Source organism: Spinacia oleracea, chromosome 3, assembly GCF_020520425.1.
Source record: "Spinacia oleracea cultivar Varoflay chromosome 3, BTI_SOV_V1, whole genome shotgun sequence".
Classification (NCBI taxonomy): Eukaryota; Viridiplantae; Streptophyta; class Magnoliopsida; order Caryophyllales; family Amaranthaceae; genus Spinacia; species Spinacia oleracea.
Window position 1 is genome coordinate 20,233,782 of NC_079489.1, and position 72,089 is coordinate 20,305,870.

The window sequence follows — 72,089 nt, forward strand, 5'->3', positions numbered from 1 at the left end:
GTTATGATACATATGACATTACATAGATCATGCGGAAACAACCATTAACCCAGGACAACATATTATTTACACATAATCATATAGCATAATTTAGATGCATACTCTTTGTTGCGTGCCCTCCCTAGCTGCGCCCGAACCGAACAAGAACAAGTCTTTTAGGACTCCAAGTGTCGTCCCTCCGTAGATAGTCCACAGCACGTCCGGATCCGCCTTAAGATTGACCAACTAGAATCGCCCTTAAGGTACTAGAAAATTCGGCAATTTTATGAGCAAGATGTGTTTTAATTTTCTCTCAAAAACTCACTTTTGAATACTTTTAAACTTGTATATAAATTATGACCCCTAGGCCTTTATTTATAGAGTTATGGAAAAGGAATCGTAATCCTAGTAGGATGCGAATTAATTGGAATTAGAATCCTACATGAATTCTATTTAATTAATTTATCCAATTAGGAATAGACATTTAATCATACACTGACTCTTGCAGATTCAGGAATCACGCATGAGCACAAACTCACACACACACGGCAGCCACAAGGACTGCCCATGCGTGCGAGCTGCAGCCCACGCAGCAAGGCCCACGCATCCGTGGCCTTGGCGCGCGCTGGGCTTGTGACGTGCGTGCTTGCTGGGCGACGGCCTGGCTTCGTGCTGGGCCTTCGTCCGGCAGGCCTCGTCCGATGCTAATTCGTACGATACGCTTCCGATTAAATTTCCATTTCCGGAATCTATTTCCGATACGAACAATATTTAATATTTCCGATTCCGGAATTAATTTCCGTTTCGAACAAATATTTAATATTTCCGTTTCCGGAATTATTTTCCGATTCCGGCAATATTTCCGATTCTGACAATATTTCCGTTTCCGGCAATATTTCCGATTCTGGTAATATTTCCATTTCCAATAATATTTTCCGATACGTACCATGTTTCCGTTTCCGGCAACATCTACGACTTGGATAATATTCATATTTCCGATACGATCCATATTTCCGTTTCCGGCAACATCTACGACTTGGATAATATTCATATTTCCGATACGATCCATATTTCCGTTTCCGGCAATATCATCGTTTCCGGAGTATTCATTTCTTGCCTGTGACGATCTTAGCTCCCACTGAAACCAAGATCCGTCGGTTCCGAATATTCATAGATGGAGTATTTAATGCCATTAAATACTTGATCCGTTTACGTACTATTTGTGTGACCCTACGGGTTCAGTCAAGAGTAAGCTGTGGATTAATATCATTAATTCCACTTGAACTGAAGCGGCCTCTAGCTAGGCATTCAGCTCACTTGATCTCACTGAATTATTAACTTGTTAATTAATACTGAACCGCATTTATTAGACTTAACATAGAATGCATACTTGGACCAAGGGCATTATTTCCTTCAAGGAGATCATCCATGGTAGTTTTAGTGAGTCATATGCACTCCTACCTAGGTATGCAGAGATGATCAAGGAGACTAACCCTGGGAGTTATGCACTGGTCACATGGCATAGTGTTTCTGGGGATGTACAACCAAGGTTCAAGGCCTGTTTTTTCTCATTTGCTGCACAGTTCAGGGGATTTCTGAAGGGGTGTAGGCCTATTATTGGAATTGATGGCTCTCACCTAAGTGGGTATTTGAAGGGGATTCTTCTGGCTGCTTTGGGGATTGATGGAAACAATGAGATTTTCCTGCTAGCTTATGGAGTGGTGGACACTGAAAGTCAAGAGAGCTGGAACTACTTCATGAGGAACCTAAGGGCAGTGTTTCAGCAAGAAGGATGCAACAGGGATGACTGGACCTTCATCAGTGACAGAATGAGGGTAAGTTATTTCACCAAATACCCTCTTGCATATTTAATTTTCACCAAATACCCTCATAACATATATTAATTTCACCAAATACCCTCATAACATAAATTAATTTCACCATATACCCCTAAACTTAGCATGTTATTTTCATCAAATATCCTTTTACTTCACTGACTTTGTTGTTTCATTCACTGATTAGGGGGTGGATTTAGCTGTGCATGAGAACTTCCCAAGGGCCACTAGAAGGTGTTGTAGTCAACATCTATACATGAATTGCAAAAATGGTGGTTGGAGTGGAGAACTTTTCCACAAGTTATTTTGGATAGCTGCAAATGCCTTCAACCCCTATGTTTTCAACAAGGCAATAGAGAAGATCAATGACTTTGATCCAAATGCAACAAAGTACTTGGATACATGTGCTGAGCAGTGGTCCAAACATCAGTTTGACCCCAGAAGTTTGTTGTGATCATAACACAACTAACTTTGTGGAATCATTCAATGCTCCGACCAAGCCATACAGAGATTTACCAGTTTTGACCATGTTTGAAGGTAATGCCTATGTTTCTATTCTACTTTCCTTATTCTGTGTTATTATTACATGTTCTCTGCATCTTATGTTTTCCTGTTTGATTTACAGCAATAAGACAATGGCCATGCAGAGAATTGGGGTCAGATTTGACAAAGCTGCCAACATGGAACCTCACCAATTAACTGAGTATGCCAGACAGGAACTTGAGCTCAGGGGTGCAGAGTCCAGGTTTTGCTACTTTACTGCTTGTGGAGGTGGGGAGTATGAGGTGAGGGATGAAAATGTGCACTTCCCAGTTAGGATTGACACTAGAAAATGTGGATGTGGGGTGTGGCAGGTCTCTGGAATCCCTTGCAAACATGGTTTGAGGGTGATTTACAACCAGAGACTTGGCCCTGAAGATTTTGTGTCTGGCTATTTCAAGGGTGCTGCCTATAAGCAGACATATGCAGAGCATATGCACCCAATGCCTGACCCCAGTCAATGGCCAGAGTACTCCCTTCCCACCATTAATCCCCCTGGGATCAAGAGGAGTGCTGGAAGACCTCCTAAACAGAGAAAGAGGAATGCCATGGAAGCTAAGAAGAGGAAGAGGCATAGCTCAGTCAAGTGTGGAAAGTGCAAGGAAATGGGCCACAATGCAAGGACTTGTAAGAATGGTGCTGGCAGTTCCAAGGCTCCACCAAAGCAGAGAGCTCCTACAAAGAAGAGGAAGGCATCATCTGATGGTGCAAGTACATCCAAGGCACCACCCAAGGGGAAAAGGTCAAAGCAAGCATGAGGCAGTGTGAATTTTGGGGGGTAGAATGACTTTTTGATTTGGATTAACATAGAAATCAACAACACATGTAAATGGTGCACATATTTTTTGTAAAGTAAGCTAAAACAGGAATGCTTCCCAAATGTGGGTTTTTTGTGCATATGTAATTATGCAAAAACAAGTAGTTGCTCTTAGATTGTTTCACTTCATTATTACAAAAAGTAAGATTACAAACATCAATATTCCCATTTGAATTACAACATTCACTACTTTCTGTTGTTGTTTAAGCTTCTTCTTCATTTGCTTCAATTCTTCTTGCATCTTACTTTTTTCCCGATTTTCAACACTTTCTCCTTCATCAATGTTTCCCCTGTTTTCTTGCTCAACTATTCCCTTACACCATCTAAGATTGTTGCATGGATCGCACTTGTAGTATAGCCTTTGTGGGTTGAGTGACGTATCGGAGCTCCGGATTGCGAATTTCCTCCCACAATAACAAAATTGGTTAGGAACTCTAATATATGTGGACTCATTGTGTGTGGGTGAAGATTTTGATTGAAAACTCATGACTAAAATGAGATGAAACTACAACAAACACTCAGACCAGGCTTATTTATAACAAAACAACAAGCAACGACTACTTTTCAAACCCCAAAACTAGCCGTTGGACTTTAAATAGCTATTTTTCAGTCTTGGGTATTTGGTGAATTAAGTTTTATTTTAGGGGTATTTGGTGAATTAAATTAAAATATAGGGGCATTTGGTGAATTATAAAGTAGGCTAACGGAGGACTAACAACGCGTCAGTAGTAAGGGTAGTTTGGGTATTTTAGTGAGAGTGAGGGGCATTTGGTGAATTTATGAAAGTCGAGGGGTATTTGGTGAATTTCGTGAAAATTCAGGTGTATTTCATGTAAAATCCGTAAAAAAAATAGAGGAATCTCAATGCACATTAGTTAGTCATTAAAGTGCGTGTAAAATACCAAACGTAAAGAACAAAAAGAGACGGAGAGATTACATAAATATGCATTATTATTTTTAATTATCTAGCTCACAAGCTTTTGTGCCGAATATCATTGAATTTGAATGAGTTTGATTCGTTTAGTTATCGAATCATAAACCATGCATTTAAGCTCAAACTTGGATTATTTATAAACGAAAGCTCAATCCGATCTTTTATCAAACCGATTATGAACGGTTCAGGAAGTGTTTGGGTGTAAAAACAAGAGTGTGCAGTAAAAATAAAAACAAAAAAGAAGCGGGAGGAGAATCAAAAAAGAAAAAAGAAAAAAGAAAAAAGAAAAAAAGAAAAGGCATAAAAGGCAAAGGTGGGTAAGTCCAAGTCTAGGGGTGAAGAACCTTAGAAAACATCACCCCTTTTCAGTTTCCGCCATCTCAAAATTTCCAAATTGATCAAAGTATGTGGGGGTGTGTGATTTCAATTTTGTCAGCAACCCCACTTGTTTAGGAAGTTCACTGCATCCAACCTCCTCACCTATTTTACTCTTTCTTATAACCTTTATATTCTTCCTTTTCCTCCATTTTCTCTTCTTCATTTCCTTCTAACTTCTCTTTCTTTTTCTCAATATATATTCACATTATTTTATCAAAGGTTCAAACTTTATCCTTCTTTTCTGTTCTGGGGTCGATTCAGTTGGTTCTTTTCTTCATTTTCTTAGGGTTTTTATTTGATTAAAGTTCCAAATTTTAATCCCTGAAAATTAAGGGTTTCTTGGATTTGGAGAAAGTGTTGAGATACAAACGATGCTAAGTTCTATCTCAGAAATTTCTGTTTCAACTTAATTACAGGTACTTAATTAAACTCATTTCTTCTTCTTTTTAATTTAATTTCTTGGACTCTTAAGAAATATAGAAATTTAAGGAGAAATACATTATTTTACAATGAATTTATCATGAGGGAATCTGGGTTTGGATAATGTTGTTATCTGGGTTAGGATTTTTAGAATTGGGTATTTGATTTTTTACCATTTTTTTAAAAGATTTGGGATTTGATTTACTAACATTGAAATATTTGGTGGGATAACGCTTAATCTTTCTTTAATTAGCAGGGATTTGGACTTGTCTGATTAATTAATTTATATTTAATTAAGACATTCTTAATTTGTATAAACTGCTGGTACTGTAAATGTATGCTTTACTGTTTGTTTTTATGATGTTGGTGATCTTGCCTAACTTTTTAATTTAATTTTTTTTCAAATTGCAGAGGTACATTGCATTATAATCAACATTTGGAGTTGTTGGTTCATTCATTTGATCAGTTCAGAGTACAGAGAATCAACCCACGAGTTATCAGTCGAATCTGATTCACATTGTCGGAATTAATTCGCAAATCAAAAGTTTGGAACTAAATTTGAAGAAGTTGATAATTCCTGGGGTGTTAAAATTTCAATTAAATTAAATGATTAGAGAACTCCGAGAAACAGATTGGAAATTACCAAAGAGTTTATACGCATTGCGAAACCATTGTTCAGAAGCAGTAATGGAAGCTAGAGTTAGAAAAAATGTAACATCTACAAAGAGGGAAACTCAAACAAGTAATGTGTCAATGAGAAACACATATAACACTCCTATGAATGAAGGGATGATGAGGAGGGATAATAATAATAATAATAATAATAATAATAATAATAATAATAATAATAATAATAATAATAATAATAGAGAGTATCATCGTTCGTTTTCTCAAGGGAACGGGAAGAAGGCGTTAAGAGGGAGCTATTACGGGTTAGAATCAATGGTTCTACTGGTGTGCCTTACCGCCTCGTTATTGATTCTTCCGTTGATACTACCACCATTGCCACCACCGCCGTTCTTGCTACTTTTGCTTCCGATTGGCATTCTTGGGCTACTTATGATCTTAGCTTTTATGCCTTCTAATGTTAAAAACTTGACTTATATGTAAATTTACTAGTTTTATTATGTTTAGCTTAATCCCTTTTAATTTAGTAGAGACCTTTGCAAATTCATTTTTCACTTTCAGAATTTGGTGTAAAGATACATGTAACAAGAGTAAGTTTATCGTCGATCTTAAGGCCTTTCTAATTAACCATTTTGTATGGTGAATTACTTTATTATACTTTATCTTTGTTGCATTATGAACATAACTTGATCGTTTTGGTAAAATGTTCGTATTCCGAATTGTCGTAGTTTATTGTTACTCATGCAATTTTTGGACCCCCTAACCCAAAATGGGGCTCCCAGTAGGCATTAGCACGTGCAACATGCCAATACATTTGTTACATGATTGATGATTGATGTGTGTGTCATACACACGTCCGCTTGGGGTGCATTTTAAGTTGTGGTACCGGTTCCATGGACCATGGTTTAAGCGTTACAACTTTAAAATCGAGCCTTTAAGGTTGCATACATACTTGTACTAGGTTAAAATAAAAATACCATCTAACGTACGTGGTTCTCTTACATTAATGTACTTCTTAACATTGCGGAATTTGAGATAGTTTAGGGGTAAATCTCTCAAAGTATATTGGTAAGAGTTTTACCAGGGAATTTTTTTTTTTTTTTTGACAGAAAGTTCATTCAACGAAAAAGCAATTACAACCTAAGAAAGTAAAGCAAACTAAATACAACAAACCACACACTGAACTTATAATACATGCTTTGGATACACAAAATGGGTGAAGGAGACCCGATCACAACTACCCCGAACACCACTGATCCGATACCTGCGAAACCAACGCTGTTAGAACTTACCTGCCCGTCAACCAACTGTAGTTGCCACCATATTTTAGAAACCGGGAGTGAGAGACCGATGCGGTAACCAAACTCGGATGAAAAGGAAAATCCTAGGGAAGAACCCACAATTACTTGCCGAAGGAATACGTTGCAAGCTCAAACCATCATGACCGAACGCCGTGCTGCACAAAGCGAGAACTGACATCTCTCGCCGAAGAGGTCATCCCAAGGCCGACATAGATAACCAACCTCTTGGGATCTTTGACCAAGAGTTACATTTCCTTGTAACTCTACACTGGGCATCCCCTGAAATGGAAAATGCCTCACAACTGAGGAGGAACTTGCTTCCCTCAACTGAAGTCGAGGAGCCTTCTTCAAGATTTGGTTAACAGCAATGGCTAGACTAGCCATCACCAAATACAACAGAAACATAAAAGACAAGGAAGGGAGCTTTTTTTTACTCCCCCACCCAACACCAACTACCACAGCAGCCACAACATCATTCACAAGAGGAAGAACACCCACAACAAAGGCAGCCCAAGAAACTCTAACACTGCCGTGAGGATCCATATCCGAACCCCCCTTATATAATTTCCTAAATCGACAACCCAAGGAGCTACCACCACTAAACTCCGGTAGCTTACACCTATAAAGGCACCAGGGAAATTGATTTCCCAAACTTTTGCATTACTAGATAGATGTAACTCTATGCTATATGGATGTTAGGAATGAAAATCAGAAACATAAGATCCAAGGGATGGTAAGCGGTTAGTGAGCAAGTCCCTACACCTAGCTTCCACCTGTAGTTTTCGGGTTGATTCTCAAAGGGAACGGAAATCACTGAGCATGAACAATGGTGAAGTTGCTCACAAACAAAATAAAATCATCTCTCTTCTATATCATCCTCCACATGACCTTCTACTATCTCGAGTCACTATTATTAGTCACCCTTTATATTTTTCTACAACGATGAACATCCTCACAATTCTCTCTCTCCCGCATTTATCAATTATATAAGCGGAAACGGGAGGAGCTAGGCAGAAAAATCAAGAAAATAGGTGACAAGTGTCAAATTTTCATTTGATGATGGCGCGTGGGCCGAGGCTGTCATTTGACCCATCAGTCACTATAACCTCATGCCATGGGGAATTGGTGATGCTATGAGGCACTATCTATAATGGTGAGCTTACCCACAAAAAAGAAAGAGGGTGTTGTGAGTCACTAGAAACTCATCTCTGCTCATGCTCTAAGCCCATTATGTGCTCTTTAATAAAAATTAAGAATTCGAGTAATACGGTTATATTATCAAATAAGTGGTTCATACAATATACTACATCCGTTTCCCAATGATATTATACTCTCAGTTTTAATACGTTTCATAACGTTCTTTACATAGTATTTTATTCTATTTTGTGACACGAAATTCTACTATTACCTCTTTTACACCACAACATTTACAAATTTTCACTCACTTTCTTTTACTTTATTCATCTTTTTCTTACACTCACCATCTTTTTACATATCTATCTTACTTCATCCATATTTTATTAATTCATTCACTTTTTTACACACTTTCACTATTTTGTCTTAATATATTTGCAAATAGTAGTTATAATGATCATTTTGATACGGAGGTAGTATTTAATAGTGGTGTGAACATATTGTAACTCCCCAATAATCCGATTTATAATTATTTAGAAACATAATACATAGTCATCCGTTTTCTTTCAACGGCAACATTCCGCAACCACCACATTGACATGTATTGTATTAGTGATGCAGATCCAACATGATGCTAATCATATGATGCAAATAATGGAAATTAGCCATAAATAGCAAGTGGAGATTAGAAATAGGTGACAACATGGGTTGGGTTTCGTCTAAAGATGGAAAAGGAACCGACCACGCTTCAAAAAATGTTGTCTTACCATCTTATTCTTATTCTTATAAACGGAATCTAAGCATTACTTGGAATTATAAAACCAAATGCAATCTAATTATCGTCATAAAACAGCCTGTTTGCTTCTAAACATGGAAAAGGAACACATAGTTTTGGGTTACTATTACTTTTAAGATTTAGTCAAAACCTACTGTTTAAGATAATACTCCTTCATGTAAGTTCAATGTTCCTACAATAAAAGTCAATTCATTTTATAAGTAATACGAAGAACGAAGTATTTCATTTTTCGAAAGGTCAAATATACCCTTATCGGTCTATTTATACCAAGTATATTGTTGCATCTTGCATTGCTTTCAAGCGAGTCTCCCTAAGCTATTGTCTCCTTTTGCTTTCATGTGAATGTTCAACATAACCATATTTTATCTATATCAAAATAGTTAAACAATTTTCACTTTTATGGTTGCTGATGTATAACCTTAACCTTTGATATGTACCCGGTAGTAATTCATCCAAAATCAAATATTAATCTAAAATAAAATTTAATTCAACATTAGAGCGTCACGTAGGAAATTTAATGGTTTGGCCAATCAAAAATATGATTTCAAAAAAAAAAAATGAATTTAAAAATTCAAGTGACATGTAGATAAATAATTAGGTGTCACGTAGATATTTTTATTAATTAATTATTAATATTACGCATATACAATTTCATCCAAAATCAAACACTCTACGGAGTAATAATTAAAAAAAATCTAAAATGATCGAAACTTAATCCAAACTCAAAAACTAATCTGATATAAATATATAAAATATAGCAGTTGGTATATATAGGAGTTTTATTTTAAGTTAACAATTAATAAAATTCGTGCATGGTACGGGCTAAAATCTAGTACTCCGTATTTATTAAGTGAATCACAGTCCTATTCTATCATACAGTAAATCACATTTTACATACTCTTTATCCTGAAATACTTGAACCGGTTTGACCTGCACAGAGTTTAATACAAAGTAATTGACTTATTATTTAATTAGATGGTAGTTGATAGTAGGATTTTTTTTAATATAGATAGGAATATGTATCAACTTTTTAAAGGGGGTAAGGGGTAGGGGGGAGAATGGGACCAAAAAATGACATGTGAAGGGGTAGTTGATTTTTTATTAATAAAAAATTACCATTTATAGAAACGATGCAAGTAATTTAGGACGACTTTTATAAAAAAAAAGCGGTGCAAGTATTCCGGGATGGAGGGAGTACATCGTAATAATACATTATATTAAAAGAATCCCATTCACATTTTACTTACTCTGTAATTCTGTGAGTAAGAAAATTGGAAAGATGTGAATGTAACTTTTATGGTAAAATCAAACAGAGGAAGTACTCCGGTATAAGGGTGAGTTTATCCCCATACTCACCTCCAATCTTCATACTCTGCCACATTAGCTTTCCACTAACTTTTTCATTATCTAGACTCACACAAAACTCACCCTGTTTTTACATATTATCCCCAGACTCACCTCAGACTCACCTAACTCTTAAAATAATATTTTATGTATATATCTTTTTTTGGTACATTTTCTAAATAATATTGAAACTATGTTTTCTTATATACAAACAAAGTAATTTATAATTCGAGAAAAAAAATGAAAAATAAAACAGAAAATGTTAATTTCGAAATTGACATATATATATATTTCGTACAAATTAAAAACAATAATACAACATATTTAATTCAAAAGATCTAGAACATAAATTTAAAGGCAAATGAAACAAATGATACATAACCCATCAATAATTTAGTTGGGTGAAATAAGATAAATTAAGTTTGATGATGTGGCATGATTTGATTGGAGAAAGAAAAAAGTGGAGTTTTAAGTGAGTCTTGGATTTTCAAACTCACTTCAAGACTTGGTGTAGTGTTTTACCACATTATCTCAAAATTTAGGCTTGAGACTCCCTTCAAAACCAATGGTAAACTCACCCTAAGTTAAGGCATAGAGCGTAGAGGGTATCCTTAAAAAGCGTGCAGAAAGGAACGGTTGTAAATTTGTAATGGTATAGAGTTGCAGTCTGTAGATAAACAAGAATGGGAGGCAAGTGGCAAGTGGCAAGTGGCAAGTGGCAAGGAGGAGTATGGGAAAATAAAATTGAGTAGTGAGTTAATGATGAAGACGCAAATTAGTTGCAGAAATTTGGCGGAATGTCAAGTGGGTGTGGGTGTGGGTTCGGGTTTGGGTTTATCAAATATCAAATCGAATCTGATCGTAATTTATATCCAATCATGTCTCCGTATCATGTAATATTGCATTGGGAATATTACCATTATGGAAATCTGCATGTTCTTGGCTTACCCAATAATCTTCTTTGATCCATCCGAATCCATTTCTCATTTCTTTATTCTTTTTCAATTTTTGTTAATCGTATCATTCGTATCAGCATCCCTAGTTGTTCCTAAAGATCATACAAATCCCACTTTGATTTTTTTTTTTTTTCATTTTGTGTAATGTTTGACTTTAGGCCTCCATCCACCGCAAACTCAAGTTTAAAATTTTAGATGAGGTCATAGATATATTCACATGTGATTAAATAAGAGGTGATCGTGACTTTTGAGACGAAAGTTTTTAATGTAACATGACATTCTTAAAAATTATGCCCAAATCTTTTGATTCGAGCTAGGTTGCCATATTGGACTATCAGAGTAAGCATTTTAAGCCGGGTCGTCATCTAACTGGATTTTGGATTGTTCAAAATCCAATATTGTGCTAACTAGTGATATAACCTATTTGTGAACAATTAAACATCATCTTTTTTTTTTTTTTCAATTATTATTATTTTAGCTTATTCACACACACATTAAAGAGTTTTAAACTACAACACAAACACTACTATCCATTACATTTTTTACATCAACCAAATTAACATCGCGAGCATTAGTAAATTAAGGTAATTGCTCTTATTGTTTGCCCTTCAAAGTTAGACCTATGTTGTACGTAGGTAGCACCGCTTTGAATCTAACAATGCCAAAACCTTCAATTCACATGCTTCTTGAGCTCATCTACTTAGATGGGCACTAGATTTTCCTCGGTATTCCTTAAGGGGTACTCTTTCTTATCTTAACAAAAAAAAAACATGCTTCTTGATTATCCCATTCCACAAAGGGTAAACCTTGGATGAAAACCAGTAAAATGATCCTCTAATAACCTATGAAATTTGAAAGACAATACAAGGCGCAAAGGAAAGTAACATCACAGGGTAAAGAAATTCAAAATCTCTCTCAGGGAAGAAACACAAACCAGGTATTATGACGTGAACTCCTAAAAATGCGAAAGCAGTCTCAAGTATTTCGTATAATATTTTGAATGCAATGAGAATAAAACTCTTTACAAACCTAAACTAAATATAAAATTAAGTTAGATTTGATTATTAAAAACCCTAGCCGACTCCTCATTTTTTCTCTCTAGGGTTTACAAATCTCAAAAGTTTTTTGAGTTCCCCTATGGTGGGATTAGTTGAGTATTTTTGGTTTAGTATGGTTTTGGTGGAGTATCGTCGTGAATTCGGTTAGTTGATAAAGAATTATACGAGATCGAAACCGTTACCAAATTTTCAAATTGACTTAGATGAATCGGATGGAAATCGTCCTTGCAACTACAACTAATTGTTAGGTCGTCTCTCCGAAAAGGCTGTATATTCCAGCGATATGTGTGAGAGATATCCCACGGTGCAAGATCTTCTCAACCATGGTAGTTTTGATGAAAAAATACCTCTTTTGTAAAATTGGTTATATATTTGTTAATTTCAATTTCTATTTCTATTGAAGATGTCGTATGATATTTATAAATCTGCCCTCCCCCCAACCAAAGTCTTACACTTAATAATGGAAGGCCTATAGAAAATGACCCCCACAAAGCCCATCAAATTAAGTAATTAACCCACTAACAAGGTTATTTTTGTCAACTATATATGATAACAACGTACCAAAACTAAGACATCAAAGGTTGAAGAAGGGAAGACATCTCTTCCTTCCACCTTATTCCTAGAGCCTGAACCCGAAATTCCTTCACATACAAGCTTCAAGAATGGACACACCTATATATATACACACACTGGACATCCAAACAAAAAACACAGTTTCATACACCATGCATTAGGAAACATATGAACCAACCAATACCGAAAGATGGTGGTTTGTAACTTGTGTTGGTGGTGTGGGGTTGGAGAGGGGAAGATTACAAGGGATACATACCTCTCAACTTTGATCTATGCGGCACAATATACAATACAATTATGCGGGACTTGTTAATTTTTTCTCGGTACATACTTTTAAACTATCCGATCATTTCATATAGTTTTTACTAAAAAATATAATGAAAGATACTACTATGTAATACCTAAAGTAGTGCATTGACAATATTGAAAACTATATCAATTGCCTGTTGGTTTAGTGGTGATTGAGGATGAACTTGGTAGGCAGGATCTCGTGTTCGAACCCCCGCAACAACAATTGGGAAGGGATTGGAACCTAACCACTCGGGACTCGCCCCGAATCCGGATTAGCCCTAAGGGTGAACCGGATGGTACACCAAAAAAAAAAAAAACAATAGTGAAAAATATACAACCTTGGTTCCTAATTATTTGTCCCATTATATTTTTCGGGGTCTGACTTTAAAAATTTTGACCATTAATTCTAACTAACCTATAAAAATAATATATTTATGTAAGAGGTTGACCACCTTGCTTCTCTCATCGTACAATCCTCTTCCCGACGAGCATCCCTTCTCCTCGGTTCACAGAGACAAAATGTAGGGCTGGTGCGGATTGGTTCATAAAATGAATAGTTCGCCCATTTTTTAGAAGAAAATAGATTTATGGATGGAATCAAATATGCAGTATTTACAGACAAAAGTATTCAGTTATTGGTGAAAAAGCGAGCCAAAAAGATTGGTTAAATAAATGCACTCTTTATGATTCTTATTATTAGGTCTTTATCTCGGCGAAGGGGGGGGGGGGGGGTGACAGCCAGCTTTGGTATGTTGGGGGATATCATTATTGCCGAACCTAACGTCTTAGTATGGAGACCTACTAAGTGAAAACTTTCAAATTCAGAGAAACCCTGGAATTAATAAAAATGGGCAATCCTGAGCCAACTCCTTTTTTCAACGGTAGCACCATGAATAGCGCATAGCAGAGCGGCGCCCAATACACCAGCAACTCCCATCATATGAAAGAACTACGTCGTATCCCTCCTGAAACATAACCCAGAATCGGATCTTCATTATCTAAACGAACCCAGAACATTTCATTTGGAAGTGATTCGGTAATCAAACCTTCATGAATCCATTTTTGTTCTTTCATTCCAGACAAAACCCCCTTAAAGTATCAACTAATAGAGGAGTGATATTAGACAAGATGTCCTTTCTCTTTTTTTGTTCACAAGTAGGAAATTTTGGATGCGATCCCAGGTAAGATCGGTTCAGGAACGCTGTACCTATGGGATAGGGATAGAGGAAGAGGAAAAACCGAGGATTTTACATAGTACTTTTGATCGAAAAATCAAAATCAATCGGATTTTTTTCGTACCCTTCGCAAAATCTTGTTAGACCCGGTTCAATGTATAATTTTAAAATATTAACTTTTTACAATTTCTGCGAGTATAAAATTGGAGATATATATTTTTATTTTTAAATCGCGTCTTGAAGATCATAAAAATCAAATAAGACAAACATTTAGGGATAAAGTACTTAATTCATCCCCTATGAGTATTTTCATAAGTGGGGTAAAGGAATGGAATGACATGCTGCGATGGTGGGGGAACAAGGAACTAGGAAGTGGTGTGTGTAGGATTGTTGCAAGGAGAGGATAAGAGAGAACACAAAATTTGTATGAAATGGATAGCTAGGAGCCTGGTATTTTAACTCGGTGATTTTGATAATAAGATCATCTCTGGTGCTCAAAAAAGAAAAGAAAAAATGTTGTTAAAGAAGGGCTCTCATTGGACTAAAAACTCTAGACTTTAGAGGATCTTATACTGGTAATCCTTAAGCCAAAATATTTATTACAAGTTTAGGATGTGTTCATTTGATTGATTTTCATCCTAACTTTATGAAATAATTAAAAAATAAGATCAACAAAACATGACGTATATAAAGAAGAAAAATTACGGCGCAAGGAAATCTAAACAATATACAAATTAGCAACGAAAACAACTTGCTCGGATTTTTTTTTTTTTTTTTGTATTAAAATGTTGTCCAATTTTCTACATAAACATTGATTAGTGTATAATGAATACCCTCTCCGTCCCTTAATACTCGCACCGTTTTTACTGAACACGCTTGCGAATGCACAACTTTGACCACCAATATCTTTAACTACATATTATAAAAACTTATAAAACTATTATATTTTGAAAATATATATTAAGATGAATCCAACAATATATTACATATTAACATTTGTATTTATATACTAGAAATGAAATAGGGTCAAAGTAAATTATGTGAATAGTTTAAAAAGTCAAAACAGTACGAGTATTAAGCGACATAGGGAGTATTCATACAACAAACACACGGAGTACCAACTTATCCTCTTCTCCGTATTTTTTATATATTGAATTATTATTTTTTACTAATAATAACTCATTCATACTGATTGAAACTGAGTTTTATAGGTCGAAGCTGATTTCTGCTGATTAAAGCTTCCGTTTACAAAATCCATAGTGTTATTCTTTTATAGGAGGGGTCTAATTTTACAAATTAAACTGATTTTTACTGAATGAAAAAAATTATTACAGAGTTATTAGCACTAAAATTTTTTAAGTAATTTTACTGTTTAAGTAATTCATCGAATATTTTTTAAGTAATTTTACCGTTTAAGTAATTCATCGAATACCATTTTTTGGTAAAAAACAACAGGAACTAATAAGTTGAATTCTTTTTATTAAAGAAAATCTTAATTATTGAATTAGCGTAGTTGAAAAAAACATAGAAAAAACATGAAAAGACCCCATCAGACCATCACCACAACATTCCCACCGGCCCAAAAGAAGAGACAAAACAGGGTCCATTGCACGACATTTATATTCATTAACAAAGTGCAAATTATTTATGAAAAATTATTGCAATTTGCAAGAACAAATAAATCCAGGCAGAATCATGTGCAACAAGAACAATGATAATAATTATGAATAATTGTAGAAAAAGGCGGACTTAAGGAGCTTCATAATAATTAAAAAGCAAGGTGACAATTCCAGGCACCTGACTTTAAAAGCAAGTTGAAATGAGAGAGACAGACAAGTGCAGCATAAGATGGACCCTCATGACCCTCATCCTCTATCCTCATTTAAGCAGAGCAGCTAAATATACATGGACACCACCACCATCACCCTTCACCCATCCTCCATTTTTGCATCTTTCTATCTTACATTGTACAATCTCAGCATATGATATGACATACCACGAAATAACCGCGAACCAGGACAGAGAGGGAGACAGACTTAGAGATGATGTACTCTCTTAAGCTAGCCTCAATACCCTTGCTAACAATGTGATCTTACTTATTATTCCCTATGGTATCAAGTTAAAAAAGAAAAAAAGAAAAAAAAAGGCAACGTCCGCGAACCCGCAGATTTCTGTTGCCGGTTTAAGTTGTTGAATACATGCCGGGCAAAAATGGTCGAAGATGGTGCTCTAAGACGGCCAAAAGCTCTTCACATTGGCTTGCATCTCCAAGAAACCCACCTCCAAGCCTTCTGACGGCTTCTACAAGTTGACCCCTCAGCTTCTGAGACAGCAAACACCCACCTGCCTTTACAGACTCTCTATACAATGGCAAGTAGGCTATCGCTACCCTCAATGGTGGAGGAAGATCTCCAATGCAAAGAGGAGACTCTCCTCGGTTTATAATCCTAACCATGTTAACAAAATGTTGTTGACCTTGTAACAAGCCGTCTGTGAAAGCATCTTCTGACCAATGTTCCCTCAGAAATGTACGAAGGTCGGGAGCAACTGAGTCGTCCTCTGACCGAGCGATGCTATCTGCAACAGCGTACGTTCCAGTTGGGTCCCCTAAAAAGTCTGACCGGAGAAGAAAAGCAACTCCCTCAAGGGACCCACCACTTCGCTCTCCGGCTGCCTTGAGGATTTCTATGCTGAGGGCGGTAAGGACATGTTGCGGTACTTGGGGTAGCAGATAAGCAGCTACCTCAACTTGACTGCTTGAGGTGGCAGCCGTCAGCGCAAGACATAATTCCATGTCTTGGCAACCTCTTCCCACAAACCACTGGACAACTGGCAAGCATCCCCTCTCTGCTGCTCGCATTAGAGGTCCCAGAAACGCCATCGCATTACCTTCTTCTACCAAACATTCCATTGTGTTGATCTTCCCATAGTGAGAAGCAAAACCCAACGCAAGATCAACATCCACATCCAAGCTGTTACGCTGGGCAATCTACAAGGACATAAACCCCAAACAAATATCACCAAAAAGCAATTTTAATAAAAATGGACTAGCAAAAATTCAAGTCTATTTGAATCAATTTCAAGAGTACTTGCATGTTCGTAGCCAATTGACAAATCAGCAGGAAAAGAATAATAAGCAGGGTTCAAGGTTTAACTACTTGTAAGTATAAAACCAAAACATGAGTTATCTCATGCCTGGGAATTGTGAATTTGAAAAGAACGATATTCACTAGATGATGGTCATTTACCGGCAGAAGACACCCACGAGCTCCCTGCAACATGTCATATAAAGTAATTAAACCATCACCCTAGCTATTACCTGATCATTTACGCTTGCAGGTGACAGCTTCATCAGTAATAGACTAACAGTCATCTAAATTAAAGTTTTCTAGCAAAATTAAAGAGCTTATACATAGCCTGAAAATCCTAACAATAAAAAACGGCCATTTATGATATTCTGTGCCAGAAACAATACCAAAATGAAGCAATAAGTTCTACACTGAAGGAGATTTACCACAACAAGCTACATTTCAGTCATAAAAAGGAGTACTAATACAAAAATTATACTTGGCAACGAGATTCGTAGAAACTCCATTGTAGCAGACAATCAGACCAAATTACGTATTCCTGACAAATAACATAACTCCTAAGACATGATTGACATAATATAAAAGAAAAGAAACTTTACACAGCAAAGGAGGGAGGAAGAAGCATCTTCAGAGCAGTTAAAAGAAGGAACAAGACAAAATGGGGAAGTAGATGACAGTCTCACAGATCCAACCCAAGCACACCTATACTCAATCTTGAGGGTGGAAAAAGAAAGCACGTAAAGATAAAACTGTCTTTTCATAAATTAAAACGCACACAAAAAAAAATTGAGTATATTTACTTCCTAAATCAGGCATGAGAACGAACAATTAACCCCATTCTAAGACCTTCCCCGTTCATTCCCTCTCATTCTCATCACTCCTTTCGACATTTAAATATTCCAACAAAAGATTGCTTACACGTGAAAGGTAAAAAAAGTAAAGAGACCAGAAATTGCCTAGAAGCCATTGACACCAAACCCAAACTATCCTCAAATGAGTCAAATCACTGTCCTAGATGACAAAGTCAGTCAGAGGTAGTCCCTCCTAGCCAACAGTTTTGCAATAAGATGTACTCCAATATTTCCTTGCATGACCAGATTTGTCACTCTGCTAGTCTACCACTCTACCCAATACTTTGAATAAATCTCCACTGGTCAAGAGAGAAAGCTTTTGGTAGATTTCATGTGACATTCCCAGAAAAGGAAATATCTTATTAAGGCAACAAATCACCTTTCAATTCGGATCCTGACATAAATATATTCAACCCTTCTCCCCTCGTCCCCGCCGACCCTCACTCCACAAGTTTGTATCCCCCTTCTCCTTCTCCAGAAATATATACACAAAGAGAGATGCCACATCGGACAGCTTTCACTCTTCTAATTTCATCCTGCCAGCCCTCACTTCACGGTTTGTATTCCTCTGCTTTTCCCTAATCAAAATATTTAATATCTGTGATTAAACTCTAAGCAACATGAATCAGGTTTGCCCTACTGCATTGCAGTCCTAGAATCAGTATCAATGAAGCATAACACTTGCACAAACAAATTTTAGTCAGTACATTATTAATATTTTCCTCTGCTCTGCAGATATCAGGAGTCAAGCCACTAACAAGTAATTTTTTCATTCAAGACATTTAGTTAAATACTTCTATTCCAACATCATATGAATCCTAGTACATGGATAAAGGATCCAAATTTATTCATGAATATATTGTCTGAGAATGTTTCTATACCTTTGCAAGTTTACAACCATGACAATGACCAAAACTGTCCCTTTAAGAGCTCTATAATAGTGGACCTATTTAAGTGCAGATGGTTCACATTTTTAGTCGAAAACGCAAATAAAAACAGATAAAGAAAATAAAAGCTCAAGAAGACGTAGTCGAAAACGCAAATTGCAACATTTATATTATGATCTTATGGTCACCAGTTGGGTTGTTAAAATTTTATCCGGATCTTACATTCCTACGATTCTATGATCCGAAAACACGTAACCTATCCAGATGTTAAGAATCCTAATGTTTGTACAATCTCACCTAGATAAAAAAAAAAAAAAAAAAAATACTAATTAGTATGATCTTCATACAGTTCTACAATCTTACGATTCAACAATCTAACCAGCATATAATGATAACTTAAGATGATATTACCAATAACTTCATATACGCATATCTTGAAAGTATTCAATGATTGTTGCTTAAAAAATTACAAAATCCAAAAATTACGAAGTAATATAATTTCATCAGTTACGACTTACGAGTTGGAGTTGCCAACAGCTAAAATCTCATTTTCGACAACCTTCACATAACTTATGAATTACCCCTCGGTGTTATGGCTTGTTACTCCTTGTACACTTATACCTACGTTACTCGGACTCGCGTACTAGTGTCTCACATGGGTACGTGTCCAAGTATCCAACTCGGCTAAAATGTGAAATTTCCCATGATGTTAGACCAAAATGAAGTATCGGAGTGTCCATACCATGCCCGAGTGTCGATGATCTGACACGGGTGCTTGAGGTAAAATGAAGAGTTTGAGTAGCATAGCTTAAAACTACTCAAGTTATGTAAGTAGAACAATGCTTTTGAGTACTTCATGCATGAAATACGCGGTTTTGTATTGCATTGACACATTGTTAATACATTTAAATTCAATTAAATTGGATCGAACATTTAAATTCTATCCTACCCCCTCACCAATCCGAGGTAAGATCGATATCAATCTTGGCAGCCTTTTTGCCAACCAAAGAAATAGAAATTTGGAGTATGAAAATCATTTATAGATCACATAATTATACACATGTTACTCCTTAAGTCTGAAGCTATAATTTATTACTACGTATAACATGTGTATAATTTATCAGCTCAATAAGGCCATAAGGCCCTATTATCAAGAAAGAAATCATGGGCATATTTCTCAAGACAACAAGTTCAATGAGGCCCTGTTCTCTGCACAATTTACCAACCAAACTGAAATACACTGATTACAGCTATTTTTTGCTCATAAAAAAGTTCTTACATCTTAAACCTGATTTTTACTGATTGTCTAGTGTTTTTCCTGCACAAAATAGCTAGTTTTGACTGTCTAAACTTAAATTTACAAATCAGACTGAATTTTGCCAAAACATGGTTTTTGCTCATTTATAGCTTGATTTTTACCACCCAACTTTTACAGAACTAATATTTTCATTTATTCAAATGAGTTTTACAAAATGAAACAAAGCCTATGTTTGGCAGCCATTTAAGACATTCAAATGATAAGGTGCTGAAAAGTCACCTTAAATAATGCTTAGTTTTTAAAAGCGCGCTTTTTTGCGCTTAAAGCCCTGGAAGCTCGGAAGCTCATAGCAGAACGCTTCTGCCAGCCGAAGCCTAGCGACATACAAGAAGCGCGCGCTTCCTAGCGCTTCGGTGCTTCTGCGTGCGTTTCCTGTAGTCTGGGCACATCAGACCCTCCCTTTTTTATAAAAAATAAAGCCACGTAATTCTAATCTTCTTTTTTAAAGTATCACGTGATTTCTTTTTTAAAAAAAAACGAATATTGGGGGGGGGGGGTTCAATAAAACGAATATTTGGGGGGTTTTGAAAACCATAGTGCAATTTTCTCCCGTAGCTGGATTTATCTAGCCTTGTCGGATTTCTCCCATAGGATTCTAAATCTCTCTTTCATCGTTTTGATTTCATTTTTTTTTTCATCTTTTCTTTCCACATTTTCTCCATATTTTCTGGACTTTTGAATTTTATTATTTCTTTCCTGGTGCACTTCGCCTACGAAAAGCGTGCACTTTCGCTTTGCACTTTGCGCTTAAGCTCCAGGACCCTTTTGCGCTTCGATGTGCTTCGCGCTTTTTAAAACTAAGAAATAATTAGAGTTGTTTAGCAAGCACCTTAATTAAAATTGAAAGACCTGAAATGGACTGAGTTAAATTTTAATGTAGTTTGTCTTTAACTTACTTCCTCCGTTTTTTAATACTCACAGCGTTTGAAATTTTTACACTATTCACATATTCTACTTTGACTATTGTTGGTGATTTGTATGTAACATGTAAGATCTTGTTAGATTCGTATCAATGTGTATTTTCAAAATATCAACTTTTTATGATTTTTGCTAAAAGAGAATTAAAGATATTAATGATCAAAGTTTTGCATTAGCATGCGTGAAAGTGACTAACGTTGCGAGTAAAAAAAGAATGGAGGAAGTATTATTTAAAGCAAATATTTACGCAATTTCAGCTCCTTAAATAATTGATTCTACCAAAACACTCATCAATAGGCACCTTATCAGTTTCAGCAACTACCTTTTATGTTTCAGCTAACTTGTCAACTTCAACTCTATTTCAGCCTAGTGTTGTCAAACGGAGCCAAAACGGAGCCAAAATACCGACTATAAGTGACTTTTACTAAATAAAACTGATATTTACGAGTAAAACTGATTTTACGTATTGAAAACTGATTTTTACTGAATAATATATTTTCATAAGGAAGAGAACAAGGTCTAAGTTGACCTATGAGTTGGGCATAGATTTTTTTTCAAGATACAAATTGACAACAGATTAATAGACTTGAATCAGTGTTGAGGCAACAATTAGCTCAGAAATGCAACTATCATTTTGAACGTTGGCTATTGTAGTGGAACATAAAATGCCCTCAAACTAAGAAGGTACAAAAAAATACCAGGATTAAAAATTTGGTTATGGCACTTGTGTCAGATGCAACAAATCTACTAAGAAATTTCTCCAAGGAGGCAAGGAGTACTAGAAAACAAGACAATACTCCCTCGGTTTATATTATTCTACTCCTACTTTTAATCTAATTTTGGCAAACGCTTTTTACCATCGTACCTACCTACGCCATTCCACCCACTCTCTCTAACTTTATCCACCTTACTCTTACACCTACTCACCTATTTACTGAATCTCTTTTACTTTATCCACATTTTTCTTCTTACACTCACTCACCTTTTTCAAATTTCGAGAAACAAGAGTGTAAGGTAAGTGAGTAGAACATAGCGGAACAGAGGGAGCTTTCGATAGAGTATCCTGCACATGTAGTCATGTACGTATTTTCCATACCCTTGTTATAGCTTCACCATTCTTTCCACCTTTAAGATCTCTCACCAAAATAACCTTCCACCAACTTGACTAAATTCCTTGATCCCTTTTATCTTCAACCTCGAGCCTTGCTTCTCCCAAAAAATCAATATCCCTTCTAGCTCGGCATAGTGCCTCTATAGTGACTAACCTTCCACACCTCAAACCAAACCCATTGATCCCATTCATATCATATATGTTAACACGAGCCTTACCCCTCCCTAGTCAATATCCCTTCTAGCTCAGCCTAGAGCCTATAATGACTAACCTCCCGTGCCTCAACCAAACTCCTTACTCTCTGCACTAATCTCCTTCATACCATATCTGTCAACTCGAGCCATACTCCTCAAATGTCATCATCCGTACTAATTCAGCCTAGTACCTGAACCAACTAACCCTCCACAACTCTACCAAACTCCTTGCTCACAGCTCTAATCTTTCTCTTTACCATATTCACCTACTCAAGCCGCTCCTTACAAAAACCATCCCTCCTAAATCAGTCTAGTGCCTACAGCAACTAAAACACTGAAAGACGAACGTGTGTTGAGTGTATTATGGAGAATCAGTTACCACACTCCTGATAATATAGATCAACATCTCTTTATGGCTGTAGCACAAATATAAGAGGCAAGAATCAGGCATGAAAAGGAGGAAGCCTTCTAGAAGCTATTAATTAAAAGAAAGCACATTGATCTTCCCAGAAAACAAAAAAATGTGCAGAAGATACTTAGGTGAACAAGAGGATCTCTTTAGAACTTCAATACTGGCCATTTATGGCTTTGAGCAACCAAAAAATAAATAGCAATATAATTTTCCAAAAAAGAAGAAGCCAAACAACAGCCAAGTACCCCATACAAAGCAAAAATTCTACTTAGTTTCAGTTCTGTGCACAACACATGACAAAAGTCATTCAAATATACTTTCTACTACAAAAGATAAGGTACCTTTTACCAAAAGTAACTATGTGATAGAAATAGGAAATAGAATACAGCAAACGAAAGGCAAAAGGCAATACCTGCAACAAAATGCGCACTAACTCAGTGCTGCCAAAACGCGAGGCTTCCAGAAAACACTGGTTTACATTGTCAGCACCACCCTCAACTAACATACTAAGGAGCCCTTGTATAGCAGTAGCTGATGCTCCACAAGACCATCCAGGATCAAATGAACTACTGAACAGTGTAAGAGGGAAGCAAGCAGCATCAAAGGCCTCAGTAAAGTCTTTTCCGGTGAGGTTGTTTCCAGCAAGATCAAGAAAAATCTTAAAGGCAGACAACTGAAGCTGTATCTCTGAAGCAGAGTCGCGATGCATTTTCTCTTTGTTTTCATGACACCGAGAATGAAAACCAATGCATTTCAAAGCCCATTCAGTAAACTTTTGGACCTTAGCACCAGCCTCTGCCTTCAAAACATCATCACCATTGCATTCCTGGAGACGCTCGTGCAACCTAACCATGGTTTATAGAACACATTTAGGAAATAAGCTAGGTGCATGCTGAGGTGCAGCAATAAGATGCTATGCTAAGGTGGCAAAAGAAAGACCTAATACCAAGCTACAGGCAGGAGAGAGAATCAGCACTTAGTTTACATGATAATATTTCATTTTACAAGACTACGGTTGCAAAGACTTTATCATTTGGGTGAATAGATGTTAACAAGATATGTACCTCGAGAATTAGAAATGATGTGCTACGCCAAAGAAGAAACATGAACAGAGAAAACCAATTTTCACCAACAACAAAAACCTGTAACTCCTTATTGTCTACAACTACAAACAATTTAGAACCGTGAAAATACAAGTACCTTTGTGCCATAACAGTCACTGTATCTGCTAGGTCCATTGTTCTGCTCTGACACGCAGAGACACAAGATGCAAGAAACGAAGTGCGGAGAGCAGCTCTTGTAAAGTCATAGGCTCCATTAGTTATTATCTTCTTCACCAGTCCCGTTATCCCATGTAACTCCTCATGTGTAGTAAGAAACCATATGGAATCCAACGAGATGCAAAGGAAATCATTAAGAGTTAGAGGATCAGCAAACAGTATCAAACTTTCTGCCAAGTCCCAATCATGAGAACTTACAGCACTTTGAAACAGTTTTCCCAACTCAATCCTATCTTGTCTACTAAGTTTCTTCTCATTTCCCACATTTCCTTTCTTCCCCGCCTGAGAACCTGTTGTGACCCCTTTCGATTTCTGCTTCTTAGCACCATAGCAACCAACCTTGGAAATTCCCGCATCCTCCATATACAGAGGCCCTTCTCTCGCGAACACAACATTACTTCCCTCACCTAGCTCGGAAATTTTGCTTTCAATTTCAAACTTGGGACTCTGAGTTCCACTATAATCAATTTCCATCTCAGAAGCCATATGTTCTTCCTCTTTAATATCAACCTTCAATCTCAACCCTTCCATTTCCATGTCGTTTTCCATCTTATACAGGAAAAGCTAACCTTTTTAACCACCCAGAAGACTGATCAACTACAGTCACTTGTTAACAATCAAACAGAAGTACCATATCGAAACTGAATCAAAATACTCAACAATGACAAAGATACCCGGAAAACATATCCCTCAGTCCCAATAATTTGTTGAAGTAATCAAATGTATCCAATTCCCTTTCCCCTTTACTTGAACCAACTGAAATCGAAAAAGAAAGCTCTGAACTACAACAACCTGAAATCGCAATGGAAAAACGAATACTCAGAACTAACACATCCCAATTGAAGATCACTGAGATAAACGTAATCAAATGATAAAGATGCAAATCCTCAAACACCCTTCACTTGAGATAATCAGAAAAACTTGGACAGTAGCAGCAACACACCATAAAAACAATCAAACACCCATCAAACCAATTAAAAATTTGAGCAAACCCAAAATCAAATTACACCAGAGGATCTCAAGTGAACAGTACCATAAGAGCAAAACCCTAGAGCATCATCGCTTCAATTCTCTGGTTCTTCAACAAATTCTCAAAGATCCGGCAGCACCCTAGAACACCAAAACAACAATCTCATCAGAAAAAATCGCAAAAAATATTCAGAAAAATTACTACAAATTTCAATCAAACTCAACAAAAAAAAATCCCATTTGCAAAAACAATCAATCAATTCAAAATGAAATTCGAACAAGGTGATAGATAAAATGCATGAATTTGATTCATATCAAAAAAAATGGGAAATGGGTTTGTTGTTGCAAACCTGAAAATTTGCTTGGCGAAGAAGAGGAGAGAGAGAAAGAGAAAGAGAAAGAGAAAGAGAAAGAGAGGTTGGCTCAGAAAAACCCCCCAGAAAAACAAACCAAAATGGGTAATCTCCCTTTTTATTCTTCCCAAGAAAAAGTAAATAAAAATTGTAAAAAGTGGTTTTTTTGGAATATTATAATTTTAAATAATTTTGCGCCTCTTGTTTGATTATATTTGGGTGGGCATTCTTTAATTATTGATTCCTTGTTTGCATTTGCAGACGAACTGTGAGTGAAGTCACACACTAACATTGTTTATTAATATTATTATAAATTATAAAAGGTCATACTCCGTATAACTACAGGGTGCACGATAAATTTATTTTGTACCAATATAATATTTATCTAACTTTTTGTAACTTTTACTTTTTGTTATTTTTAATTTGTTTTGTTTAATTTTTATATTATACGGAGTATGAAAAAAAGTTGATAGATAAACATCTTAAAGGGTTAAATGATTCATTTTATACGAAATACCATATCAGTGATGTTGAAGAAATAAAATTTATTAATTAGAAACTTTTATTACTAAAAATAGATGAATTTTACATATGTAAAGCTAACTTTTAAGCATTTTGAGTTAACTTTTACTTTGGTGTACAATATTCATTATACACTACTAGCACCTTGTTACTTCGTATATTCAATCATTAAGGGTTTGCTCGGTAGCGCTGTAAAGTTTTCATTTTTTGGTTTTTTGGTTTTAAAAAGTCATATGATATAGATTGAATTATTAACTAAAAACTAGTCATACTTATAGTAATCACTAGTTTAGGGCTCGTGCAACGCACGGCTACTACTAAAACAATTTATTATTTTAATAGTAACTAAAAGACTTGTGATATTAGGAAAACGTGAGAGTAAAAAGGATATATGAAAAAGTATAAATTCAAAGTTGTGTAAAAAAAATATTCAAATGAACTAAATTTCGATATTACTATGCAAAGTTAAAAATTATAGTCATTTATTTGTATGTAGAATGATCTAACAACGCTAACCAAACCCGAATGACTCAAGACTAATTTTCGAAAAGACCCGAGCATAACCGAGTTAGTCAAATACAACATATTTTGAATTGAGTAAAATCTACTACCATGTATTATTATCTTAATTAACATCCTTACATACCAGTTACCATGTATTATATTATTAATAGTAGACTAACATTAGAAGTTCATTCATCAATATTCTTTATATTTCTTACCAGATTAAAAAGTTATAATAATACATAAATAAAATTATATCATAAAGGAAAAAATAATATTGATTTAGCTTTACTCCAATAATATATTATGCAGTACACATCTATGGTAATTAAAATATATTTTTATCTTAGTTTCCTAAAAAAACGTAATGTAATTTATTTATTTTTAAGTAAACAAATAAAAAAAATATTTTGGCGGGAAAAAATCGCATCAGGAAATGACACGTGTCATTCCTGGTATCTCTTTTAGTATATAGTAATAGAAGATGTTGATTTTGAAAACTCGCAACAAAAAACTGAAAGCCACTTTTTGTGATTTTCATATTTTGATTTTTAGTTTGGTAAAAAACACAAACTGGAAACAAAAAATGATAACGAACAGGGCCTTAGCTTTATAAAAGGTTGGTAATAGAGTAGAATAGGTAATTGATGATAAGAACTAAATTGATACGTATATTTCGTACTCCCTCCGTCCCGGAATACTTGACCTGTTTTACTTATCGGGCCGTCCCTTAATACTTGACCTGTTTCTAAAAATGGAAATATTCTAACAATATTATATTATTTCTCACTCCACCCCTATTAACCCACCTACCCCCTACTCCATACAAAAAATAATTAAAAATTCAACCCCTACTCTCCCCCAACCCCACCCCTTCACACATTTCCCACTAACTATATTAAAATAATACCCCACTATCAACTACTACCTATTAAATTAAATAAGTCAATTCAAGTCTCTTAAACTCTGTGCCGGTCAAACCGGGTCGAGTATTCCGGGACGGAGGGAGTATCACTAATGGGGTATCGGTCAAGTGGTAAGACCGTATATGTGTATGATAAGTTACATGTCACATTTTCTCCCTGAGTCCCTTCACTTTGTATTTGCGTTATTCTTATCACAAATTCACATAAAAAAATATACTTTGTGTTCAATGATTATGGGAGTGGTGGATAGCATATTGACCTATACAAAATGCTACTTGTAAAATTTATAAGTGTTTAGTAAGGTATAACCGGTTAGCGTCGTGGTTATAGTGTTTAAAGGTAGAGAAAAATGTTTGATAAAATTATACTCCGTATTAAAGTTTTAAACAATTTTTTTTATTGTATTTTACAATCTCTGCTAACTACGATTACCTTTATCGAAGTCTCATTTCAATTACCTGCTACTTTAACGATTAATGGTTATCGCTAATACTTATGGCTACTCTCTACTCCCTGCTCAACCGCGAAACACCAGGAGAATTAATAAATATTAGCATAATGTTGTCAGAATTAATATATACTTCACTTCGTATTAGCATAATGTTGTGTAATTATTAGATGACGTAGTTTAACTTTGGGGGAAAAGAAATGAATATAAAAAAACAAAAAATGACTCATGAAAATGAGAGTCACCCAAAGGTGAAGCCAAAGGACCTCACCACTTGGAAACTTTAGGTTGAGATACTCTTTCGTGGGCTCCACTTATTTTAAGCATCAAAAGGTCTTGTGCGCACTAGGTGTACAATAAATTTATTGTACACCAAGATAACTTTTACTCAATATTTTGTAACTTTAACCTAGTTTTGATTAACTTTTATATTAGTAATAAAAAAGTTGATAGATAAACATTTTAAAGGGTTAAATGATTAATTTTATACATTATTTGTCATTTTAAAGAAATAAGTTTTACTAAAATCAAAAAATTTATCACTAAAAAATACATAACTTTTACATATATAAGCTTAACTTTTAAGCATTTTGAGTTAACTTTTACTTTGGTGTACAATATTTATTGTACACCCATTGTAAATAAGAATTTGTGTTTAAGCATAATCATCCCATCAATCCCATCCGATTCCCCTCCAATTTAGGTGATTATATTTTATTTATCCAATCAAATCTCGTTACAACGATAATTAATCCATCCGTCTCAAAATTATAGTCCTGTTTTTTATTTCGGGCATCCTAATTACATAAATTATTATTTACAATTGGCGTATAATATTTATTGTACATCGAAGTAAAAGTTAACTCAAAATACTTAAAAAGTTAACTATTTTTTGTGATAACATTTTTCATTTTAATAAAAATTAGTTCTTCAAAATCACTAATAATATATAAAATTAATCATTTAAACTTTTAAAATGTTTATGTATAAACTCTTTTTTTCATAATATAAAAGTTAAGTAAACCGTATTAAAAGTTACAAAAAACTAGGTAAAAGTTACAAAAAAAATTGGTATAGTTATCTCGATGTACAATAAATTTATTGTACACCTTGTGCGTGCAAGACCTTTTGCCCAAATTTATAGTAATGTTTCCTTATTTAGACATTACTATTTCCACTTTTTCATACACTATATTCCACTTTTCCACTTTATCATACACTATATTCCACTTTTTAAATTTTCCCATACACTATATTCTACTTATCCATTTTTTCATACACTTTTACACTTCCATACACTATATTCCACTTTTCTTAAAACGCGTGTTTTTAGTCAAACAAGACTATAATTTTGGAGTGGAGGGATATTTTTTTTTTTTTAATTGGTTGTTCCGTTGTTGTACCCCATTATAAATATGGTAATCAAGGTACATTATGCAAACAATGTCAAAAGAATCACAAGTTTTTAGTGCGCGCGTATTTACAAGTAAAAGTTACCTTTATATATGTAAAGTTATCTACGAAGTATTTTTTAGTGATAAAATCTTTCATTTTAATAAAAATTATTTATTCAAAAAATCACTAATAATGTACAAAATCAATCATTTAACCATATATTTTTTTAATAATATAAAGTTAATCAAACATATTAAAATTTACGTAAACTTAGGCAAAAGTTACAAAAAAGTAGGTAAAAGTTATCTTAGTAAACAATGAATTTACTGTACTCCTTGTGCGTGCAAGACCTTTTACAAAAGAAAACAATGATACCTTGGCCTAATAGTTAACACATAAGACATGTATATAATATGTCATAGGCTTATATCTCCCCTTTTCCGTTTGTTATTTGTATTGCCTTTATAACTTATTCGTACACCCCAAAAAAAACAGAGGTAATACTTGTTGCAGAAAACATAATATTTTGGCACTTACCACCTGTTGTAGGAAATTTTCTATATACAAAGGTTGTACCTTAGGCTCTATTCTATATAACTTATTTTGTCTATACTTATCTTAACTTGACGTTACTTATCTTAAATTATATTATTTAAACTTATTTTGTTTGAATAAACTTATTTGTGTGTGGAAATGTCTGAAAGAACTACTTTATTATTATTATTATTATTATTATTATTATTATTATTATTATTATTATTATTATTATTATTATTATTATTATTTATCCTTCCTTTATTTATCTTATCTTATCTTTGAATTTATCTTAACTTATTTTGTCCGAAATAAGTCAAAATAAGTCGAACACTGCCTACTGATTCCATATTTTGAATACTTCTTCTCATGTTCATAATTCTAGATTTCATGATGATCCTAATAGTGAGCATGTAAACTAAATGAGACCTAGAGATGACAATTATAGGAATGCAGTCAACCAAGGTCCTAGGAATTTTGGCCAAAACTCTTTTTATGACAATTATCGTGGCTTTGATTCCCATAACCAAGGGAATTATAGAAGCCAAGGAAACTATGTTCAACCTCAAGGTTATGGTAACCAAGGCAATTATTGTCACTGATGTGCTTGTAATTTGCACATCTTTAGGAGCTAATTTGGATATCTTTTGTGTACTTATTAGCGTAGTTTAGTTGAATATAGTTGTATTTAAAGCAAATCATATTCCTCTGTCTTTGCTTGTTTTCTATGGAGAGATTTTCTCTCCCTGTTTTCAGGTCAAGTCAAAGCAATGCATTGGAATAAGGAGTCACGCTAATCCAAAAGAGAGAAGAGCCACAACCATGAGTAACAAGCATAGTCCCTGAGGCTTACTTGCTTCCCTCTTATCACCATCTTAAAAGGACTTACATGAATGAGGATCTAGATATAAGGCTCCCACAAGGTCAATTAGATGGGCCAAGGAAATATTATGCAAAGGAGAAACGCCCCGGATAGTTTGAAGTCGTTGCGGAAGAATTCGGGAGAGCACTTACACAAGGGTCAAATTTAACCGTCATAACTCCTGATATACTCAACAGTTTGAGGTGATTTCAGTTGGAGGTGATAGATTATCTCAATATCTTTCCAACGCGTGCTCACACGCCAATTTTTTGACGAGTAGAAATGGAGTTATGACATTTTTAAAGGAAGTAGTACATCTTAGGCCGCTGCACGGACTATGCAGCTTTCCCATGGTCGTGCAGGCAGTAGCTCGTGAAAATTGACAGTTGGGGTGGTGCAACTCTTGCACGACCTGTGCAAGACCTAATGAACCTCTTGCAACATCTGAAGGAAATAATGCCCTTGGTCCAAGTATGCATTTAATGATAAGTCTAATAAACGCGGTTCAGTATTAATTATACAAGTTAATAATTCAGTGAGATCAAGTGAACTGAATGCCTAGCTAGAGGCTGTGAGGGGGTCGAAAAAGCACGAGGCTAATGCGTGACCTTGTCCCTCGTGGGTGTGACGATTCTTTTTATTCAATCAAGTGTAATTGGATTTCCTATGAGTATACACCCAATTGACTAGTAATATAGGAGTCGTCATTCAGTTTTTAACGACAATGAGAAAAACTGACAAAACCCGGTTATCGTGACATAAAGGGAGTGCAATTATGTTTGACCACGACGGCCGTAGGTTCCCTTGTGATCCGTGGTGGTGGGGATCGCTCAACGTACACCCGCAGGGTAGAGATTGAGGGTTCGGGGGACTGTAACTACCGAGAGGAGTACTCGCTCTTCGATAACTCCAGAGGCAAGATATCCTTACTAGCTCAGCATAAATAATTGAAGGGACATGCGTTAACTATTAAACTAATCTAAGTTGATTTTATCAATATGCAACATATAGTACTAGATCGAATGCGATTATCTGATTTAGATTGTTTCAAGGGACCTAGCATGATAATCCAATTTCCCAAAAATATCATATTTATTAAGCGTGATCGAACAATCAGATTTTAGTTAGTTTAACAGTTCATAAAAGGGCGAGGAAAGCAATTAAACCATGGAAAAGGGACACATTACGACGCACCCTTGAGAGGTGCGTCACGGTTCTCAGAAAACTAACCACTTTGACTTTGCTATTTCTCCTTTTTATTTAACGAATCTCAATTATGGGACAGGATACGTTCTGTTCGATTTATGGATCGATTGCGACAGAACGCGTGAACAGTTTCGCAGCGAGAGGCTTAGGCTAAGGGTTGGAGTCAATACTCAGAATATAATTGTGTGTTGTTGTGTGTTGTTTCACGTCGAAACTAGGGGCCTATTTATAGGGAAGAGTTCGTGGAAAGATAGAATTGCAGAGTTCTAATCCACAAAGAATTAGGAAAAGAGACGTACCCAGGTATTTTCAGCGCCCAGGCCTGGGCGCCGAAGATTTCGGCGCCCAGAGCCAGGCGTTGAAAATAGGGTCTGGGCAGTTTTGTTTAGTCAGATTCGGATTCCTAAAATCCGTAGAGTTTGAGATTAATTCGAGTCTTTCAGCGCGTATCAATTTTATGACGGAATGCGTCTGGGCCCGTTACGAACTCTAGGCTCGTTAGGATTTTAATTAATACGTAACTCTTATTTCCGAATCCTATTAGGAATAGGATTCTCGCGGTTTTCTATCTCATTTAGGATTTATGTTGGAATGCAACACCTAATTCTGACAGGTTTCTATCCTTTATGATTTGCCACTTTTAGAAGCTACCTTTTACGGCAATTACTATTTTTAGCAGGTTTCCATAAATAGCAGGTTTCAGGTGAAATGAAATGGGGAATCGAGATTCGTTTATTTTATAGGAGATGCGTTGTCAAGTGGAGTTTTTATGCTTTCATCATCGAACCTTTCCCTTGCTGGAACGGGGACAAAAGTAGGTGTCTACAGTTAGCCCCCACTTTGACTGAGTCTTGGAGTAAGACGATGGTCAAAGTATTAGACGGAGTGCCTCACACAAGCCATGGTGTATGTGACCTGTTTTACGAGGGTCTCACTGAAGGAAATAATGCCCTTGGTCCAAGTATGCATTCTATGTTAAGTCTAATAAATGCGGTTCAGTATTAATTAACAAGTTAATAATTCAGTGAGATCAAGTGAGCTGAATGCCTAGCTAGAGGCCGCTTCAGTTCAAGTGGAATTAATGATATTAATCCACAGCTTACTCTTGACTGAACCCGTAGGGTCACACAAATAGTACGTAAACGGATCAAGTATTTAATAGCATTAAATACTCTATCTATGGATATTCGGAATCGACGGATCTTGGTTTCAGTGGGAGCTGAGATCGTCACAGGCAAGAAATGAATACTCCGGAAACGATGATATTACCGGAAACGGAAATATGGATCGTATCGGAAATATAAATATTATCCAAGTCGTAGATGTTGCCGGAAACGGAAACATGGTACGTATCGGGAAATATTATCGGAAATGGAAATATTACCAGAATCGGAAATATTGCCGGAAACGGAAATATTGTCAGAATCGGAAAATAATTCCGGAAACGGAAATATTAAATATTTGTTCGAAACGGAAATTAATTCCGGAATCGGAAATGTTAAATATTGTTCGTATCGGAAATGAATTCCGGAATCGGAAATTTAATCGGAAGCGTATCGTACGAATAAGCATCGGACGAGGCCTGCCGGACGAGGGCCCAGCACGAAGCCAGGCCATCGCCCAGCAAGCCAAGCGCGCCGCACAAACAGCCACGCCAGGCCCAGCGCAAGGCCAGGCCCAGCAGGCCGTGGCATCGCGCACAGCGCGCGCAGCGCGCGCGGGAGCTGCGTGGGCTTGCAGCTCGCGCAGGCCTCGCTGCGTGGGCTGCTGCTCGTGCGCACGCATGGGCGGCCCATCGTGGCTGCCGTGTGTGCGTGTGTAAGTGTTTGTGTTCGTGCACGTTTCCTAAAACGTGCAGAGTTCGGTTAATGATTAAATTCCTAATTCTATTTGATAAATTAATTAAATTAGAGTTCTTGTAGGATTCTAGGTTTAATTAATTTGTATCTGAATAGGATTCCAATTCCCTTTCCATAACCCTATAAATATGTGGCCTGGGTTCACAATTTATAACGAGTTTCAAGTATTCAAAAGTGAGTTTTTGAGAGAAAAATTCAGCCACACATCTTGCTCAAAAGTGCCGAAAATTCTAGTACCTTAAGGGCGATTCTAGTTGGTCAATCTTAAGGCGGATCCGGACGTGCTGTGGACTATCTACGGAGGGACGACACTTGGAGTCCTAAAGACTTGTTCTTGCTCGGTTCGGGCGCAGCTAGGGAGGGCACGCAACAAAGAGTATGCATCTAAATTATGCTATATGATTATGTGTAAATAATATGTAATCCTGGGTTAATGGTTGTTTCCGCATGATTTATGTAATATCATATGTATCATAACCTAACAGTGGTATCAGAGCCCCTTATTATTTTCATAATCTAAATTGCATAAACATGGTTAAATATTACAAATTTGCAAGAATTAAAAGGGGTGATTAATTTTCGTAATTGTTAATTAATTGCAAATTGCGTTTATTTAATTATACGTACGCAGTGTTTCGGCAGTTTCTTCGTTACTCATCCAAATCGAGTGATTTTTGTGTCAATTCCGCATGTAAAAGGCATTCTAAAATTTTGACAAAAATAATATTTTTCTGCCGAACCCAGAATTCTCAAATTCGAAGCCTAACTATGACTTTTCGAAGGTTTTAGTTTTTCGAATGCAAAATTTCGTAAATTTAAAATGTTAAATTAAATATTTGCGATTCTTGTTGATAAATCTTGAATTTTTGATTGACCTACTGCATATGTTTAACAAGTTTGAATGCCTAGTCTTGTTAATTATGCAATCTAATTTGTAATTATGATTAATTTGTTGAAAATTAGAATAATTTAGAATTAATTTAATTTTCATAATTAATTGTAATTTAATTAGAAACCTATGATTAAAAACCACCATAAAAATTGTAAATTTATGATAAATTTTAAATTTTTATGACCTAGGCTTGAATCCATAACAATCGGAAATCAATTGGATAATAAATTTTCGATTTTTCGCCCTAAAATTATGAAATTAATAATATTTATTAATTTGTCATTAATTTTATAAATTTTAAATTTTTATGCGATTCGTTCATATAACTTGCACGCACAAAGCAATGGACGCTTCGTGTTACCCTTAAGGGGTGTTGTATAGTGCGGGCATGCGAGGACGAGCAAGGGAGCTCGTCGCCCGTGCGGCACGAATGCAATGAGCAAGGGCGTAGTGCACGAGCACAAGGCAGCAGCCCTGCCTTGTGTCGTGGGCCACGAGCAATGGATGAATGGGCATGGGCGAAGGGCGAGCCAAGGCAGTCGCGTGTGGGCAGCAAGCGAGCTGCGCCACAACGCGCACTGCCTCGCGCAAGAGCGCGCAGCCTCGCGCGCAGCGAGCGCAAGCTCGCGTGCCACGAGCGCTGCGCCCAGCGTTGCTCGCGCGCACAGCGAGCGATGTCGCGCGCCCAGCGAGCGATGTCGCGCGCCCAGCGAGCGATGGCTCGCACGCCCAGCGAGCGATGTCGCGCGCCCAGCGAGCGATGGCTCGCGCGCACAGCGAGCGATGTCGCGCGCCCAGCGAGCGATGACTCGCGCGCAGCGAGCGCTGGCGAGCGCACAGCGAGCGATGGCTCGCGTGCGACGAGCGCTGGCGCGCGCGCAGCAAGCACCACAGCGTGCGATGGCTTGCGATGGAGATGCAGCAGCTATGCGACGAGCGCATGGGCTGCGCGCACATGGCCAGGGATGGCTGTGTGCGTGCGGCCCATGGGCGTGCAATGCGTAGGGTGTTTGCGTTACGATTAGATCGTTTTGAATGTTTAATTTGAAAATTTCAGTTCACGTAATTTTAATTAATTTTAAAATTAATAATTTAAATTATTTTCTTGGATTTTAATTTTGAATATTGTAATTATAATAAATGTTATTTATTCTAATTATTTTACTAGAATTAAAATCATGAATTAATTTAAATAAACGACTGAAATTAAATTAAACTTTTTGGATTCAATTATAAATTTATATGAGCTTTAAATTTTAATTAAATTTGTATGTTTCCGGTTAGACTAGAAATACATTTTATGTTTAAAATTAGTAAAGCATATGAATTTATTGGTTTAAGTGGGAGCGCTTTTTAGTCATAAACTCTTGATTAGGTCTACAAATCCTTAAGGTTAAAACAACTTGATTAGAATTAATAAGGACTGAATAATTGGTAGATTATTGGTGCCCTTGATTAATTGCTGCAAATATTTACGTGATGCATAATGTGTTTTACTAACCAGCTATGTGGGCCATTCATGATAATGAATGGGTGAATGGTATATATTGTATATGTACTGTTTTGCAGGTTATGAAGTGACTAGTATGGCCCAAATAGGATAGAAAATATGGTCTGCGTACCATTAATTTGAATGTAATTGGTCTAAAGTACCAAAGTTATTTTTCAATTCAAATATGGTCTGCGTACCATCAAATAGTTGTAATTAGTTATAGCTTATCCTATTTGAAGAAAATGGTGCCTCCCACGGAGATTTTCAAGACGGACTTTGAAGTCAAAGCTTCAAGATGAAGTCGGGCCATACTAGATCACATTTATCTTATGCATGTTTTAAGTTATTTATTGCTTTTAAATATGTCTTAAAATGCATGAGATCAAAAGCTTGATTATGTTGCATGATTAAGGATTTTAGTTCACTTAAAATCTAACCAACATAGTAAGAGCCTTAAGTTCCAAACTTAAAAATTGAGTTAAAAGGTGCCATGCCAAAATATACACTTGCTTGGATATCCTTTACATCAATCTAGTAATAGTTTTCGCTCAGCGAGGTGTTACTTATTGGTCCTAAAGGGGCAAGGTACACAAATAATTGTGAGTACATGTTAGTTTTGGTGAAACTCAATGATATAAGTAAGGAGTCCTTTTATGTCGTGGCAAAATCGATAGGTTTACCTAATAAGTTCTTAGACGTACCTATCAACCAAGATAGTTTCTAGACTATTAGCAAAAGGCTTTTGCTTACCTAAGATGTTCTAGGATTAAGTCGACAAACTGTGCTTAATTCTTCAATGATTTTAGGATCTTGGAATCATTTTATTCACACCTGCCGGAATAATAAAATCGAATAAAATGCTAATAACTTGTTTGAATTGCATGGTTGCTTTAATTTCAAGTTATTATTCATGATAAATGTTTAGACTTTGCATGCTTCAATGTATGTTTTAATTATTGTTTATAATTAAATATCTTGCACTGCAATAAATCCTTTTAGAAAGGTAACAGTAAATTTCCTCGATTGGTAGTGAATCCAAGAACGATTCACGGAAATGAGAGAAAGTGAGCAATTTAAAATGTACGTTTCTTATATCGACTTTTATGGTTGTTTTCGAGTATCAAAGTCGAATGGCAAACCGATTGGTGCTTGTGAATTCAAAATACAATGTGGTTTTGAGATCATAAAGCATTGAGTTTAAACGCTCAGCTTTACCAATGGTTAACAACCTAAAATCCTTTTTCCATTTAATTCTCGAATGAGTCTAGTTCCTAGACATTCGAATAGATCGATGCTTAGAGAACTTTAGAAGCTTCTGGTAAGATCATCTAGTTGAAATAGAATATTCAACATAAATTAAAATGGTAAAGAACCTTGTTGGTGACATTGGACATGTCTAACAAAGTATAAAAGTCAACACTAAAGAATTCAATTCTTAAGACTATAAGAAAGGGTACAAGAAATAGAAAAACGAGGAACAAATGAAAGGAATTTACGATTCCGTTTCTACCTATAAATTTATGTTTAAAGAGAAGTGACCTAGCAATCAAACTTCCTTGGTATCATATACCGCTTGAGGTTCTTACTTCGGTAATAACTCAAATAATGGAAGCTAGGATACACTAATGACCTACAAGTGGGAAATGAAGCATGGCAATGCTACATTAGTTGTAGGGTCATCTAGTTTGTTTTAAGTCCTTTCAAAGGCTGGAACTTAATGGCTATTTTGTTCCATAATCAGCATACCTAAATTTCTGCTTCAAACACAGAAAGACTCACATTCAGAAGAACAAAAACAATGCTTGTTTGTTTGTTTATTTGAATGAAATGGTCAATTACTGGTTGAGTCAATATGCTTGATTAAAACAAACAACTCTTTAAAGAACTTTACTAGGTTCAAATCAAACCCTTGATTTGAGTTCCATTAAATCTTTGGCATTGTTGCTTAGACCATATCAACAAGTTAACATTCATAAGCTCTATTTTGATGGACTTTTGAAAGTTGGTTGATTTCTAGATCAACTTAAGACAAGCTAGTCTTACTTGTTGAAAGTAACAAAGAATATGAACTATTGTTAGAACGCCTAGACGATAGAGTTCAAAGCTAAAGAAAGGTTTTATGACTTTATTATTTCACATGGATTTGAGTGAATATAGGTTTATTTACTCAAATGTGATATAAGTTGAATCTGTTTGGCTAGTTCAAAGATTCAGAAGTATAAAATCCACTCGGCAAGAAATCATAAAGATCTAGGTTAGATCATGTTGATGATTACTTGAGACCAAATATGATCATCAATGATTGTGTGTTGTAATTTCACAATCTAGCTCCATAAGATATGGCATATCTACGTTGGAATGATCGAAGTCAATTAGTACTTGATTCGATCAATGATGAATCATAAAGACTTTTCCTATAATTTCTAAAACAAAATGCTCAACTACCACCAAACTAAACCAAATTCGTCAAAGCTATTGAAAAGTAATTTCAGGATATCTTTTCAATTATATATATATCTAAAGAGTTGCTAAACTCAGTGGGAGCTTAGTGTTTGTTATTCAACAAACTAAGGCCCAAGTCTAGATATATGTTTCATTGTGATTTATTCAAATGAGACACAAGGGTATTGTTTCTACCACGAATTTTTGAGAACATAATGTTTGTTTGCTCGAAATAATGTCCTTTTGGAGATTCGTTTCCAAAATGACAAGTGGGAGAAAATAGACCTCGAAAATCTTCGAGGCGAACAACAAACATAAACGGACATTCCGGAGGCTTTTCGAAGTGCTTCAGAAAATCCGAACTTATTCTGTAAGGACTTTACAAGTGGCTTTAAAGAATAAACATCTCTTAGAAGACTTTACAAGTGCTTCAAGGAGAACAGAATATTCAAAGGACTTTCAAGTGGCTATTGATATTCTATTGTTTGATGTTCTATACCCAAGTAGGCATAGAGTTCAACTCACTGAAACTATGCAATTCTTCTATTAGATAGTGAAGAAACCTACAACTTACAGTCAAACTATTATCATGTAGATTAATGAGTTTGTGACTTGTAAGAAAGCTATGACGAAACCCAGATTCCCTAAAATGGTTAGAGGCCATATATAGACTATATGTTTAATTGGTTAAAGGCCATAAAACATACTCAATGTTTTGATGACAAAAATTGAAATTTTCTTGATTTTTGCAAGTTTGTTTTAAGGATAAAAACCATCAAACATGGAATTGTGTTCACGCACAAAGCTAGATTAGTTGCTAAAAGGTTACAAGCAAATTCATGGCATGGATTGTGTTGAAACCTCATGCATAATCGTAATGCTCAAGTCTATAATTCAAGCAATGATTGCATATCGGTACATATAGCAATTGGATGACAAAACAATTCCTCAATAAAATGTTGGAATAAACTATGTACATGGTATGTCATAGGATTTGTGGATCCAAATAAATGCTTGAAAAAGAAAGCTAGCTTATGAAATCTAAGTACAGATTTAAGCAAGCAATTGGGAATTGGAAATGTATTTTAGTGAAGCTAATAAGTATTTTAGTTTCATAAAACGTACATGATTCTTATAGATATATAAGAAGTTTAGTGGGAGTACTTAAAACTTAATTGGTCCTATGTGTATTACACACATATCTCTCTATTGTGAAATAACATTCAAATGCTAATGACTTAGATTTGAAATAATTCATCAATGATGGACCATGGCGAAACTTAGTACATACTGGGTATTAAGATCTATTTACAAAAATCTTATGATATTGTTTTGGATTAAGTAATGTCATTTACTAAATCAAACACGAAAGTCTCCATTGGAGATATTCGACCCATGTGAATAAATCTAAGTAAAGGATGTTTGAACTATGTATAAGCATTTACTAAGTTAAACATCAAAGAGTCTAAATGAGATTCTTAACCTATATTATATGTCAAAGAATTTAGCTGGATTCAGTATCTGCTGAAATTGAATAAGCTAAAGTTACATGAATAGAATTCAATTGGGAATTATTCTGCAAAAGAATTTATCATGTATGATATAATATGAGGATCGCCAAAAACGTATCGTATGACTTTAGCCATGACGAACATATACCAATCTCTATTGATCTAAGTGAAGATCAACTAGATTGAGATCAAGAATACTTATGGTACTTGAAAAGGTACATAGGAATAGTTCTTGATTCAAGGAAATAAAGATATGCTAAATATTGATGCTACACGCAGAAACACTGGCAAAGGATCAAGCAAGACCCCTTTGGAGTTAACCATTGGCAAGGACGAGCTATAGAGCATCGTGTTTTGAAATGGCAACATGGGTTGGAGACCATGAGTTGTTGCGTGGGAAATTAAAATAATGATTTCTATGTTCTAAGATATAGTTGAGAGTATTCCACATATCTGTGAACTGCTTGGATAAGTAATTCCAAACAAAGCATCACTAGCAACCTATAAAGTTGAAGTAAAAGTAATTATTGCCTAAGAAGCAATAAAACAGGGTTGTTTAAAGTTCTTCACTGAACTTGGGTAGATCACCTATCTGCTGGCTTGATGATTCTTCATTGAAAAATGCGTAGAACCACTCTTGAAGCAAGAAAAACGTCTGCTAACTTGATGGTTCTTCATTGCAAAATGAGTAAAACCACCATCGAAGTAAGAAAGACTAGATCACATAATAAACAAACTCGAAAAGATCTTATCATCATATCTCGAAGAACATTCGATGAAAAGGATATTAAGATTGGCAAAGCATGATAACTAAACCTATGCAACAAGTGAGAAGCAACACTCACATTGTAGCACTGGAAATCAAGCATAGCTTTGAATTCCATGAACTGTTTTAGAAGATGGGTTTGAGGCCCATGCTTGTAAAATATTGGGGTTGAACATTTATCATATATGAAATGTATTTTCATATTCCATTTAATCTTGGTTTAGTATTAAATGATGAGTCCCTTCAAATTTGACGATATATTCAAGATAGACTGTCAGGACCAGTCCTGTGACTAAGAAATGTCTATCAAGTGAACTTGAATGTCAAAGGTTGAAAATGGTCCCTGGTCGGAGTTTTCTATAAAATTGGACGCATAGAAAACGTTAGACGATTAGAATGCAAGATGACTAGTAGTTCTGTTTCTTGAACTATGTGGACATGGCAATGTTATAATCATTTGCATAGATACTTACTTTGGGAAGACTAGTATCGGACAAGACCTATGAAACTTTACTGTAAGAGATGAAAATCTGTCATAAGTAAATTTCATTAAATTATTAGACACTAAATCCTCAATACCTGAGTGATTTGAGATTACTTGTTTGAGAACTGGTTGCTTTGACGTTGACCAACCGTCGCACCGTAAAAGGAGGCTATAAAGGCAACGCTCAGGTAATCACCTATCAAACGAAGTCTAATCTCAAGATCGCAAGATTGGGAATGTCCTCCCATAAATCGGGATGAGATGCTTAAAAGTTGTACAAGGCCACTCGGAGAGCTAGAAACTGTGAAATGCATGGCCGTGCTCGGATGAATCATAGGCTATGATTATCTGTTTATTTGATCAGTTGAACTCTGAAACCGAGAAACACCTCTGGACATAATAAGGATGACAACTCTTACCTTATGTTCAAGAGCAAGCATCGAGCGACAAAGGAATTAGGAAATGCACACTTGTCCCTAAGGACAAGTGGGAGACTGAAGGAAATAATGCCCTTGGTCCAAGTATGCATTCTATGTTAAGTCTAATAAATGCGGTTCAGTATTAATTAACAAGTTAATAATTCAGTGAGATCAAGTGAGCTGAATGCCTAGCTAGAGGCCGCTTCAGTTCAAGTGGAATTAATGATATTAATCCACAGCTTACTCTTGACTGAACCCGTAGGGTCACACAAATAGTACGTAAACGGATCAAGTATTTAATGGCATTAAATAATCTATCTATGGATATTCGGAATCGACGGATCTTGGTTTCAGTGGGAGCTGAGATCGTCACAGGCAAGAAATGAATACTCCGGAAACGATGATATTACCGGAAACGGAAATATGGATCGTATCGGAAATATAAATATTATCCAAGTCGTAGATGTTGCCGGAAACGGAAACATGGTACGTATCGGGAAATATTATCGGAAATGGAAATATTACCAGAATCGGAAATATTGCCGGAAACGGAAATATTGTCAGAATCGGAAATATTACCGGAATCGGAAAATAATTCCGGAAACGGAAATATTAAATATTTGTTCGAAACGGAAATTAATTCCGGAATCGGAAATGTTAAATATTGTTCGTATCGGAAATGAATTCCGGAATCGGAAATTTAATCGGAAGCGTATCGTACGAATAAGCATCGGACGAGGCCTGCCGGACGAGGGCCCAACACGAAGCCAGGCCATCGCCCAGCAAGCCAAGCGCGCCGCACAAACAGCCACGCCAGGCCCAGCGCAAGGCCAGGCCCAGCAGGCCGTGGCATCGCGCACAGCGCGCGCAGCGCGCGCGGGAGCTGCGTGGGCTTGCAGCTTGCGCAGGCCTCGCTGCGTGGGCTGCTGCTCGTGCGCACGCATGGGCGGCCCATCGTGGCTGCCGTGTGTGCGTGTGTAAGTGTTTGTGTTCGTGCACGTTTCCTAAAACGTGCAGAGTTCGGTTAATGATTAAATTCCTAATTCTATTTGATAAATTAATTAAATTAGAGTTCTTGTAGGATTCTAGGTTTAATTAATTTGTATCTGAATAGGATTCCAATTCCCTTTCCATAACCCTATAAATATGTGGCCTGGGTTCACAATTTATAACGAGTTTCAAGTATTCAAAAGTGAGTTTTTGAGAGAAAAATTCAGCCACACATCTTGCTCAAAAGTGCCGAAAATTCTAGTACCTTAAGGGCGATTCTAGTTGGTCAATCTTAAGGCGGATCCGGACGTGCTGTGGACTATCTACGGAGGGACGACACTTGGAGTCCTAAAGACTTGTTCTTGCTCGGTTCGGGCGCAGCTAGGGAGGGCACGCAACAAAGAGTATGCATCTAAATTATGCTATATGATTATGTGTAAATAATATGTAATCCTGGGTTAATGGTTGTTTCCGCATGATTTATGTAATATCATATGTATCATAACCTAACACTCACGAGCCCCCGAGTGATAACATTTGACTTAAGGGTCGTCACTTGAAGTGTCGACATGTCCCTCACGTGTCATTGGGATTTGTCAACTGATAGTATAGAAACTTCCTCACTTTGTCATTGGAAGAATCTAAAGGTGCGTAGAAACTCCCTCACTTTGTCATTGGGAGTAACTACAGATGTTTTCGAAATTAAAGCTGTAAAGTGTAATTGGGCCTGGCCAAGCCCAATCACGAGGTAAAACGTTTTTAAAGGTTCTCATTTTCAGGGCTAGCTAAACGAGAAAACCCCCTTGTTTTTATAGGACGTAAAACGAAGGAAAATCCAGCACATCGTTCTTTTTTGGAAAAACGGAAAACCAATCCTTTAATTTTTGGAAAAAGGGAAAACCAGTCCTTTAATTTTTGGAAAAAGGGAAAACCAATCCTTTAATTTTTGGAAAAAGGGAAAACCAATCCTTTAATTTTTGGAAAAAGGGAAAACCAATCCTTTAATTTTTGGAAAAAGGGAAAACCGAAAAAAGTTATCGCTGCAGCGACTAAGGACCTGCGCGGTTAGTGACGCAGACCCCGCCCGCTGAAGGTGGGCGAGCCTGTCCACTGAGGGTGGACTCCCCGTCCGATAGAAGTGGACGAATCTGTTTTGATGTTTTTGAAAATAAGGACCTACGCGGTTTGTGACGTAGACCCCGCCGGCTGAAGATGGCGAACCTGTCCGCTGAGGGTGGACGCCCCGTCCGATAGAAGTGGACGAATCTATTTTGAAATTTTATTTTGTGTTTTTTTTTTGAAAAAATAAGGACCTACGTGGTTTGCGCCGTAGACCCCGCCGGCTGAAGATGGCGAGCCTATTTTAAATTTGAAGACTTTATTTTTCGAAAACTGAGGACCTGCGCGGCTAGTGACGCAGACCCCGCCCGCTGAGGGTGGGCGAACCCATTTTGAATTTCTTATTTTGCCTATGTAGAAGGGCTTTTGTGATTACAACCTGTTGGTGAGTCGTAATATTTCCTGATTAGATGTGTCCTATAAGTGGGTCCACACTGTGTATATTTTTTGTTTAAATTTTTTTTTTTGAGATATCCAAACATGATATGGTGTGTGGCGCAGTCTGGGAATGTGATTTTGATTGCGCGCTCCTTGTTGGAGTCCATTTTTTTGCGAGCCCCCAAGCGTTGGGGCTCGTCGGTTATTTTTTGCATCTTGTAATCATGTTTGGGGTCACGCTCGTATGTGCGGGCGACCTCCTATAGTAGTGTGCTATTTTAGCGAAGCCGTGGAATGCGACTTTAGTTTTTTAGGCGACATCCGGTTTTAGCTTGGCCCGGATTAATCCTTTGACAGACAAACATTTTTTATTTTGGAAAACCAACGACTTAACGATACATATTTTTGGTGTTTCGAAGAATGACCATGATATTTAGCTTGTTTTTTGAAAAGTGTACATAAGCATTTTCTGAGACGAGTCTAAGTTTCGACTAAGTTTTTAATGTTTATTATTTTTTTGCTTATTTGGGAGCTAAAGGTGCTTTGGGCTTGATCTTACTTGCAATAGGGCCTCGTGTTTTAGTAACACGGTCTTAAGTCTTTTCCTATTCCGTGTTTTGTGAAATCTGGGCCTTGGGCTGCATTTTCAGCGCCCAAGCTCAGGCGTTAAACATTTCGGCGCCCAGGGGTGGGCGCTGAAAGTTCTTTCCTGGTAATATTTGATTTTCGGATTTCTAAACACGTTTCCGAATGGGATCAGGATGTTATTGGGTGCGTTCAGCTATATATAGGGGCTGGATACGTCCTTATTTTCCATCACTCTCAAATTCTTTCTCTCTTTTTGCCATGCTCTAATTATTTACTGCTTTTGCCATGTCGATCCCTACTTTCTCACTCCAACGGACTGTTAGGCGTTGGCTACGAGCCCTTACTCCCACAGAAAAAGCTTTGTTAAAAGAATACCACTTAGAGGCACTTTTAGGCTTACAACAAATTAATATTGATTATAATTTTCTGCATGCTGCCCTAAGTTTTTGGGACTCCGATCATCATGTTTTTTCCTTTCGGGGTAATGAAATATGTCCTTTGCCTGATGAATTTGCTGCGATCCTCGGTTATCCTACTAATGTTACTCCTGTTACCCCTGGTACTACTGAAGAGGGTAAAACAACCATAAGGGCTTTCCTAGGGCTAGATGATAACATGTTTGCTGAAATGGTTGTAGACGATAAGGTTAACTTGGCAAAACTCGTAAAACATCATTTTAGGCCTAGTAAGAATATGACCGAACAAAAATTGAACATTCGAGCCCTTGTATTTTGCTTGTTGAATCATTCTTTGCTGTCGAATAATAATGGTGAGTTCGGTGACATAAGGCTGATCCCCTTGATTAGCCAGATGGAAAGTTGCTATTCTATTATGCCGTTGGTTGTTGCTGAGACTTTGCTGAGTGCGGATGAACTGAAGAAGGGCGCCAAATCTGAATATTTTAAGGGGAGCCCCCTATTGCTGCAGGTAATCGATCTTTTCCTTACGCACATGTATTTTTTTTGCACATATTTCTTTCTGCCTGGGGCTGAGTTTCAGCGCCTAGGGCTGGGCGCTGGAATATTCGGCGCCTGGTCCTGGGCGTTGAAACTGCGCCCCAAGAACCTTTTTTTCTTTCTTTTCATTCTTTTGATTCGATCGTACCTGTTTTTGCAGATTTGGCTTGCGGAACGGCTTAGACTTTTGGCAGCTCCTGCCGATCCTAAACATTATCGCCCTATAGCTTTGGGTAACCGAAAATACTTGCACCAAGGCCAGGACGAGGCCGAATGGACCTCCTTTTTTACTTATGGCATTTGTTCTATTAAGTGGGTGGTACCATGGTGGGGTTTGACTACTATGACAGGGGGGTCTGATGTATCGGTTTATGTTTCTTTGTTGGGGCTATCTCGTCCCATTTATATTTTCCCTTACCGAGTCATGCGTCAATATGGTTTAAGGCATACTATCCCCTTTTCTGATACGGTACCACCTAAGGTAGCGGCCTTTTCACAAACACGGGTCTTAGCGTGGGCTAGGTATAATGATGGTCTCCCGCGTTGGGCCGTAGCTACAAATGGGTTTGTGGGTCTTTCTGAAAACTATAAGTTGTGGATGAGTTCCGATGACAAAGATGTGAGGACCGAGGCTCGTAATGGGGAGCCGGCTGAGCTTTTGATACCTCGTATTCGTGTTTAGTATGAGGGTCCTGATTCTGCCAGACCTCGTACCTATAGTTTTAAGACTGTGAAAGCTCGTCCTGATCGAAAGCGAAAGGAAGTTCTTCCCCGTTCCAGTGTCAGGCCTAAAAAGATGCCTAACATGAAAGGGCCTGCTGTTGTTAAAAGAAATGCAAGCTCTCGCGGAGATCGTCGCCGGAACAATGTATGGGTTAGGAAGGCTCAGCCGCGTGTAGAAACAGTGGCTAGTCCAGTTGATGATAGTAATCCTTCTCCCACCATTGCCTGTGCCTTCGAGGCTGAGCGGGCTATAATCGAGAATGTTTCTGAAGCCTTGACATCTTTGGAAGTTAGTGTCCAGGAGCCGATTCTTATGGAGATTGATATTGGGGCTGCGCAAAAGACTGTGGGGGTGGATCATGCGAACATTGCTCTCTACAAGACTTTATTTGATGATCCGGAAGAACTAGAGTAGTGTAGTTCTTGCTAGGGTGTAGGTGCCCTTTTATTTATTTCAGTTGTGTTTGTTTTTTATTCCTAGCACTTTGTTTTCCTTTTTATTATATTTTAATAAAGGCGTATTTTAGTTTTCATTTAATTTTGTTTCTCCTCTTTTATATGTCTAACACTTTTTTTACACAAAGAATATATTTTTTATTTGGACCGAATCCTTGGTAAGGATTGCCTACGTATCTTGTCAGAATCAGGTCGCGCGTAGTTCTAGCTTTAGAATAGGTTCTAGTATGCCGGATTTCGGTAGATATCTCCTGAAGTGGAAACATATTACTTAATCGGTCAAATGAGTGAAGTATTTATCATTATTTTCATCTGCCGTTTATTTTTGCCATAGGTTGCGTAAAATTCGACCAATTTGTATAATTTGTATAGCTATATTCTTGGTAAACCTATTTGGATACGTACTGTACCCCCCAAGTGTTCGTTATTTTTTCGTTGTGTGCGGATAAAATGACGAGCACTTTCAAAAAGAAAATTTTGGCAGGCAGAGAGTTTCAACGCCCAGGCTGGGGCGTCAGAAATTTCGGCGCCCAGCCCTGGGCGCTGAAAATGACTTGGGCGGTGAATTTTGACGCTTTGCTTCACATGTTCTTGCGTTTATTTCTATTTCGTTTTTTTTTGTGCCTTGATATTTTGCTTTGTATTTAAAGTTAATGTTGAGGCTATTTTGGAGGTTTTTTTACTGTTAGCATGAAACGCATTTTTGTCCAGATTAATTTTTTCTATTGGTGACTCAAAACAGTTTTGAAAATGGAGTCAGGGTGCAGAGTTTACGAAGATCTTTGTGTAGGCTTTGGAGGTAGGTTGGTAGTGAAGGGTATGATGGAATCTATGTTTTATGAATTTATTTTTTTGGTAACATTTGCATTTGTTTTAAATTTTTGATTTCCTTTGATTTTGGGTTGCATGGATTGGCTCTTATAATGACATTGGTTGGCTTTTTAGGTTTTTGGGATGTGAATGGGATAGTGTGGTTTATTTTGTGGGTTTCGGGAATTGATTCTCATGGCACTATTTCAAAACCAAGTGGGCTTTGTTTGTTGGGCCTATAGTGGGCCGCTTCTTTTACTATTTTTTTTTTATTTGGCAAGTACATTTGGTGTTTATTTAGTGTTAGAATAAAATTTTCAGGAGAAATGTTACGCCTTTATTGATTCGGAAAGTAAGGAAAACACACTGAAATAAAACTGACCCATATTCTAAAGGGCCTTAGGACCATCTAAAGTCTCTATATTTTTTTTCTATCAATCTAAAGAACTACTAGGCGCTTTTTTACTAATGGTGCTCTATATGGCTCAAGCCTGGGGTTTAGTCTCATAAAACTTCGGTCCTTCACCGGTACTCATCTTGAATTCCATTCCTTTTGCATTGACCCACTGATATGTCTTCACCCATCCGTTCTCGACCTCTTCTAGTGTTGATGAAGGAGAGATTAACCGGGTTGGATCGAAACCTTCATCTTGTAAATCTAGGGTAGTCATCACAGTCTCGTTCTCCATAGGCCTCGATTCGTTAAACAATGTCCATAGAGCCTGGTTGTCCAATATTTCAGCTGTTTTAGCCTTGGCGAGGTGGGGTGCCTCATCCAAGGTGTGGCAGTCATGGAAAATTTCAAATCCGGGTTTTAGCAAGCCATTCTGAACGAAGGGTTCAGGGAAATCACAGCATGGGTGTTTTTCTCCTTCCCGGACGAACATCCCGTTAAGGGTCCTTTGATATGGGGGAAGGAGGGTGGTTTGTTTGGTTTTGTTAAGGCGTAGCTTAGATAGGCGGTCAGCAATATCTTCCTCCGTTGGTTCATAACCTAAGCCAAAGGGAGTAGATTTGTCGGGAAAAGGATGGAATGTGTATTCCTTCTTCTTTATGCCCAATGGGGTTCCTGGAAAATAGCCCCGAGCTAACAGCATTCTAGGGATGACTCGGGATGCATGCGGGTCTAGGAATGCTGGATCATAATCTTCAATGAACTGGATTGTTTCTTCCATTTAAAACCCATAAAGGCCGTCTGCAGTTTCAGCCGTTCCAACCATAGTACAACTGACGTCGAGAGGAAGGGCGCGGATTTCTAGTATTACCCCGTTATGGTTAAGTTTAACCATTTGGTGCAAGGTTGAAGCCACACCTCCTAAGTCATGGAGCCAAGGTCGCCCCAAGAGGAGGTTGAAAGTGGGCTTGATGTCGATTATTTGAAACTCCGTGGTGCGTGCCACAGGCCTTGTTTGTATGGTAAGGTTGATTTTTCCCAATACAGGCCTTCGGGAGTTATCATAAGCTCGTACCCCTTGTGAGGAGGTTTGGAAGTCATCGCTTCCTAGCCCCAAGCAATGGGCGGTTTGCAATGGGCAGACATTAACCGCCGAACCATTATCTACGAGCGCTAGGGGGTTGTTTTGTCCTTTGCATCCAACCACTAGGTAAAGGGCTTTATTGTGAGCACCCCCCTCTTTAGGTAAGTCCTTATCAGTAAAAACTATGGCCTTTTCTCCGGCATCTCTCGTGACATGGCTAACCAATGAGTCAGGTGTGATATCTGTAGGTACTGAGATGAGGTCAAGTGAGCGAATAAGCTTTTCGCGATGTTCCTTTGAAGTACACATAAGATCCCAGATGGTAATCTCAGCCTTGGTTCTTTTTAGTCGTTTCAGGAGAGGATTTTCAATGACTTCTGCGACGGTGGCGTGCCGTCCGTTCTCAGGAGTTTGCCTAACCGGGATGTCGTCCATAGGAGGTGGGTGAATGTCCGGTTGGTATATTCTTCCGGATCGAGTGAGGTTGTCGACCTCGGGCTCCTGAGGGGTGGTGTCAATGAGAGCATACCCGGACCAAGTTTCAGTGAAGAAGTCCCGGCCCGAGACTTGAGATAGGTAAATATCTTCAGCATCATCGTTCCACACACCGCACACTTCCCTCTCGATTTGATCCATAGGGACCACAGCGAGTGGTGCACCTTGAGGTGTAATATATACCGTGGGGTCGAAATTTTCTGGTTGGTCGAGAGAGATGTGACAAGAGCCGAGTGGGCTCTTGTTGTTGTTGGGTTTGCCAACGTTAGGGAGAGGTATCACTTCATCCTCTATCATGTCCTGGATCGTATGTTTTAGAGTCCAGCAGTTTTCAGTGTCATGCCCATTTCCTTGATGGAATTTGCAGTAAGTACCTTCGACCCAATATTTGTTTTTGACAGGAGGGTCACGGGTGGGGCCTATAGGTCTCAACTTTCCTTGATTGGTTAGTCTTTCAAAGGCTTGTACCAAAGTTGACCCGAGTGGGGCAAACTTTCGGTCTCGGACCCATCTTACAGGGTTTCTTCGGGCGGGAGCCTCTTCTACAGCATAGACTTCTTGGGCTTGGGATGTGTTACCCCGATTATAGGTGTTGGCCTTATATGTGGGTTTGCTCTGTATGGTTTTGGCGAGGTCGTCCTCGATCTTTATTCCCACATCATAAACTCTTTTGAAAGTGTCGAGTCCCAGGTACCTAAGGTGTTGTCTGTAAGCTGGGTCCAGGTTGCCAATGAATTTTTGGACCAATTCTGTTTCGGGAGGCCTATTGATTAGCTGGGCCGCCTGGTCCCTCCATCTAGCAAAGTAGGTTTTGAAGCCCTCATTTTTCTTTTGGAAGAGAACTTCCAGCTCGCGCATGGTGACTTGGAAATCCATGTTCGACGAGTATTGCTTGATGAAGACATTGACAAAGTCTTCCCAAGTGGGGAAGAGCTTAGGGTCCTGGTGATAGTACCATTTGAGCGGCACAGGTTCCAAGGACAAAGGAAAGGCAGGTAAGTACATGGACTTGTCCACGCCTTTCAAGTTCATGGTATTCACAAAGCTCAGTAGATGATCACGGGGGTTATCCGTGGCCTTGAACTTTGGTAAGTCAGATGAACTGAACTTTTCTGGTAGTTTGCCAGGAAAAGGTTTAGGATCGAGGGAGAAGTATTTGCTCCCCATGGTTTGTTGTAGGACCATTTTTTCAATCCTCTTCTCGTTTTCGAGGTCATTTTTGGCTTGCGCAGCCGCTAAAACTTCATTTTCCATTTTCAGTTGGCCCATAAGTTGGGTCATTTGGACCATCTGGTCTCGCAAATCTTCGATGGACATGTTTGAAGGTGCGAATCGAGGTTGGGGAAGCGGAGATCCTTGAAATGAGGGACGACGGACGGAGCTTGGAGTTACTAAACCTGGTGTTGGTGATGTATCTTCGAGACGCACTAACCGTTGATTCCCTGATCGGCACCAAGTGGCAGGACCAGTCCTAGGCATAAGATAAGCTAAAGTTTAGGTTCCCAAAGTTTCAAGCATTACTTAGTCTAGACTTCGACTCTCTAAATTGGTTTTTTGCTCTTTCTTCTGTCGGTACACTTTTTGGGGTTTTTATTTTATTTTATTTTGGTCATTCTTTGGATTTTCGAAACACTTGCCCGTGTGACATTCATAGTTGTTAGCATGTTCGGTTTTGGTGCCGAGCATTGCCGTCGTAGGAGGCCTAACAACGACATAAAGAGCTATTAATTTTTCACGAGTCGCTTTTTTTGAAATCGAGTGCTTTTCTTACGCCTTCGTAGCAATTCTTTTGATGAACATTTTTTTGTGCTACGTATTTTCCTTTCGTGCGGGCACCGAAGCTGCTGCGCCTGACCAGCAGGCCAAGCAGCAACTTCAGCGCCCAGCGAGGGCGTGAGAAATTCTGGCGCCCATCCAGGGGCGTTGAAAATTCGTCCCTGGCTGGTTCTCGTTTTCTGTTTTCTGTTTATGCGACTTCGATTTGCGTGCTTGCCTAATAACGTCCTTTACGCGTAACAGCGTTTGTGGGATTCGTTACAGGCCATCCCGAGCGTCGCTTATTTTGTGGCGATCATTCGGGTTTGCGGAACACGTGTTTCGGTATAACTCTTTGGCAAATTAGTCTATGAATGTTTGGGCAATTTTTAAGGTCGTTGGTTTTCTAGGATAGTTTGTCACACACAATCACATATTTCGCTACACATAACTACAATACAAACATGGATTTGAAAATTAAATATGCCACGTAGTTTATGATAGGCTTCTATGGGTAGTTTATTTGCGCCTGGCTTGGTACCGCTTCTATCGTAGATCCAACACATGCCCCGGTCGAGGTAGTGTCTTCAACAGACGAATTTCCCTCAAGAGGCCAACCCGCAAGTGCAAGCCAAGGGGGCATGCAGGCGAGAGGGACCTAATGGGCGAGCGATTGGGTTCGGGATAGGTGTACTACCTGCACAAGTACCGAGTGGGAAACATGCGCGGCGTATGCACCCCCCTATTGGCGAAAAAAGGTATCCTTAGTCCCAACTCCCGAGGGAGCCGAGATTCGTTATGCTGTTCTGCCCGTTCACATTAATATGCTGATTTTCAGGTCGTCCCAACTTGATGGGGAAATAAACGCGGGGTAGGATCGTTTCACCCTTCGGCTATTTTGATTACCTACAAGCACGAGTATTTCCTTCACTATCCCTAGTGGAGTCGCCACTGTGAGGGGGTCGAAAAAGCGCTGGCGCTAATGCGTGACCTTGTCCCTCGTGGGTGTGACGATTCTTTTTATTCAATCAAGTGTAATTGGATTTCCCGTGAGTATACACCCAATTGACTAGTAATATAGGAGTCGCCATTCAGTTTTTAACGACAATTATGTTTGACCACGACGGCCGTAGGTTCCCTTGTGATCCCTGGTGTGGGGATCTCTCAATATACACCCGCAAGGTAGAGATTGAGGGTTCGGGGGACTGTAACTACCGAGAGGAGTAATTCGCTCGTCGATAACTCCAGAGGCAAGATATCCTTACTAGCTCAGCATAAATAATTGAAGGGACATGCGTTAACTATTAAACTAATCTGAGTTGATTTTAGCAATATGCAACGTATAATACTAATTCGATCGTGATTATCTGATTTAAATAGCATTAAGGGACCTAGCATGATAATCCGATTTCCCAAAAATATTATATTTGTTAGGAGTGATAGAACAATCAGATTAGGTTAGTTTAACAGTTCATAAAAAGGGCGAGGAAAGCAGTTAAATCATCGAAAAGGGACACATTACGACGCACCCTTGAGAGGTGCGTCACGGTTCTCAGAAAACTAACCACTTTGACTTTGCTATTTCTCCTTTTTATTTAACGAATCTCAATTATGGGACAGGATACGTTCTGTTCGATTTATGGATCGATTGCGACAGAACGCGTGAACAGTTTCGCAGCGAGAGGCTTAGGCTAAGGGTTGGAGTCAATACTCAGAATATAATTGTGTGTTGTTGTGTGTTGTTTCACGTCGAAACTAGGGGCTTATTTATAGGGAAGAGTTCGTGGAAAGATAGAATTGCAGAGTTCTAATCCACAAAGAATTAGGAAAAGAGACGTACCCAGGTATTTTCAGCGCCCAGGCCTGGGCGCCGAAGATTTCGGCGCCCAGAGCCAGGCGTTGAAAATAGGGTCTGGGCAGTTTTGTTTAGTCAGATTCGGATTCCTAAAATCCGTAGAGCTTGAGATTAATTCGAGTCTTTCAGCGCGTATCAATTTTATGACGGAATGCGTCTGGGCCCGTTACGAACTCTAGGCTCGTTAGGATTTTAATTAATACGTAACTCTTATTTCCTAATCCTATTAGGAATAGGATTCTCGCGGTTTTCTATCTCATTTAGGATTTATGTTGGAATGCAACACCTAATTCTGACAGGTTTCTATCCTTTATGATTTGCCACTTTTAGAAGCTACCTTTTATGGCAATTACTATTTTTAGCAGGTTTCCATAAATAGCAGGTTTCGGGTGAAATGAAATGGGGAATCGAGATTCATTTATTTTATAGGGGATGCGTTGTCAAGTGGAGTTTTTATGCTTTCATCATCGAACCTTTCCCTTGCGGGAACTGGGACAAAAGTAGGTGTCTACAGAGGCCGCTTCAGTTCAAGTAGATTAATGATATTAATCCACAGCTTACTCTTGACTGAACCCGTAGGGTCACACAAATAGTACGTAAACGGATCAAGTATTTAATGGCATTGAATACTCTATCTAATACATATTTGTAATCGACGGATCTTGGTTTCAGTGGGAGCTGAGATCGTCAAAGGCAAGTAAATGAAAACTCCGGAAAACGATGATATTGCCGGAAACGGAAATATGGATCGTATCAAAAATATAAATATTATCCAAGTCGTAGATGTTGCCGGAAACGGAAACATGGTACGTATCGGAAAATATTATCGGAAATGGAAATATTGCCGGAATCGGAAATATTGCCGGAAACGGAAATATTGTCAGAATCGGAAATATTATCGGAATCGGAAAATAATTCCGGAAACGGAAATATTAAATATTTGTTCGAGACGGAAATTAATTCCGGAATCGGAAATGTTAAATATTGTTCGTATCGGAAATGTATTCCGGAATCGGGAAATTAATCGGAAGCGCGTCGTACGAATTAGCATCGGACGAGCTTGCTAGACGAAGGCCCAGCACGAAGCCAGGCCCACGTCCAGCAAGGGAACCACGCGCCACAAACACGCCCCGCCCAAGGCTGCACCAGGCCCACCGCAAGGCAGGCCCAGCGCGCGCCCAAGGATGCGGCAGCTCGCGGGCTTCGTGGCAATTGGGCTCCGTTGCTCGGGCTGCGGGCGCATGGCGCCCCTCGTGGGCTGCTGTGCGTGCGTGTGTGTTTGTGTTCACATACGAAACCTAAAGCGTATAGGATTCGATTGATGATTAAATTCCTAATCCTAAAAGATAAATTAATTAAATAAGAGTTCTACTAGGAATTTAATTTAATTAATTTGTATCCTAGTAGGATTCGATTACTTATTCCATGGCCTATAAATATGAGTTCAAGGCTCATAATTGATAACGAGTTTTAAGTATTCAAAGGTAATAATTTGAGCAAAAATTTAGCCAAACACTTGCCCATATAGCCGAGTATTATTAGTCCCTTAAGGGCGATTCTAGTTGGTCAATCTTAAGGCGGATCCGGACGTGCTGTGGACTTTCTACGGAGGGACGACACTTGGAGTCCTAAATACTTGTTCTTGTTCGGTTCGGGCGCAGCAAGGGAGGGAACGCTGCAAAGTGTATGCATCTAAATTATGCTAATTGTTATGTGGCAATTAATTTGGAATCCTGGCGTTTATGGTTTTTCCACATGATTTATATTCATTTATATGTATCATAACCTAACAGTGGTATCACGAGCCTCTAATTAATTCCATAATAATTGCTTAACATGGTTAAATTTTACAAATTTGCAAAGAATTAAAAGGGGTGATTAATTTTCATAATTGTTAATTAATTGCAAATTGCGTTTATTTAATTATATGTACGCAGTTTTTCGGTAGTTTCTTCGTTAATCAAAGAAATCGAGTGATTTTTGTGTCAATTGCGCATGTAAAAGGCATTCTAAAATTTTGACAAAAAGACTATTCCCAATTTCGAAGTCTAACTATGACTTTTCAGAGGTTTTAGTTTTTCAAACGCAAGAGTTTGCAATTTTAAGATGTTAAATTGAATATTTGCGATTCTTGTTGTTAAATCTTGAATTTTTTATTGACCTACTGTATATGTTTAACAAATTTGAATGCCTAAGCTTGTTAATTATACAACCTAATTTGTAATTGTAATTAATTTGTTGAAATTCGAATAATTTAGAATTTGATTTGATTTTCATAATTAATTGACAATTTAATTAGGTATCCATGACTAAAAACCACCATAAAATTTTTAATTTATGATAAATTTTAAATTTTTATGACCTAGATTTGAATCCATGATAATCGGAAATTAATTGATTAATAAATTTTTGATTTTTCGCCCTAAAATTATGAAATTAATATGATTTATTAATTTGATATTAATTTTTAAAATAAAATTTTTAATATTTTATGCAATTCGCTCATAAAACTTGCACGCACAAAGCAATGGACGCTACGTGTTACCCTTAAGGGGTGTTGAATAGTGCGGGCATGCGACGACGAGCAAGGGAGCTCGTCGCCCATGCAGTACAATGCAGCGAGCAAGGGCCATGGCACACGAGCACAAGGCAGCTCGCTGCACTTGTGTCGAGTGCTGTGTGCAGCGTGGGCGAAAGGGCAAGGGCGAGGGCGATGGGCACAGGAGCAAGCCAGGCGAGCAGTCGCGTGTGGGCAGCAAGCGTGTTGCGCCACAGCGCGCGCTGCCGCGTCCAGCGAAGCAAGCAGACGCGACAAGTGAGCGGGCTGCGCGCAGCGTGGCCTAGGCTTGCTACGTTGCGTGTGGCCTGCTTGCGTGGTGCTGTACGATCAGTCGAGGGGTGATGAAGCCTCGTGCACTCGACGGGGCTTGGGCGCAAGCCCAAGTGCCTCGTCTTGTTACGATTGATGCGTTTTAATTTTAATTTTAAATTTCAGTTCGGAAACGTTTTTTAATTAATTTTAAAATTCGTAATTTAAATTGTTTTCTCGGAATTTAATTTTGAATAATCTAATTATTATAAATTTTATTTATACTAACTATTTTACTAAAATTAAAACCTTGAATTAATTTAAATTCATTTTTAATTCAACTGAAAATAAATTAAATGGATTCAATTAAAAATTTATACGAGCTTTAAATTTTAATTAAATTTGTATGTTTCTGGTTAGACTAGGAAATACATTTTTATGTTTAAAATTAGTAAAGCATATGAATTTATTGGTTTAAGTGGGAGTATTTTAGTCATAAACTCTTGATTAGGTCTAAATTTTTTTAAGGTTAAAACAACTTGATTAGAATTAATAAGGACTGAATAATTGGTAGATTATTGGTGCCCTTGATTAATTGCTGCAAATATTTATGTGATGCATAACATGTTCTACTAACCAGCTATGTGGGCCATTCATGATAATGAATGGGTGAATGGTATATATTGTATATGTACTGTTTTGCAGGTTATTGAAAAGTGACTTGTATGGCCCAAATAGGATAGAAAATATGGTCTGCGTACCATTAATTTGAATGTAATATTGGTCTAAAGTACCAAATTTTATTGCTTTTAAATATGGTCTGCGTACCATCAAATAGTTGTAATTAGTTTAATTATAGCTTATCCTATTTGAAGAAAATGGCGCCTCCCATGGTGAAATTCAAGACGGAGTTTCCAATCCATTTTCAAGATGGACTTTGAAGTTGAAGCTTCAAGATGAAGTCGGGCCATACTAGATCACATTTATATCTTATGCATGTTTTAAGTTATTTATTACTTTAAATATGTCTTAATTATGCATGAGATTGTGGCTTGATTATGTTGCATGATTAAGGATTTTAGTTCACTTAAAATCTAACCAACATAGTAAGAGCCTTAAGTTCCAAACTTAAAAATTGAGTTACAAGGTGCCATGCCAAAATAACACTTACTTGGATAACCTTTACATCAATCTTAGTAATAGTTTTCCGCCATAGCGAGGTGTTACTTATTGATTCTAAAAGGGTAAGGTACACAAATAATTGTGAGTAGATGTTAGTTTTGGTGAAACTCAACGATATAAGTAAGGAGTCCTTTTATGTCGTGGAAAATGAGATAGGTTTACCTAATAAGTTCTTAGACGTACCTATCAACCAAGAGTAGTTTCTAGACTATTAGCAAAGGCTTTGCTTACCTAAAATATTTTAGAATTGTGTCTAAATACATAATGTGCTTAATCCTTCAATGATTTAAGGATCTTGGAATCATTTTATTCACACCTGCCGGAACAATAAATTCGAATAAAATGGCAATAACTTGTTTAAATTGCATGATTGCTTTAATTTTCAAGTTATTACTCATGATAAATGTTTAGACTTTGCATGCTTCAATGTATGTTTTAATTATTGTTTATAATTAAATATCTTGCACTGCAATAAATCCTTTTAGAAAGGTAACAGTAAATTTCCTCGATTGGTAGTGAATCCAAGAACGATTCACGGAAATGAGATAAAATGAGCAATTTAAAAATGTACGTTTCTTATAGCGACTTTTATGGTTGTTTTCGAGTATCAAAGTCGAATGGCAAACCAATTGGTGCTTGTGAATTCAAAATACAATGTAGTTTTGAGATCATAAAGCATTGAGTTTAAACGCTCAGCTTTACTAATGGTTAACAACCTAATATCTTTTATCCATTTAATTCTCGATTGAGTCTAGTCTCTAGACATTCGAATAGATCGATGCTTAGAGAACTTTAGAAGCTTCTGGTAAGATCATCTAGTTGAAAAAGAATATTCAACATACATTAAATGGCAAGAACTTTGTTGGAGTGACATTGGACATGTCTAATAAAGTATAAAAGTCAACACTAAAGAAGTCAATTCTTAAGACTATAAGAAAGGGTACAAGAAATAGGAAAACAACGAACAAAGGAAAGGAATTTACGATTCCGTTTCTACCTATAGGTTTATGTTTAAAGAGAAGTGACCTAGCAATCAAACTTCCTTGGTATCATATACCGCTTGAGGTTCTTACTTCGGTAATAACTCAAACAATGGAAGCTAGGCTACACTAATGGCCTACAAGTGGGAAATGAAGCATGGCAATTCTACATTAATTGTAGGGTCATCTAGTTTGTTTTAAGTCCTTTCAAAGGCTGGAACTTAACGACTATTTTGTTCCATAATCAGCATACCCCAATTTCTGTTTTCAAACACAGAAAGACTCACATTCAAGAAAAACAAAAACGATGTTTGTTTGTTTATTTGAATAAAATGGTCATTTACGGGTTGAGTCAATATGCTTGATTAAAACAAACAAATCTTTAACAATAAGAACTTTACTAGGTTCAAATCAACCCCTTGATTTGAGTTCCACTAATCTTTGGCATTGTTGCTTAGACCATATCAACAAGTTAACATCCAAAAGCTCTATTTTGATGGACTTTTTAAAGTTGGTTGATTTCTAGATCAATTCAAGACAAGCTAGTCTTACTTGTTGAAAGTAACAAAAGATATGAACTATTGTTAGAACGCCTAGACAATAGAGTTCAAAGCTAAAGAAAGATTTTATGACTTTATTATTTCACATGGATTTGAGTGAATATAGGTTTATTTACTCAAAGTGATATAAGTTTGAATCTTTTTGGCTAGTTCAAAGATTTAGAAGTATAAAATCCACTTGGCAAGAAATCATAAAGATCTAGGATAGATCTTGTTAACGATTACTTTAAGACCAAAAATGATCATCAATGATTGTGTGTTGTAATTTCACGATCGAGCTCCATAAGATATGGCATATCTAAGTTGGAATGATCGAAGTCAATTAGTACTTGATTCGATCAATGATGAATCAAAAAGAATTTTCCTATAATTTCTAAACAAAATGCTCAACTACCACCAAACTAAACCAAATTCGTCAAAGCTATTGAAAAGTAATTTCAGAATATCTTTTCATAATATATGTCTAAAGAGTTCCTAAACTCAGTGGGAGCTTAGTGTTTGTTATTCAACAAACTAAGGCCCAAGTATAGATATATGTTTCATTATGATTTATTCAAATGAGACACAAAGGTATTGTTTCGACCACGAATTTTTGAGAACATAATGTTTGTTTGCTCGAAATAATGTCCTTTTGGAGATTCGTTTCCAAAATGACAAGTGGGAGAAAATAGAGCTCGAAAGTCTTCAAGGCAAACAACAAACATAAAAGGACATTCCGGAGGCTTTTCGAAGTTCTTTAGAAAATCCGAACACATATTCTTTAAGGACTTTAGAAGTGGCTTTAAAGAATGGACATCTCTTAGAAGACTTTACAAGTACTTCAAGGAGAAAAGAATATTCAACAGACTTTCAAAGTGTCTATTGATATTCTATTGTTTGATGTTCTATACCCAAGTAGGCATAGAATTCAAGTCACTGAAACTATGAGATTAGAAACATGGAGTTCAGGTCACTGAAGCTATGCAATTATTCTATTAGATAGTGAAGAAACCTACAACTTGCAGTCAAACTATTAACATGTAAATTAATGGGTTTGTGACTTGTAAGAAAGCTATGACGAAATATAGATTCCCTAAAATGGTTAGAGGCCATATATAGACTCAATGTTTTAAATGGTTAAAGGCCATAAAACATAACCAATGTTTTAATGACATAATTGAAATTTTGTTGATTTGCAAAAATGGTTTACACCTATTGGTTGCAAGTTGGTTTTAAGGATGAAAACCATCAAACATGGAATTGTGTTCACACACAAAGCTAGATTAGTTGCTAAAGGTTACAAGCAGATTCATGGCATGGATTGTGTTGAAACCTTATGCATAATCGTAATGCTCAAGTCTATAATTCAAGCAATGATTGCATATTGGTACATATGGAAATTGGATGACAAAACGTATTCCTCAATCAAATGTTGGAAGAAACTATGTACATGGCATGTCATGGGATTTGTGGATCCAAATAAATACTTGAAAAGAAAAGCTAGCTTATGAAATCTAAGTACAGATTTAAGCAAGCAATTGGGAATTGGAAATGTATTTTAGTGAAGCTAATAAGTATTTTAGTTTCATAAAACGTACATGATTCTTATAGATATATAAGAAGTTTAGTGGGAGTACGTAAAACTTAATTGGTCCTATGTGTATCACACACATATCTCTCTATTGTGAAATAAAATTCAAATGCTAATGACTTAGATTTGAAATTATTCATCAATGATGGACCTAGGCGAAACTTAGTGCATACTGGGTATTAAGATCTATTTACAAAGATCTTATAATATTGTTTTAGATTAAGTAATGACATTTACTAAGTTAAACATCAAAGAGTCTAAATGAGATTCTTAAACCTATATTATATGTCAAAGAATTTAGCTGGATTTAGTATCTACTGAAACTAAATGAGCTAAAGTTACATGAACAGAATTCAATTGGAAATTATTCTGCAAAAGAATTTATCATGTATAATATAATATGAGGATCGCCAAAAACGTATCGTATGACTTTAGGCATGACGAACATATACCAATCTCTATTGATCTAAGTAAAGATCAACTAGATTGAGATCAAGAAAAACTTATGGTACTTGAAAAAAGTACATAAGAGTAGTTCTTGATTCAAGGAAATAAAGATATGCTAAATATTGATGCTACACGCATAAACACTGGCAAAGGATCAAGCAAGATTCCTTTGGAGTTAACCATTGACAAAGACGATCTAAAGAGCATCGTGTTTTGAAATGGCAACATGGATTGGAGACCATGAGTTGTTGCGTGGGAAATTAAAATAATAATTTCTATGTTCCAAGATATAGTTGGAAAGTCTTCCGCGTATCTGTGAACTGCTTGGATAAGTAAATCCAAACAAAGCATCACTAGAAACCTAAACAGTTGAAGTAAAAGTACTTATTGCCTAAGAAGCAATAAAACAAGGTTGTTTACGTTAAAGAGTTCTTCACTGAACTTGGGTCGATCACATGTCTGCTGACTTGATGGTTCTTCATTGCAAAATGCGTAGAACCACTATAGAAGTAAGAAAGACTAGATCACGTAATAAACAAACTCAAAAGATCTTATCATCATATCTCGAAGAACATTCGATGAAAAGGATATTAAGATTGGCAAAGCATGATAACTAAACCTATGCAACAAGTGAGAAGCAACACTCACATTGTAGCACTGGAAATCAAGCATAGCTTTGAATTCCATGAACTGTTTTAAAGATGGGTTCGAGGCCCATGGTTGTAGAACATTGAGGTTGAACATTTATCATATATGAAACTAGTTTTTGGGCCCGGGCGATGCCCCGGGTTACTATATTAATAACATTCATTTTTAGTTATATGTGTTTTTTTCCAATAATTACATGAAACATGTAATAGCTTAGCGGTAAAAAGCTTTATGGGTTAAACTCTAGGTCAAGGGTTCAAACCTTAGCAAACTATATTTGATTTTTTTTAATGCATATGAAGATTACATAGAGCAAATTACCCATAAGCAGAGTGCCACGTGTCACGTATACTTTCTCATAGACGCCTTTTAATATATAGTATAGATAGATGTGTTTTCATATTCCATTTAATCTTGGTTTAGTATTAAATGATGAGTCCCTTCAATTTGACGATATATTCAAGATAGACTGTCAGGACCAGTCCCGTGACTAAGAAATGTCTATCAAGTGAACTTGAATGTCAAAATTTAAAAATGGTCCATGGTCGGAGTTTTCTATAAAGATGGACGCATAGAAAACGTTAGAGGACTAGAATGCAAGATGACTAGTAGTTCTGTTTCTTGAACTATGTGGACATGGCAATGTCGTAATCATTTGCATAAATACTTACTTTGGGAAGACTAGTATCGGACAGACCTATGAAACTTTACTGTAAGAGATGAAAATCAGTCATAAGTAAATTTCATTAAAATTATTAGACACTAATCCTCAATACCTGAGTGATTTGAGATTACTTGTTTGAGAACTGCTTACCTTGACGTTGTCAACCGTCGCACCGTAAAAGGAGGCTATAAAGGCAACGCTCAGGTAATCACCTATCAATCGAAGTCTAATCTCAAGATCGCAAGATTGGGATTGTCCTCCCATAAATTGGGATGAGATGCTGAAAGTTGTACAAGGCCACTCGGAGAGCTAGAAACTGTAAAATGCATGGCCGTGCTCAGATGAATCATAGGCTATGATTATCTGTTTATTTGATCATTTGAACTCTGAGACCGAGAAACACCTCTGGACATAATAAGGATGACAACTCTTACCTTATGTTCAAGAGAAAGCATCGAGTGACAAAGGAATTAGGAAATGCACATTTGTCCCTAAGGACAAGTGGGAGACTGAAGGAAATAATGCCCTTGGTCCAAGTATGCATTTAATGATAAGTCTAATAATGTGGTTCAATATTAATTATACAAGTTAATAATTCAGTGAGATTAAGTGAACTGAATGCCTAGCTAGAGGTCGCTTCAGTTCAAGTGGATTAATGATATTAATCCACAGCTTACTCTTGACTGAACCCGTAGGGTCACACAAATAGTACGTAAACGGATCAAGTATTTAATGGCATTGAATACTCTATCTAATACATATTCGTAATCGACGGATCTTGGTTTCAGTGGGAGCTGAGATCGTCAAAGGCAAGTAAATGAATACTCCGGAAAACGATGATATTGCCGGAAACGGAAATATGGATCGTATCGGAAATATAAATATTATCCAAGTCGTAGATGTTGTCGGAAACGGAAACATGGTACGTATCGGAAAATATTATCGGAAATGGAAATATTGCCGGAATCGGAAATATTGCCGGAAACGGAAATATTGTCAGAATCGGAAATATTATCGGAATCGGAAAATAATTCCGGAAACGGAAATATTAAATATTTTTTCGTATCGGAAATTAATTCCGGAATCGGGAAATTAATCGGAAGCGCGTCGTACGAATTAGCATCGGACGAGCTTGCTAGACGAAGTCCCAGCACGAAGTCAGGCCCACGTCCAGCAAGGGAACCACGCGCCACAAACACGCCCAGCCCAAGGCTGCACCAGGCCCACCGCAAGGCAGGCCCAGCGCGCGCCCAAGGTTGCGGCAGCTCGTGGGCTTCATGGCAATTGGGCTGCGTTGCTCGGGCTGTGCGCGCATGGCGCCCCTCGTGGGCTGCTGTGCGTAGGGGTGTGCAAAAATTGGTCCGGACCGGAAAAATGCACCGGACCGAACCGACCCAGACCGGACCAGACCGGACCGAAGACAATCTGTCCGGTCATCGGGTCGAGAAATATCAATTTCCGGTCTTCGGTCCGGTCCGGTCTGGTCGGGTCCAAAAACCCGATTTTGGACCGGACCGATTTTTTCTTAATAAAATATAATATAAAATACTTAAAAAGTTAATTCTCTCCTTTAATATGTTGTAAATATTATTATATTGTGATATGTTTTATTTTAGCTTCCAAAAAAGGCCTTAAAAAATTGATTTTTATATATATATATACTTTTTCTTTTTTACCATAATTTTTAGAAAAATAAAAAATATATAGAAAAAGGTCTACAACCGGTCCAAATCGGTCCGGTCCGGGTTTTGGACCGATTTTATCGGTCCGGTCCGGGTTCGGTCCAAGCATAATCGGTCCGGTCTTTGGGTCTCAAATTATCAAATTTCAGTCTTCGGTCCGGTCCGGGTTTGGACCGATGAACACCCCTAGCTGTGCGTGCGTGTGTGTTTGTGTTCACATACGAAACCTAAAGAGTATAGGATTCGATTGATTATTAAATTCCTAATCCTAAAAGATAAATTAATTAAATAAGAGTTCTACTAGGATTCTAATTTAATTAATTCGTATCCTAGTAGGATTCGATTACTTATTCCATGGCCTATAAATATGAGTTCAAGGCTCATAATTTATAACGAGTTTCAAGTATTCAAAGGTAAGAATTTGAGCAAAAATTCAGCCAAACACTTGCCCATATAGCCGAGTATTATTAGTCCCTTAAGGGCAATTCTAGTTGGTCAATCTTAAGGCGGATCCGGACGTGCTGTGGACTTTCTGCGGAGGGACGACACTTGGAGTCCTAAAGACTTGTTCTTGTTCGGTTCGGGCGCATCAAGGGAGGGCACGCTACAAAGTGTATGCATCTAAATTATGCTAATTGTTATGTGGCAATTAATTTGGAATCCTGGCATTTATGGTTTTTCCGCATGATTTATATTCATTTATATGTATCATAACCTAACAACATCTGACTGTAACCCTAGCTTCTGGGCACATTTGTCCCCTTAGTATAAATAGAAGGCTACCCCTTAGTTAACATGTGTGGAGTGTGTTCTTTAGGTTTATTTTCAGTCATTTAGTTTCTCTTAGTGACACACTCTCACCACTTTATTTCTTTTTAATTTAGTTAATTAGCTTAATTTGTCTTTTAATTTCTGCACATTTGGGAGAAAGATCTCCCTTTCTATTCAAGTAATATATATATAGCTAGTATTTAAAAAAGAAAACCATGTATGACTAGATGACACATGTCACCCCCATCTTTCATCCATAATTTTGTTTTTGTTCTTTTCAATTTTGTTTGTTGTTTTTTATACGAATGATTTTACAAATGCTTCATCACCTCTTTCACTTCATATTCTCCATTCAACATCAATTCACCATTTAATTAATAATCATTCAACCTCTTCATTTCATCTCCCCCTTAACACCCAATATTAGATGACACGATTCTTTAGACACGTTTGAAAATGCATGGTTACAAACATTAATATCTTCAATTGTGAATAGGGAATTTTTTAAAAAAAGTTTATATTAAGAACAAATAGTTGAATAAGATCCTGCGCAACCCGTGATTTCATATGCTTCAATTTCTTGAGTTCCTGTGAGCTTGGGGTTATAAGGGTTGCACGATCATGCATGGACTTTCCCTTGAATGCTTTGGGTTGAGGAGCCCCCTTGGTCCCATATATCATTTGGGCCTTGTACTGATTTTAGTGGGAGCTTTCTCTTCTACTACTTAGTGTGAGTCCATGATAGTGATGATGATGAGGGAGAGAACTTAGAGGGTCTCGGGGAAACTCTGGATCCTTAAGATCGTGGTCCTTCTCTCATTTGGATTAGCGAGTCCTAATATAATTCTCGTGCGTCGCTCTAGCTTGGACTGGAAATAGAAAGGGAAGAAACCAAGCAAAGAAAAACATAGAACTAAGAATTTCTCTCAACCTATATTCAACGAAATTAAGATAATATGCACATAAATGCATCTCTAATGACTCCTAAATATGTGAATTAGAAGTACATCACCCCCATGAATAAAATAGGTCCAATAGAATTAAGAATTAATCCATAAGAAACTTGACATCTTTTTTCTTCTTTGCGGCGCACGAACATGGTTCAAATCCCGTTGAGGTTGCTGCTGGTAGTCTAGTTGGATAAGTAGGGGGTTAAATGAGTCGTCGTTCTTATTATTGCCAGATATTGATGCTGAGCGCTGACGGGGATTCTATAGTTGAAGAAGATCGGAGGAGATGAACAACAAGGAACAAAAACCTTTTTGAGTTCTTGAACTTCTCACGTGTGAAGTGGTGCTACTACTTTTCTTTATTTTCTTTCAGTTTCTTTATTTTTCTTCTTTTCTTCTTTTATTTAGTTCCTTAATTGCTTTGTAGCCTTTGTTCGACCAAAATCTTGTGTGAATCACAATTGAGCCTTGCCTGATTATCTCTGCTTGGACCGTGATCCAATATATACAAAACAAACTAATTAAGTGCAATAATCTTTAAAAATGTAAATAAACAAATAATCCCAAAAGTAATAATGGTAACTTAAATGCTACTAATAATGACAAAGGCATACAAAAGACTAGAATAAGGGAATGTAAATATATCAAATTACGCGCTTATCAGGGGGTTTGATATATTATTCATTTTCAAAACAAAGAAAAAAAAATTCTCTATTTTTTTATGATTAAACCACATGAAGTTTTCTTCAACCAGATATATTAAACTAAAGAAATCAAAATGAAAACTCAGATAAAACAATGATGAACATGCACGAAATGATAATTCATCAAAAATTTACAAAAGGGAAGTTTATAAAAAATTATGACTCGTGACTTTAAAATAAGACTGAGCAAACCACAATAATTGCAGAATTTTTACTCTGAAGAAAGTAATGAAGTAAACTACTTTAACCAAGGCTCTTTTTTTTGGGTGATTCAACTATACTAAGCTAAAACTTCATATATACTAGTTGTTGGCACGTGTGCTAGCGCGCACGGTCCCCCAAGATATAAATATGCTTACGTAAAGATCGATCTAACAACTTTGTGGCAAGTAAACATATTGTCAGTGACTAAACTTAAAGTTGGGAATGAATATGCATACAAATGATAATATGGAAAAGATCGGTCTAACAACTTTATGGCAAATGACCAAACTTGAAGTTGGTGATAAATACGCACACAAATGATACTTAGGCCCTGTCGTCGATGTGGAAACTCGTAGTCAGGAACCCGAGAGTACAAGATATTAAAAAAACATCAATTTTGAAGCCTTTCGCAGCCTGGACATCATGGCCTACTATGGGACATTGCTGAAAAAATGGTGGAGACGAATCATAAACGTGTTCAACTGAATCAACATCCTAGCTAAAGACACACTCAGTTGCATTCGTGTGCATTTATCTGCAACTTTTTCAACAATAATCTTATTTGCTTGCATAGTTCCTGATTACCATCATCCATGGGTTGCAGAAAGCTGTCTAATCTAAACAACCAAATTTCCTTGCTGTCTCACAATGATGTTGTCCTTTGTCCTTGGAGACTCAATACAACGACTATTATTCCTGTGAAAATAGAAAATAGTTATATTCAGTCTCCAAGGACCAGGGATGATGTCAATGTCATTGTGACAGACAATGCAAAGAAAACTAGTTATTTCAGAATACACATATACCGGATTACGTACAGATGCTACAATTTCGTATGCTAAAGAGAAGTAAACGTTAAACTTTCATAATATCTACGCTATGCCATACCCAATGAGAAATACATTTACCAACTTCAAATATTAATTATTTCCCATGCATAATATCTTAATTATTACAGGTAGATATGGAGTATTACTTGCTTAATTTAGTTTATTACATATTAATTACTTGTAGAATCGTAGAAGATATGTGATATGTTGACGTGAATTCGAGCAGTAACTTCAATCAATTAAAAGTTCAGCCAGTTAAAATAGCTCTATGGAACTCCTGATTCTAAACTAATTTTCATAATACCACAATGATTCTAAACTATTTTCAATTGATAAAATAGCTCTACGGAACTCCTGACGCAAAAGGCAGAGGAGAAACGCGCTACTCCAAAGGAATTGTTAAAGAATAAAAGAAACAGTATGATGAGTGATATTGTACAGAGTACAATTGAAGATACTACATCTCAAAAACGGGAGCTAGGATTAGATTTCCCCAACATTGTGACAGCCTCACAGAAAGAAAAATCATTTTGAGAGTACTAAATAAGACATAATTTTTTGTTTAAAAAGGGAGCTAGGATTTGAGTTTGCACCTAAAGACCAGCAGATACACTTCTTGTTCTAGATTTCTACCATCAAATATGATACAAGAAGTTCTCCTGGATCAATAATTTCAGATTAAGGTAGATACAAAAACTCAAATTTTTGAATAAAATTTCAAAGGCTGACAGAGACAAACCACTGAATTCCTGAAGCGATAAAAGGGCCGAAATATAGGCATTGTATCTAACTTGGACACTTCTACAACACAATCTGAAACAAGCATTATATGGATAAGGCTTGCACGAGAAAAAGGGATGTGAAACAATTCCTATGACATTAACAAGCTTCAAATTTCGAGAGCTAAATTTCAGTTCTTAAGCTAAAAAGAACATAAGAGGTCATGAAACTTAGATTGAGTAACAAAAACAGACCTGAGAAGCTAAGTAGAAGGAAAAGAGGAAAAGCATATGAACACCAGAACATTCAACACAAATTTGATTATATTGTTCAGCAGAAGAAAATCCTTTCATGTGAAACATCATGTTGTTCTTGGAAACTGCAGGAACATAGACGGATAGCACAAAGTCAGGAAAGGTATGAAGGATCCTAGCAAAGCAAGGCAACCGAAAAAGATGAATAGATAAAGTAGGCATGAAATCTAAGCACCCTCTAGACATATCTTGTGCAAGTCTTCTGGCACAACCTTGATAGGCATTTTTTATGGAGGGCATACGATCTGATGGAATATTCTAAAAAGGATCTCTGGTGGAATAACCTAAAGAAAGAATATAGAGAATAACAGTGAAGAGAACAACCTGAGAAGTTCATAATGAATGCTTGAATAAAGTTTTCAGCTGAACCCGTCTGCTAAGGTATAACAGATATATGTGCCACACAATCTCCATGATAAGACTTTGGCTTGGAAATCTCTATAACAGCTCCAGATATCTGGAAGAACAAACACAAGAACAATTCCAAAGAATGTTAGATACTCAAAACCTCAGCATTTAAATCAACATAGAGGAAAAAATCGGCAGAAAAAGAAAGGAGAAAAAGAGAAGCAAACACGGAGCATTGAAAAAATCACATTTCAGCAGGAATACTTGCTTCCACACATATAGCTCACAAGTTTAAAGGTCAGTTTCCTACTGAGAATTAGAGATATGTAGTAGAATCTTTTGAAAGAAGCTCACTGAAGCTTCTGTTATCTAGGTTAGTGGCCACGACAGGGCCTTAGTACTTCTATTCAATAAAGAAATGAGAAAAGATGAATTATACAGATGAGAAGATGGATACTCGGATCTTAAACTCTACCAATCAGAAAATAAAGATATATCACTACTCATATTTTCAAAAGCTTGTCTTGCACTAAACTAATAACATGACTGAGTTAAGGGGGATATGGAATGACTTCAGCTGAAGTCATCGCATACATAGCTTCAATAGTACATATAGTGTATACAATATACAAATTAAGATATTAACGCCATAGATTATCAACAACAAAAATCCAATCAATTCAGTGATCATGCTATAAGTATACAATACCTCCCAATGATGATATTCCATTGATTGGACAATTGACAGAACATGGGCTCTCTCCTACACAGAGACACAAATCTTGGCCTTAGATCCACATTATCTACTACCATGATTACAGGATATTTGATCACCGCAATGCCCATTCGCAGGCTGCAAAACAGAACAGAAGAAATCAAGAGGTTCCATTCAACAACCAAACCATTTTGGTCTCTCTACGAACTTGATTCACTACTAAAAACATATGCTCTTGGTTATTGTCTTTTGTAAAAATGCATAAAAGGCAAATTGGAAATGTCTTCAGGGGGGCATGATGAACCTAGTCATTTTGACTAACTCAAAATAAAGGTTTGTTGAGTCATGAAACACACTGTAGCATTATAAATGTACCGTAAACACTCTCTTATGTTAATTATGAGCAAAATAACGAGAAACAACAAAGTCCCTCTGGATGTACATTTGTAAGCTGCTAATTAAATAGTTTTTTCCCTTTGAAAGCATTGTGAATTTAACGTAACACAAGTACCAAAAGCAAGTTCAATTGTAGGACTCATAACTAATGGATCAAGAAGAACCGACAACATGTATTAATCATATAAAAGTAGAAATAATAAAAGAGCCATTATATTTTGTGAAGGTATCACCAGAGGGGGAAATGAAAAGGTGATATTGGAAGGACTATCAGAAAGAACTGCATGTTGCTAATAGATATTGAATGTTGATGGTACCTATTAGTCAAAGTTAACTAATCATGTAAGAACACGATCAACTTTGCGTAAGAAAACTTTATTCGTAAATGTTAGGAGTAGCAAGCTAAGAAATCGAAAATGGTTAACCTTTAGCCTGGGCTCTTTAGTTCTGTGGTTTTTAGGACTAAAGCGACAGGTGCCTGTAAACAACTGATCTCCAAGCTCATACAAAAGCTTCCTGAGTTCTGTTGGATCGAGTTTCGATGATTTCTCTTGCTTCACCAAGAACTGTGTCCTGCCCACCCTTGCCTCTCTCTTCTCTACTGTCCAATTGCCCCGGCCTCTCAAATCCATCCCCGACATTTTGACCAACATACACGTTGAAGTTAGATGGAGGGGAACTTAAGGTCCCAGGACCTCTTGCGACCCACTGCTGGGGTTTGGCCTGCCGGCGACTATTTTGGCCAGAGAATCTCGAACGATCTCTACGAACATCCTGGGTTGAAACTCATAATCCCAGCAAAAATCCTCAAAATTAAACACTCCTCCTCACTCACAAGAATAACCCTCCAACTCAAATTGGGAATTTACAAAATCCACCCAAAAAACAAAGCTCGATTTAGGCTTTAAGTTGCTTCTTACACCCCTGAAATAATTCCATACATTTAATCAATAACAACCCAGAAATTCAAAGATATCAGTACAACAAATGAACAAACCCCACATTAATGCACCAGAAAAAACAACAAAAAACACAAATAATTCATCACTTTTGTAACATTTCCAGTTTATTTCGAAACCCTAGCATTATTCCCCGATATAGAAATACCATAAAATACCAACAAAATTATAAATTACAAACTACCTAGAAAAAAAATCAATAAAGTAAGAAAACATAAACATCCAGATTTGCAGAAATAGGCAAGAACAAAAAGAAAACTAACCTCTGATAGATGAAAATAGGGAAAGTTTAAGAATCGAATTTGTTCCCTCTCTCTCTCTCGCTCTAAATTTGGGTAGGAGAAGTTCACGGAGTTCTCTAGGAGAGAGAAACTGAAACCTGGGGAAAGTTTTAATCATGAGAAATAGGGGTGACCGACTTTATAAGGGGAGAAATTGTCGAAGAGGAACTAAAATGAGTTGATTGAACAAAAAAAACCCTAACTGGTGATTACTGATTTACAGAAAAGGGACAAACTTACAGATTACTGATTTTGAGGACGATCGGAGAAAATCTCCATGATTTGCTTATCCCTCTTATCCATGGCGACATCCCACAAATCATTGCCGATGTGCTTGGGCTTTGAGAAAACCAGAATAAATAAATAACAATAAATCGCAGGAGTAGATCCAGGAAGAAGACTAGATTAATCGCAAGAGTAGATCGAGGAAGAAGACTAATCCTGCCATCAGTGCCATAAAAGGCTTTGTGATGAGACAGGGCTAGCTCGAAAATGAAATTGAAGAGGGGAGAATCATTTGTCGAAATGAGAAGGGAAGCAGAGCAAGGGTGAAAGAATGCAGATGGGCATAAACATAAAAACATTGTCTATAAGCTAAATGCCAAAAACAATTGTGCATGAAATTGGGGTATTATAGTAATTTCAACTCCTTGCTTTTATAAGTGGTAGGATAATAAAAATCAAGAGCACAAATACATCTAAAACTTCATTCCGAAAGAGCACCAATTCGAGTATATCCAAATATTAACTACTGAAATAGAACTAACATACTAAAAGAAAGCAGCTGCAAAGTAAAACAATCCAACCATTCATACCATTGCCTTTGCTCATTAGAATTTAGAAGACTCTCAAACCTCAATATCACACTGCCTATGCTGCAACAAAGAGTGCAGACAATTACAAGAAAGAACCATCAACACCTGTCAAAACAACACAACACAAAGTCAATC

The 72,089-nt window shown here is 37.0% G+C and overlaps 1 protein-coding gene and 1 long non-coding RNA gene across 5 annotated transcripts; both read right to left on the minus strand.

Moving 5' to 3' along the window:
• Positions 1-15,856: 15,856 nt before the first annotated feature.
• LOC110794946 (ankyrin repeat protein SKIP35) lies at positions 15,857-25,695 on the minus strand. 4 transcript variants are annotated; one of them, XM_021999914.2, is made up of 6 exons: positions 25,538-25,695; positions 25,252-25,328; positions 24,139-25,010; positions 23,351-23,783; positions 17,407-17,430; positions 15,857-17,147 (listed from the first exon to the last, which is right to left on the minus strand). In XM_021999914.2, the coding sequence occupies exons 3-6, from the start codon at positions 24,765-24,767 to the stop codon at positions 16,341-16,343; spliced, it is 1,893 nt and encodes a 630-aa protein (XP_021855606.1). In that variant the 5' UTR covers positions 24,768-25,010; positions 25,252-25,328; positions 25,538-25,695; the 3' UTR covers positions 15,857-16,340. The 4 variants fall into 4 exon arrangements, with proteins under 4 accessions (XP_021855606.1, XP_021855605.1, XP_056695631.1 ...); XM_021999913.2 differs by having other exon boundaries at positions 24,139-25,328; XM_056839653.1 differs by lacking the exon at positions 17,407-17,430 and having other exon boundaries at positions 25,538-25,694.
• A 43,070-nt stretch (positions 25,696-68,765) lies between these two features.
• On the minus strand, positions 68,766-70,841 carry LOC130469220 (uncharacterized). The gene is made up of 3 exons (XR_008929620.1): positions 70,325-70,841; positions 69,498-69,641; positions 68,766-68,897 (listed from the first exon to the last, which is right to left on the minus strand). It is a non-coding gene; the product is annotated as an uncharacterized lncRNA (long non-coding RNA).
• Between the last annotated feature and the right edge of the window lie 1,248 nt (positions 70,842-72,089).

What these genes read in the sequence shown, in the direction of transcription:
- LOC110794946 (XM_021999914.2), bottom strand. Translation starts at nt 24,767, where the DNA reads ATGGAAAACGACATGGAAATGGAAGGGTTGAGATTGAAGGTTGATATT. An exon ending in GTGACTGTTATGGCACAAAG is followed by an intron (nt 23,784 to 24,138) that starts GTACTTGTATTT and finishes AACCATGGTTAG; the next exon opens with GTTGCACGAGCGTCTCCAGG. An exon ending in CTCGTGGGTGTCTTCTGCCG is followed by an intron (nt 17,148 to 17,406) that starts GTAAATGACCAT and finishes ATGTCCTTGTAG; the next exon opens with ATTGCCCAGCGTAACAGCTT.